We start from the raw sequence: 71,031 nt of genomic DNA, 5'->3' as shown, positions 1-71,031 counted from the left end.
CTCCAGGCTGAGCAGCAAGCAGGACATCTCTGGGCAGGTTTGAAACGCAGCTTCAGTGCAGAACAGAATTTCTCCTCAAGTCTTTGAAGATTCTTTGCTTCAGGAAAAGCTGCCGCTACCCTGACCTTGCTCCTCCAAACAGAAGAGAGCACAGCCCTCTGTAAAAGTGAATAAACCTTTCCTAATAACAGCACAGAAAACAGATGGGCAGCTCTGTAATAAACCAGACCCTGCCAAAGCAGATGCCACCAGGCAGCTGAAAGCTGAAGAGTCCTGGATTACCAGTCTCTCTTGAAGATCTTGCCATAAACTCGTTGTATGGACTCCCCCTGCTTTGGTCTGAGGCTCCCGTTGCTGCAGACATAACACAGGAACACAGCTGAGCAGACTTTATCCATGCTGGCAATCTCATCCAAATCCAAGGCTTTTATTATAACTGAAGGCTACTCTGATTTATGGTGCTGTTTTCAAGCAGCACATAATTAAGTGGTAGAACTCATTGTCATCGGACGGCGCAGAAGCCAAAGCATAAACGGGTTCAAACAACAATTAAAGACACTGAGAGATCCATCAAGGGCAATTACACACAAGGATAAGCTCAGGAAGTCCTTCAGCTGCAAATTGCCATGAGTTGGAAGCATCTCATAGGAAGTATCACAAGGGACTTGCCATGGTCTTGTATCTTGCCCTGAACATTCGCTGCTGGCACCATTAGAAACAGGATATTGGGCTGGAGGCACCTTTGATCCAGGCCATTCCAACGTCTACACGGAGTGACCTCTGACAGATCTACTCTCTCCAAAAGGCACCAGGCCAGGACGGGTCTAGATTGTGGTTTAGGGCCACAAGATACAGACCTGACTTAAAAGCTGTATCTTCTCCATCTGGAAGACTGAGCCAGAACCTCAGGTCAGGAGATCGGGACATCTTCCAAGCTGCAGTCTTCAAGAAGCCCTTCAAAAGGGAGGTTTCATTCAAGGAATTTCCTATGGAAGAAGAACAAATGTCGCAATGTTTGGTACGGCTTTCTGATTGCCTAAGTTGGCAATGCTTTAAAAAAAAAAAGAAATAAATATCTGAGGAGAACATGAACATCATCTCAGCTCACAGAACACGCAGGCAAATTTCCCACAGTGGTGGTGCTGGCAGGGGTCAGCACAGCCAAAGTGCAAGAGCTGAGCTTCAGCCTCGGGAAATCACCTTCCCAGGTGAGGTTGGTGCCCTGCATTCACAGGACTGAACAGTTCCACTTCGAGGGGAGGCTTGATGAACCCAGAAATGCACTTGAGCGACCTGGAACGTCATCTCTTTGAAGAGGACTGCTGGAAAAGGAGGCTGATTTCTCAGCAGTCACCTTTGATTGGATTAACATCAGCGTTGGTGAGGGAATTTCCAGGTCTGGACTTCTCCAGATGCTACAGATCCTCCCTTGTATAATAAAAACAAGGGTTGAAGTAAAGCAAGCTGGGTCCAAACCCATAGATGATTCATGTTTATCTGTCTAACTTTGAGATCTTTGAGAGAATCTGCTCAACCATACAGAGGTGGTGTGAGAAAACAGAGTGTGAAACTGGGTGTGTTTACAGGAATTTTTCTGAGCTGTAAATTACGGCAAAAAATAAAATACAAAGGAAAATCTGGCCCTATAATTCATGCATAGGCCTTTTAGTGGGAGGGTGTTTTGCAAGGATAGAGAGATGTCATAATCAAAACTAGCTCTTTAACTCGCTTTTAAATGGAAATCAAAGGGACCATCATCTGAGAAGTCTCAACATTTAATCTCCGAACATTTTCCACCCACAGACATTTTGGCCAGCCCAGGCCTAGAGAGGACTTCCCTACAATGTCTTGGGCTGGCTCAAGAAAGCCTTAGCAAATAATAAATGCCAGGCTTGTGGGCACAGAGCGGTGGGATTACACAGCACCTCCCTTCCATAAGCCTGGGAGCATGAACAGCACATTGGGCAACACAAAGGGGAGGTGACAGTCCTGGGAAAGCCCCAGGGCAGGCTGAAGGATGGACAATAACCACAGCCAAAATGAAGCATCTTGCCAGTGCTCAGGTGGGGAGGCACAACACACAAGTTTTACTGTAGATGGAAGGGCTGGCAGAGGTGCTGGGACAGGCTCAGGACCAGGCTGGTTTAATATCTTGCTCTGATTTAGCAGCAACCAGAGCAGTAAGTCTGAGCTCAGCCTGTTGATTTAATCAAGCCCCAAACAGCCCCCCCAGGAGAGCCAAGCAGGTTCAAGGCACTGGCTAATACACCAACAGAACTGAGAAGCTCTATATGGTCCAAGGCACCATCCCTGAATCAGGAAATAGTTTCCTAAGTCCTAACACCTCCCTGCTGCACCACTGGAGCTCCACCTTCGCCTTCCCCAGGTCCAGGTGGAGCTGAGACACCTTTCCTCTGCTGAGCACATTGTCCCAGCCTCATCATCTGAGCTCCCACACCACAAAGTTCCCCACTTGTCCCTCCATCCCAGCAAACCTACCTCCTTCTGTTTGAACCTCCTCCAGCTGATAACTCCTCCTCATTTGTAGCCCAGGTGTAACCCGGGTGTCCAGGCAGCACCATAAGGACACAGCTTCCCTAGCACAGCACACCAAATACAGGAAACTTTCATTTCCCTTCTGCCAGGGAAATTTTGAGCGTCCAGCTTTGTCAGCAGCTGCAGAACAGGAGCACAGAGCAGACAACAAACATTTTGGCAAGTGAGTAACGTGGGACACAGTTGGAAAATAAGGTACTCTAGAAAGAGAAATATTTTAGGCTCCTGAGCAAACGGGATTCTTTTCAACTTTCCAGGCAGATTATATTGGCCAGTCCGTGTACCATTTATCGCCTTGCCCAGCAATTTACAACCTGGGGGGTTTGCTCTTTTTGTTGCTCTTTTTAGCCCAACAAAATGCTCGTGGCTTTGCAGGCCTTGTCTGGGTGAAGTCAGCGAGCTGGCCCAGGTGGAACCGCTGTCTGCCCATGTAGAAGAGCTCATGTAGCAGGACAGTCTCATTACCACAGATTTGCTTGGGCAAATGAGCCAGCTAAGAGTTCCTATCACTGCCCACGGCAGGGAACCTCAGTGCTTTTATAGTCCCAGCTTCAAAGCAGCTCCTGGATAAAAAAAAATCCCTGTTTGGAAAAGGAAGAGGGGAGTGGATTTTGTCTGTATAGTTGATTTCCTCTTCTCTTTCTCATTTGACTCAATGTGGGAGCGTGTTCAGGTTGTAGGAGGTGACTTGCTTAACAGTCACAAGACTTTTTCAAAGGCACAGCCTTCCCTCCAAGCAGCCAAGCTGTGAATTTACCCATTCCTCTTCAAAACTCCATTGTACAGCCAGATCCCTTCAGCCAAGAATGCAGACCTGTCAAATCTCAGGCGCTGAGCAGGAGGTGTGCAATCTGCCCTGACCCTCTGCTCCCTTCCAGCTCAGCCTGGCTCTCCCCTGATCCCTGACCCCGGGTGCCAGATGGCCCCACCTCTGTTTGGCCCATGCCTGGTGCTGGGGGTGGTCACAGTCCTGGGGGGCAGCTAGGAATCTGCCTCCTGCTGCTGGAGGAGGATGCCCAGTGCTCAGCTGCTTCTCTGGCCATAGCTGTCCTCCAGCTTTCCCCTGCTGCCCTTCCCCTCCTTGCTGCACGACCAAGCACAGCATCATCTCCCCTGTCAGCACTGGAGAAACCCGAGAATGGTCCATCTCCAGCCCGTGAGTACTTTCATCCTGGCTTGTGCAGAGTATCCCAGAAGAATGCAGCTGTCTCGGTCCAGGATCATTTTTGTAAAGCAGGAGAGAAGATAGGCTCTTCCCCCTGCTTTTTTCCCCTGATTTATTTATTCATTGCATAACATCTTGTCCACAAACATCCCAGCTTGGTTAAATCTTTGACATGTAAAACATTTCCAGAAATTCTTGCTGCCATCCGACAAGACAGATGGGTAAGACTTGGCTTTTTTTTTTTTTTTTTTTTAAAGACTCCTCACTTTTCTTCTGTTTTCTTCTTTCTAGTGTGACTTTGTCTCTGGCTTTCCCAAAGCAATGCACTCATTTATCAGGCTTGGGAGCTCTTACTCGTTGGCAGACTCCGAGTCTTTCCGCTTGGCTCGGGGCTCTCGGCCGCCATATGGAACGAGTTGCACGTTTTCACTCCTTATCGGAGTTTAAGATGGAAATATTTCCCTGCTTCTTCTTGGGGCATTTCTGCAATTGCACACATGCTGGGAGTATTTAACCCTGACACTGCTGATGAGTAGCTGTTGCTATTAAAATGCCATCGAAGATTGAACTGGAAGTCTTTTTCGGTGAGCCACGCCAGGAGTTTGATTCTGTTCCTGGTTACAAATAGTTCCTTTAATAGTTTTGGAGTTACATGAGTATAACAGAGGAGAATCTGGCTCGCTGTCTATTTGTCTGTCTGCTTGTCTCTCTGAAGAGACAACTTTCTCTCCCTCTCTGCACATTGATCCAGTTTTGCTCTAGTGCTGCTGTAGCAGCGATGGTCTGCAAAGGTAAGAACAGCTATTCCCTCTCCATCCTGCCTTCATTAAAACAGATGACAGCTGAAGACAGACAATTTTTCAGGCACAGATCTTCCATGCATGAATCTACCACTGCTATGCATCTACATGGAACAGGGAAAAAATTCCTCAAGCTAAAGTCATGCATCATACTCAGGGTTCGTTCCAGCCCTTCTCTTTAGCACAGGCTACCAGTCAGCAGAGCCGTGGTAAGTGGGGTGTGAGCCCAGCAAAGCCAGGCTCTCTAGATTAGTGGTGACAGAAGAGCAGTCCTCCAGGACCATTGCTGACCTGGGAAGTCCAGGAGATGGTGAGAGGTTTGAAGTGCAGCCCCAGGTTCCTCGGTCGGGTCACACCCACACAACAGTAACAGCACCAGAAGGGAACTTTCTTTCGCTGCCAGGGGGGTGCTCCAGGAGGCTTCAGGAAATCCTGCAGCCAAAACCAGCCCCGGGGCAGAGACCAGGAACAGCTACCCCCGAAGCCCTGATTCACACATCCATAGCTCTGCTGAGCAGCCCCAGCAAGCAAGAGTAAGATCTCTCCTGCTCTTCCCCTGTGCCCTCTCTCCATGGCACCAGCTCCATTTTCTGTTTAACTGCTGCTTCCAGCTCTACATCCAAGGCACAGGTCTTTCCTCATTACACATTCAAGCCTCGAAACTCTTGGATAATACCAGGGATGATGGATTTGTGCACTTCTTTTTCTCAGGTTCAAGTATATACCAATTTACACACCTCAGGTAAGCTGAAAATGAAGGATAAAGTCCCTAAATCCACATTCAGAGAAGAACTACAGCAAAACTCAGAGACTAAATATGATGCAAGACCTGTATCTTAGACCTCAGTGCCTCTTTCAAGGAGGTGAGGAACTTCCAGAGCTTCCCACAACAAAGGCCTGGAGTCTGTATCAATTCAGTCCTCATTGCACTTGACAATTTGCTGCAGCTCAGATACATCACTGGACTCTGTAAAAACAGACCTTTTACACTTGTCAATTCTGCTTTTCTCATCGTATGTGGTTTCTGGGCACTTTAAGACGAGTTCTCTGCTCTCCCAAACCAGCCCACAGTGGTGGAATACACGGGCCTTCAGTGGGAAGGGAGTTGGACACCACTTTTAGGGTGAGGAATTCTGCCAGAAGGTTGTAAAGCAATATTACAAACGGAAAGCAGGGTCTGGTGGCCATATATCTGAGATTGGACATTGGCTGGTTATTCTTGGTCAAGTTTGATGTTTTCTTCCACATTGCCTTTACCTGATTTGCTCATCTGGCCTGAGTGTTCCGCTGTGAGCACCATGTTTTTCCATCAAGCTCAACATTAGTCCCACGTTGATTTCCGTGTCAGATCCAGTGGTTTCAGCATTAGCTCCTGCTGCCAGAACTTCACCTTTAGTGAACATACATCATCATCAGTCTCCAGAGTTGTTAAAAACCCCGTGGTTTCCATGGAAATCACTGCTGATACTGGTCTAGAGGTCTGGTTTTCCTTTTTCTGGGCCTGCAGTTAATGTAGTAGAAAAAGAAAAACACGTGAATCCCTGTTTTTCAGAATTTCTCTTTATGTAGTGGAAAAACAACCGTGTCTAAAAGACTAAGAAGAGGGAGGGAGTCTAATTTCCATGTCCAGGGCCCAAAGTAGATGGTTTTCAGGAGGTGAAGCCACACTGATGCTGCTGGTTTCCTGCACCTCCTGCCTTGCCAAGCACTTGGAAGGAAATTCTTCAAGTCCAAGGACTTGTGAGGTGGGACAGTGGGTGCACAGTTTTCATTCATCCATGTTTACATGGATCCAGAGACCAGGATGCCAGTCAGAACCACATCATCTGCAGCAGAAGGTGGAAGATCTACCCACGGCCAAACACTGAGGTTGCTGACAGAGGGTGGCTCAGGTAGAGGTGGTGTGGATTCACTGAAGGACTAGAAAGCAGGAGCCCACTTGTGCCAGCCAAGGCTTGTGCACCACCTAAGGTGGGTGTAGCTGCTCAGCTTCCCCCGGGTGGGAGCCTCAGCCAGCCCTCTACAAACAGCCAGGTCTGGGCCAGCCAAAGAATCATAGAATCAACTGGGTTGGAAAAGACCTCTGAGATCATCAAGTCCAACCCTTGATCCAACCCCACTGTGGTTCCCAGCCCATGGCACTGATGCCACATCCAGTCTCACCTTAAAAACCTCCAGGGACAGTGACTCCACCCCCTCCCTGGGCAGCCCATTCCAAAGTCTTTTACTCTCTCTGTAAAAACTTTCTTCCTAATATCCAACCTAAACCTCCCCTGGCACAGCTTGAGACTGAGCCTTCCTGTCCTACTGCTGGTTCCTGGGAGAAGAGATCAATCTCCCCCAGCTACAACCTCCTTTCAGGTTGCAGAGAGTGAGGAGGTCTCCCCTGAGCCTCCTCTTCTCCAGGCTGAGCTCCCCCAGCTCCCTCAGCCTCTCCTCATGGGAATTGTGCTCCAGTCCCTTCCCCAGCCTTGTTGCTCTTCTCTGGCCCTGCTCCAGCCCCTCCATGGCCTTCCTGAGCTGAGGGGCCCAGAGCTGGACACAGCACTCCAGGGGTGGCCTCCCCAGTGCTGAGTCCAGGGGAAGAATCCATTTCCCTTCCCTTTGCCTCTAACTAATGAACCTGTGAGAGCCCTGCAGTCACAGATCTCCGTGGACACTCGGGCAAAGCCGTAGGAAAAGAAACACCGAAGCGTTCGCCAGCTTTAACCTCCATTACAGGAAGGCCAAATATTTTAAGAGCCTCATTCAAATTCCCATGTGCTTGTCTCTCCTCCCACACCAGCCTGCTCAGCACAGAGGCAGCTGACCCAAGGGAGGGTTGGGGTTGAGTTCCTAGCAAGCAAATGACATTTCCCCACCGTGGTAAGGCTGGAAAGGCACCACATTAGCACCGTCCAAGGCAATTTTTTCCTTATGTTCAAAGAAAACCCCAGATACATTTTCTAAATCGCTTTCCAGCCCTTTGAGCGAACGGGAGGCTTTGAAAACACATTCTGAAACCCTTCTCTTCATCTCGATGCATCTGTTCTGTTTCTCCTCCATCTGGGCAGCGGTGCAGGTACGCAGAGCAGCCCCTGGCCTTTGGCCGACGTGGGCTTTCCAAGTAATTCTTGGACACGCAACGAAAAACCGATCCAAAGCTCCCTCCGCAAAGAGGGCTTTTATTTCCATTCGAGTCCACTTCAAGGGGCTGGGACAGGCTTAGTTCTGTTATTTTTGTTCCCCTTTCCAAAGCAACAGTCGAGCGATCCAAAGCTGGGATTTGGGGAATTATTGGGCCGTTGCTGAAAAAGCAAATAGCGGGAGCCGCGTCTCTTTGCTTGTGTCTCCAGAGCTGAGCCTCGACCACTAATTGTGCGTGAGATTAAGTCCTTGCTGTCATTGTGTAATTCAAGATCAGGCTCCTGGCCTGACTTCAGACGGGCGCGTTAGGCGGGAGCAGGAGCTGGCGCGGCCGAGCGCTGCCGTTATTCATCCAGCGGGAAGAGCGGAGCTCTGGAAGTGACATTGGCTGGCACCTCCTGGCAGCAAGACACGAGTGCTGGCTGCGAGGTGGCACTTCAGGGAGCCAAGGACAGAGGGCTCAAGTTGACACATCCGACAAATGCAGCGAGGGAAGAGGTGGAGAGAAAGGTGCTGTTGGCAAGAGGGGAAAAGGAGATAACTAAAGTGGGAGTGTGCCAGGCGCTGCAGGAGACAAAGAAGGAATCGTATCTACCTGAAATTACAACAAAAAGATCTTACCAGTCCAGGAGGAGCATCTCTGCCAACTTCCCCCGAGGATCTGAGTTCCCAGAGCAGGTGTTTTGGCTTCGCACAAAGCGCTTTGGAAACTCGTGGAAGGAGCGAGCTGGAGTGTGGGAAACTAAAGAAGCCAAGGTTTCCCAGCAGGGCAGCACCACAGTGGGTTTGGGAAGAGGAAACCAGCCCTCCAGCACCACCCTTCTCTGCCAGGAGCTTTGCTGCCAGCAGGTGACAGTGCCACTGTGCCCCAGGGTTGGGGACAGGGCCACCAGGAGGGCTGGGAGCGTGGCTCCTCTTGCTCCCAGGAATACTGGCAGGAAAGGCACGGAAGAGGAGGGGGCTGGAGGAGGAGAGGAAGGTGAAGCACATCCATGTGCAGCTGAGAAACTTGGAGCTTGCTTTTCCAAAATAAACGCTTGGCCTTCCGAGACTGACATCCTGCCTCCCCGAGCAGCCAGGACATGATTCCTCCTGTGGAACGAGCCACCCTCTCCAGGCACAAAAACACTTCTCTTTTTTTCCTCCTTTTTTGGGGGCCAGATGGGAGGAAGTCTTTAGTGCTGGATTCAAAACAGCCAATGTCTTTTCCAGTCGTGGTAGAGTCTCTCATCTCCCCATGCAGAACACACAGCCCTTGCCATGACCTAGAATTAGACAAGAATTTCCTCTTTAAGGACTATTTCGACCACTTCCTTTTATTTTTTCCCCCCGTCTTTGATCTGGGGAGGGGCATGAGAAGAAGAGCAAGGCTCGGATTTTAGCAGAGCTTTAGCAAGATCAGATCCAGGCTGAACTAATTCTGATCAAACAGCAGTTGCCTCTTTGTTGGCCCATCCAACAGTGAATTTCATGGATAGACCCCCTTCCCATGTCCCAAAGTATATGGTCCACTTTGCAGAGAAGCTGATCGTGCCTGACTCTTGTTGACATCCAGGTTGTGAACCAGCAGTTAATCCAAGCACAGCAAGACTGGAGCCAGGTCCTAGAAAGCTTTCTTGTGGTTTCTACAGACAGCTATTCCCCTTTCCCTCATAAATTGCCTTTCATGTTCATCTCTGAACGCAAGAAAAAACAAAAACATTCCCCTTTTTGACTCTGAAGCAATGTTTTCTTTCTCTCGATTCACTTGGGCCAACGAGAAAGTTTCCACAGGTTTTCCCAGGTCTCTTCTTCGAAAACAGAGCAAAACTCTTCTTGGAAAGCAGTCCTCACCTTGCATGCTGGTGTTTGCTTTGGAGGGCAGAAGCACACGTGTGAGCAGGGTGGAAAGTGGGGAGGAGATATTCCCATGTAGCTTTTGAAATCCTGGGTCCACCTCTGTAAAACAGCTGAGCAGGTGCATGACTAAATCCACTGCCAGAAAATGAAAAAGCAGGGTGAGCAGGGTGTGCTACAGCAAGCACAAGAACAGTTCTGGTGAAGACACAGCAGTGTGAGCTCAGCACATGTCCAGCAGCAGAGATGGCTTGAAATTAGTTGCCAACTTGCACAGGCAAACACCAAGGTCTCACCTTCACTTATCTCAGGGCCAAAGTCTGGTTGATCCCTTGAGGTCCAAACAAATATTTGATGTTAAGTGTTATGGCTTCTTCTGGTCTTTGGGCAAAGATTTTGGCTTCAGAGAGGCCATTTCTCTCTTTCAAGTACCTCAACAAATACAGGGAAAGCAGAGAGTGTGATACCCTCCATTGGTCTTGCAAGCCCAAGCCCACATCTGCTGGAAAAGTTCCCTGCTCCATCATCTGCCGTGGTTGGCCAGCCTCTGTAGGTGCTGGTTTGGAAGGGATTTGTGAAATGAACAGCAGGAAAAAGCAACAGAGCCCAAAAGGGGCCACATCTGATGACCCACAAGCCACTCAAAGCTCCTCCCTTCCAAACAGGAGGAAGAGTTTGTCTTCTTTTTTATCATCATACCTGGATGATCCAGGGAACTTTCTGCTAAAGAATCAAATCACCAGAATGACAGAATGGTTTGGATTGGAAAGGACCTTAAAGCTCATCTCATTCCAACTGTTCTGCCCTGGGCAGGGACACCTTTCACTAGCCCAGGTTGCTCCAAGCCCTGTCCAACCTGGTCTTGGACACTTCCAGGGATCCAGGGCAGCCACAGCTTCTCTGGGCAACCTGTGCCAGGGCCTCCCCATCCTCCCAGGGAAGAACTTCTCCTGTATATAATCCATATATTCTGTATACAATCCATCTATTCCACATATAATCCATCATTTTTCTAACACTGGTAATTCCACCACTACCTTATGCCTAAAATGAAGGGGAGGTTCTACACCAAGGGGTATTGTTTACCTCAATCACAGCAAATCCAGTTAAAGCAGAGGTGTTTCAGTTTAGAGCAGCAGACTGACCCACTGTCCAGCAGAGAGAACAGGGCACTTGTTCCTGACTTGCAAGGCTCCAGGGTGTTGGAGCAGGGGGAAGCCTGAGGCCAGGCGGGTTCCTTTTGGAGCTCTGTATCTCCCTTTCTATTTCTAGTGCACTTTAAAGTACAGGAGGTTGGGAGCTCCTTATCACTTCCCAGCAGGGCTCTAACACGAGGAGCAGGCAGCAGACAGCCCATGCCAGAGCAGGAGTTAGGAAACAGGCCTGGTGGAGGTGGATTTTTTTTTTATTGTGGCTGTGATTATTATTTTGTTGATGACTTGCTCTCTGCTTTAAAGGAATGTAAGCACCACCAAGAGCAAATATCAGAATAGAAGCTGTGTTTCTGTTGATCCAGCCCCTGTTTCCCATTTCTGTTTATCTTTCTGTCTAGGCTTACCAGGGGCTCAGAACAGAAATCTGACTCTGTGCCAACTCCCTGTCCTCACCCAAAGCCAGAGCATTGTCTTGCACTGTTGGGGCATCCCTACAACCACACGCTTTATCTGGACTTTTTGCTGACCTGCAGCATCTCTAGGAGCCAAAGGACATGAATGCTGCTACAAGAAAAGCCTGGATGGGTTGTTTAAATTCAATGCCTACATTTTAAATAGCTAAAATCAGATGGCAAGGACGCCCACAGCCCTGACTGCAAGAACACCCGATCTCTCCAAGAGGTAGAGTTTTCTCCCTGGGCTGGTTTTGGCTTGGATGGAGTTAATTTTCAAGGGAAGCATGTGTGGGGAAGGGGGTCACACTGCCAGCCATCCCATTCTGCCTTGGAAGAGTGCTGCAAATTCTGGTACAGCCTATGCAAGGTAAGGGCTCCCAAGGATGTTTTGTGGTTTATCATCTTTTTCAGCAGGCTGATGATTACAGGGCTTACAGGAGCATGGATCAGCTGGATGCAAGCACAGGATGCAGCTCACATTCCTCCAGAAAAGCTGATGGGCTCTGCTCCATTTAGACCTGTTCTTCCCAGGAGCTGATTCAAGGCAGCCTCACACACAACAAACCAGAGGAGGAGTTTGCTGGACAAACCCCTTTTAGGTCACATTAAGGAGGTGAGGACACAAATCACAGGAGACAGCCCTACAGACAGCTCTCAAAGAGGGCTGGGAGCCCCAAAACATGTCCCTGTTCCCACTTCTTGCATCTCAATGCCCTCCCCACTTCCATTCCTTTCCCTCTTGACTTCCCCCCTCACAGTTCTTTTGCTATAAAAACATCTAACTGGGTCTTAAAAGCACATGAGGCCTTTGTGGCCCTCTTGGCAGCTGCCTCCATCATCTGACAGTCCTGTCAGGGAAGGGCTTGGTCTGGAATTCCCTTGTGGCTGATGGTCCCACTGATTCTGAACCTCCCCAATACAAGGATGAGCCTTTGACCCTTCCTAATTTGAAAACTCTCAGTTTAGGGGTTTAGGTACCCCCTCAACGAGAATGCTTCGAAATTGGATTTATCCTGATTGCCCCAGTTCATAGGACAGGAATATCCTTCCACACAACCCTAAATTAAGGCCATCATTGTTTTTGGCATTTCAAGGTGATGCCATAACTGTATCTGGTCTAAGTCCCCAACTGATTCCTTGCTTCAGGGAAGGAGTGTCTCATATTCTTTTTCTAGCTGTGGTTTTTACCCCATTGTAGCTTTAGAGCTGAAGGCATCAAAAGATTTCTGGGATTTATGAGAAGGCTTTATGCCTTCCTCCTTTCTCTTTTGTTTTAATAGCCTGGCTTCTCACTAAGACCTAAAAAGCATCCTGATGTCTCATTGTATGGTTTCAGAAGTGCCCATTTTTGTGCCAAGAGTTATTATTGACCAGGAATGGAAGAGATCTTGTTGTTTAGGCTCTGGAGAGCAGAACAGAAAGCAGCAGATTGGTACCTTGTCTTGGGTAAGAGCAGAAGCAGAGTCTATAAAGGTGCCTGTCTCTCTACCTCACTCCCTTTCGGACACATCTTTCAAAGCTTCACCTCCAAACACAAAATTCCAAAAGATACAACCTTATCAAAGGAGAGGGAACACAGCCCAGTCACTGTTATTCCCTAGAGAATTCAAAATGACACAAACCCAAATAAACCCAGAGATTACATTGCAGAAAACTCTACTGATGCATTTGGAAGACAGTAAATACAGGGCTGCACATTCCAGACTCTCAGGCATTGCAAGCTCCAGGGATGTTCCAAATCCTTCATTTTGCCAACATTAATAAGACATATCTTGAGGCCATTGATCACTCCAAAAGCCAAAGTTATCATCTTCTCTTATCTGCTCCCCTGTCTTTCTCCAGCTGGGAAACACTGTGTATTCATTTAGCCATCCTTCAGGCATAGTCCAGTTATTCATCACATCTTAAAATGAGGGCTTTGGTGCCTTGGACAGATTTTAAGCACTTAAAAGAGAAGGGATGGCTTTATCAGAGCTGTGGTTTCCCATTTGTGGCCATCATTCCCTGGGAGCTCTGGAAGGGCTTGACCCTCACCCCTGCACTGGGAAAGTTTCAGAGACTCTGGACAGACAGCGGATCGAAGTGATGGCAGTGGGAGAGGAAAAGGAGGGGATGGAAGGGGGGGATGAGAGCACAGCCCTGATGCTTTTTGTTTCATTTCCAATGGAATTTCTTCCATTGCATTTACTCCAAGGGGAGCCAGCCTGGCTGGGCACCTGGGAAGATCCTCAAAGCCACAGTGGACTAGAGGAGGGAGACACTGAACTCTCAGTCACTGGCACACAGGCCCCAGGCTGTGCCCAGCTTTGCCTCAGGATTCCCAGCCCAGTGCCCACTGCCACGGGGCACTCACCAGCCTCTGCATCTCCAAACCCCATCATCTGAGTCCAGCTCCACCAGCCAGCACACAGGGGAGCAATCCCTCTCCTTGCACGAGAAAACTCAGGTTCAAAGGGGAAGTGAGTCCCTGAAATAATCCTCTCCCAGCTGAAGCAGCCATTCCTCCTGAATTGCTCCCAGCTGCCAGGAAGGAGGAGCAGGAGTGAGTTAGGTGAGTAAATAGCTGGATGGACAGACAGATGGACATATATATATATACACACACACAGATGTATATATTGATTTGGATGCACAGAGAGAATTCCAGTCTCCCAGAGCAGGTTTCTGCCCCACAGCTTATTTGACCTCGTATTTCGTTTCTCCCTCGCTGAGTTAATAATCTCACTTGTGGAACCTTATCAAGTGATGTTTGACAATCTGGTAACTATATTGCATCCAGAAGTTTTTTTTTGCCCTGCACCATAGCAGCAATATCTCCAAAGAACTCCTACTAAAGCCAGGACCACTCCTCATAAATCACCCGCACACATTGGCCGTCTCTTAATCAATCTTCCCCAGGTGTTCCCTCACTCAACCTTACCACGAGCATCTTGAGGCTTTTCCTGGAAACTCTATTTTTTTTTTTTTTCTAAAGGAACTGCCTGGCCACACTCAGGGGCTTTGGATTTTGCGTTTTCTCCCCGGTAACATCCTGCTCTGAACTTTTCTTTCGACAGAAGCCTCAGTGGCCCAGAGATACCTTCTTCAAATGTCTCATGAGGCAGTGACTCCCCCAAAGATACCATGTTGGCATCTCTTACCTCAGGGCTTGGTTGCCCATCAGTCAAGCAGATTAAAGATACTTTATAGACACCTTAAAATACCTTTTATACCCACACACACATATATATATGTATATAATCAGCTCACTCCACTTCTTTTCTCTATCACCACAACATGAAGCTACATATCACCAGGAGCCCTTCCCTGGCACCCAGATAAAGCTTTTTCTCTTGAAAAAGCTTTTTCTTTTTTTTCAGGAAACAAAAAAGTGATTTTTCAACAGAATGATAATTTGTTAACTTCAATTACCTGGTTTATTTGAAGACAGTTGATAAATCATCAAAAAAGTAGAACATTTCTCTGCACTGAATCATCTTGCAATGAAAAAGATTCCTTTTGCCACAGGTCCAGTTTTGAACATTATTTTTTTTTTTTGCTTTCATCTAAATTTCACATGAAAAACACACTGTTTGTAAAACCCGACTACATTTCTTTTTTTTTTTTTTTAAAGTCATTAAGAGAAGCATTGAATGCATTTCTAAAGCCTATTTTTGGTGAGAGCTCAGGCTTAGCAGCCCTCTGACAAAGCCACAGGCTTTCTAGTGCAGAGCTGGCTGACATCCAGCCAGCTGAGGGGATGGGCAGTGAAGGTCATGGCTGCTTGGAAAAGACCCCATGGACATCCCTGAAATCCCTCTGAGGTTCTGTGCCTAAATGCACAAAGTGGTACCAAACAAAAAAAAAACCAAAAACACAGCTACTAAACACACACATACAAAAATCCCAAACACCCCCAAAAAACACTTCTGATGTAGCTTGGACAGATTTTCCCAAAAAGAAGCCAAGATACAGCCCTGGCTTTTCCCCATCTCTGCCAGACTCCTGGAGAACCCTCCAAATGCTGGGATGTGCTGGGATTCCAGGCAGGGAATCACTGTGGCAGCCCCTGAGCTCTCCCAGCCCAGGGCCACGGAGCCCTCTGGGTACACAGCCCACTTCACAGTGGTATTTGAAGTGCTTGAACACAACCCCAGGAGCCAAGTGCCTTCTCCAGGGCAGCACGTGGGCCCCAGGCAGAGCCAGGAGCTTCCCAAATCCCGGGGCTGAGCTGGGGACCAGCCACATCCCTCCACGGCTGGGTTTTGGGGCTGGGTAAAACACAGTCATGTCATAAATCAGGGGGAAAAAACCCCAACTTTTCCATGTTGTGTCTCTCTATTGCTGCCCTAAAGCAATAATTTTGGGTCAAAAATTAGAAAATTGGCACGTGTCAGCTTAACTAGTATTTTCTAGCTGATAAAAATCCCGCTGTGCATAAAATCACATCCCACTCTCCTTCTCCCAGGACCATTTACATGAGAGCCCTGCTCTGAACCAGCACTGGAGCTGCCTGAAAACCTTGGGCTGCCCCAACAATCTGGGCCTGTTTGGGATGTTTAAATACAAAGGATTTCCTAGAGGAAAAAAAAATATATATATATATAAATCATGTTTCTAAGCAGCTTTAATATACAGCCAAGGGAGAGCAGCTCCTCTGAAACTGAGCCTGTTGTGTCTGAAGTATTAAGCACTTGAGATAGCACAGAAAAGTCATGGTCCCTGCCCTTTTTATATCTATTGCCTAGTTCTGGAAACCATCCTGTGAGTAGCCACTTGGACTTTAATAGGATGAATCATTGTTAAAACCATCATGTGCTTATAAATGTTTACACGAGGGAGCCTTAAATGGAGATACCATGGAGAGGAAAGAAAAAAAAAATTACAGCTAAAAGCTGCAGCCAGAGCTGAAAGACACTTGTCTGGAGGGTTTCAGATCTGCTGTTTCCTTCTTTGATATCAAACTGTCACCTCAGGTACAAAATTACTGACCCAAACACTTGAGAGATCCCCAGAAGCCATTTGCTCTGCTAATAAATGACACGAGTTTCAGCAGTGACTGATGCAGAGGTAGCAGCCAGGGGAGAGGTAAATAATTCGAGGGAATAGATGTCTCCTGGCACTGGGAGTCACGGGATGTTGGGAATGGCTCATGGAAGGGTCTAAACCTGCAAGGAGAAGCCCGTGCTCATTCCAGAGGGATCACTGAGGAGCAGCAAAGAACAGCAGAGGAAGAGCAGCCTGGCAGTGTCATCCAAAGCACATGTAGAACACACATTTCACTCCAGTGAATGATCTTTCCCTCTGCCAGTCACCTTTAGAAGAAACTCCCATCCTCTCTGGTCATTAATCTGCTGCGTCTTTCTCGCTCTATCTTTTACTCAAGGTGTCACACCGTGGGTATGAGATCAATTCCAGCCTCAGACCAAAGTTTAGGGAACATTTTGAGACCTGTTTCTCACAACCACACGTGTTATTTTTAAATAACATGCACACTCAGGATGCTGCCAGATAGGCTGGGTATGTTTGAGGGCACAATAAAAAAAAAAAAGCTCCTGAGGGTTAGTGGTGAGATTCCCACCAACTCCAGCAGCTTTCAGATCAAACCCTCCACGAGATAAACCTTAGGCCCCTACCAGACTGCTCTGGCATGGGATCTGGGAGCTTTGTCATTGGCTTTGAGACTTTGAAACAGTTCCAAGTGATTGCAGCTCCTGGTTTAGGGGAAAAGGAAACAGAAAGGAACTCCAGGCTTAAGGGATTAGAAGGAAGAGCTAAAAATAAAGTACCAGCGATGCCAGACCCCAAAATTTACTGCTTTCCTTGCAAAGAGGATGGGCTTTCCTGTTGTTTTACTGAGGGGAATCAGCATTCTGCGTGACTTGGAAGAGCAGGGCACTGATGGAAAGCTTAGTGGTGTTGCTCTCCAAGAGCACAGTTGTTCCTGTTGTTCTTCCTTCTTCCTGGAACTCCACCTCTGGCTAAACATGAAGAGCAGATGGTTCAACGTGTTCCTGGTGAGCATTTCTCAGCTACTTCAGCTGATTTCAGTGAAGAATTGCAGCCCAGCAGTGCCAAAAAATAATACAACTTAAAGACCTTGGGCATTTCTACTCGTGCAGCCCGTGAGGGGGGTCTGAGAACAGAGAAATATCCCTGCTTTGACTTCCTTCTGCCATCCTGCCCAGCTCCTCCTGCCTTTTTCTTCAGGTCTGTGTTGTCCTTCCTGTATCACCCAGTCAGAAATGGCCCCCAGGAAACAAGAGTGGAAAAGAGGGAGTAGGAGCAGTAAAGTGGGAGACACCAAGCTGGCTGGAAGGGATGTGGGATGGGAAGCTAAGGAGAGGAGAGCTGAGTGGGTGATGTTGCTCTTGAGATGGGGAAAGGCAGTTCCAGAGGTACCATGGGCTGGATGGGACGTTTTCAGCTACAAATTGAGAACTAGATGTGATTTCAGCTGGGGAAACAGGCAACTTGTGCAAGTCCAGCTCCTGGGTGAGCATCAGCCCAGTCATGGGATGGCAACAGAGCCCCCCCAGAGCTTCCCTTGCTGCTGCCATTCAAACCCAGAGCTGTGTGAGCCCTGGCTCATGGCTGAGATCACTGAAACCCTGCCTGAGCCTTCAGCCTGAAAATTCCAGTTTTCAATCCAGTTGATCCTGCCTTGTGATCTGAAGGACCCTGAAAGGTCACTCAGGCCCCAGCTCAGTCCCTTCCCAGGTCACCCAGAGCAGACGAAGGAGAACAGGAGCAGGTGCCACCAGGACACTGCTCAAGCAACTGAGGGCTTTTCCTGGGAATGAAAGGAAAAGTTTGACTGTGGTTCTCTGCTGTTCTGAGCGGATAGTTCACTCTTGAGAGGAAGCCCAACACTCAGACTTAAAGAACTATACGCACAAAGATATGTTACATATTTATTCGAGGCAGAAATTGGCCAGGAAATGGCTATAAAACACACATTTTGAATAAAAGGAGGGAGATTTATGGCTCTTTTGTGAATCTGAGTCATATCTTTCTGCATCCCCCAGGCAGGAATACCCTAATCACTAACATACCCCAAACATGTACACACAGTGGGCCGAGAATTGCTTCCTTCTGGCCACAGCTCCAGCTAAAGACGTGATAGGGATTGAGCTACTTTATCTGACAGTTGGTAAATGAATTGCCAATTCATTCTGAGCTCGGAGGGGGATTTTTTCCCCTTTTAAAAAAAAAAAGGGGTCCTTTTATATATGTCTTTGATCAGTCAGGGCTTTGACAAATTATTTTCCAAGGAATTTCTTGAGCCCTAATGCCACGAAAAAAAGGGGGGGAAAAAAAGAAAAAAAAAAAGTATTCACTCTCAAAGAGAAGCTTTTATGTCTCAAAAATTGCAGCAATGTAAGGGATTTTCTTCCATTTCCCCCCTCATCTCCTTTGCTTCAAGAAATGGAGGCAGGTAGGCCTGAAGATCTGTTCCATGCCAGTGAAAGCCAGGATGGGGAGGAAGCAGTGCCAGGTCTCCCAGCCCCGTGAACTCTGGCACAGACTGAACATAAAGGTCATGGTCATCACTGACACTAATAAAGAGGCCCTTCAGCACCAGCATGAGCAGTGGGGGCAGAGGACAGCTCTGTGTCACCAAGGAGCTGCTCCCTTGCCACGAGCAGCAGCACTGAGTGCTTGGGAAAGGTTGGGATTCCAGGGAGCATCTCCCTGCAGGCACTGCCAGGGTCACTGCCAAGTGTGAGGGGAGAGCAGGGTTTGCTTGTCTTTGACTGGGGTCTGGGAGATTCCTCCTTTGGCCACTTTGTTCTCTTTATCCTGTCATTTAATCCCTCTCCTCCAGGCAAGTCTCGTGTCCTTGGTTGAATCCCAGATGGTGCAGGCAGCAAATTGCACAAGGGCAATGGCTGCACTTTCTGTTATCATTAGTGGACAAATAATTTATTCCCCAGTTATCCCACTTCTCTGTCCTGAAGGAGAACAGGCTCCCAACAGCACAGGACTCAATTAATACATTTCCACTACACTGAATTTCATCAGGATGGATTATGCCAGAAAAAAAAAACAAACAAACCCACAGGACCTTTTTTTCCAGCCTAGCCCTGCATGGGTACATATGGAACTAAAGGAATATTCCTACTGGAATCCCCAAGAGCAGCCTCACTAAGGACGAGACTGATGGATAAAACCTTTTTGTTAAGGGCTAGTTGGTCCAGGGACTTTGTTGTAGCTTCATCTCCTAAAGAAATGAGCCTTATCAAATCACTGCAGCTGTCTCTTGGGAGCTCTTCACCCTCATGAGCAAAATTCAACCAACTTCAACCAAAAAAAAAACACCCATTCAGAATTAAAAATTTCAGCTTGAATATTGGTGAGGGTCCTCAGTAAGATGACATTGAGCTTGGAGAGTTTCCCAAGCTGGTTCATTCTTTAAATAGTACCTGTTACACTTTTCCTGGCTCTCTAACTCTCCAGATTTGGCTTCAGATTAAGCCCTAATTTAGGTTATATATAGCTACTGTAACATCTCAGCCAGCTGCACCTCTCAGGCAGAGGGGGCTGCCTCTCCTGCTCTTGGAATTCTGTCCCCTTGGAAAGAGCAGCAGCTGGACCCAGCTAATGATCCAACAGGGTTCTTGCCCCCCCCCTCCATCAATATCTGCTCAAATTGTTAAAATACTCCTGAAAGCTGCCACAGTCAGATGAGAAAGGACACCTCACACACAGCTTTCCTGTACTTCATTGCCAGCTGTGTCAATAGAGCTAAAACCCAAGCAAACCCACCTGAAAAATAATCCCATATAATGCTCAGCAATGGCCTGGGATGGTGACAATCCTGCTCAGACCAGGAGCTCACCTCCTTATGGGTAAGAACCTTCAAATACTGGCATAGACTCAGCCCCAATGTCTGGAAGACAGACATGAGGGAAATACTTTAGACTTTCTTTTTTTTAAATGCTATTAACACAGCTAGGAATGAGGTGACCTTTTGTTTCCTAGCCCTGACTGTCTATGTTTTGTTTTTCTTTTGAATATTGATTAATGCTCAGCAACATTTTGGGGTGGCCTGAGACAAGAACTCCCTCTTTTTCCAGCAAATAAAAAAAAGCTGATTACATCAAATTGCTCTTACCAAAGGATCAATAACCATAACTAGGACTACCCTCACCTCCCATCCCAGTAGGATGCTTTATGCCAAAAATTAAAGCAGCTTTGATGCTTCCTATCCTAGGAGATGCTGCACGTAGAAACACCTTATTGTTTCAGGTGATTAGTTTAAAAGTGGAGGGAAAAGTACAATTACTTCTTTGTAAGCTCAGCAGATGATGTCATTCCAGCCTCAGCAGTGTTTTGGTGCTGGTTAAACTCACCCAAAAAAGCACAGTTGCCCACACTGGTCCAACAGTGGTATTTAATTTCCCTTGCAAAGTGTTTTTGGAGGCTTTGAGGGTCACCCAGCAGAGCAAGGCTGCCTCCACCTGTAGCTTGTGACCCTGGCTGTGAGGTGGTGCTGCCTCCCTCCCTGGCTGCCCAACCCCTGTGTAGGACACTGGGAAGGGAACCAAAACAGAGTTTTATTATTTGCTCCCCACGTAGGCAAGGGCTGCAGCTGCTGCCAAGCTGGGTTTGTCATCACGACCTTGACTGGCACCAACCCAGTGACAATAATGGTGCCTGTCACTCAGTCAGGCTGTTCCTGGGCACAGCTCACCACTGCCCAGCTCCAGGCTGCTCACAGCACCATGGACCATCCCTGAGCCACTGACACTCTGCCTTAAATTAAAAGCTCTCCAAGTCTGGAATCACCTCTCCTTCCCTGCCCAGTCATGCCAAGAGCCAGGCTCAGGCAGGGCAGCCAACACTGCTGGAACAGCAGCAAATACATCACACTGACTTAGCTTTCCAACCAGGCTTCCACTGGGCTTGCTTCCCCCAAAAAACACCCTGTGTGTTAATGGGCCACGGTGCTTCTAATTAAAAGCCCTGATGAAGAAGGTGCACACAGACATCCCGAGACAGAAGATATTGGGGCACTCCCCAGGCTAAGTTTCTGATGAACATCAGGGCCTGCAACTGCCTTTGAGAGTCTCCCACAGTCCAAACTGACTCAGTGTGGGCTGGATAAACAGACAACAGGATGGGTAGAAAATGGACTGGACTATGAGATGCAAAGGGTGATCAGCAGCAGCAAAAATCCAACCTGTGGCTGGCTACTCGAGGATCAGTATTGGCACCAAAGCTTTTTAATATCTTAATATATTAAAGGCTGGGGTGATAGGACAGAGCACACTCTCACCAAGGTCACAGATGATACCAAACTGAGGGAGCCACCAACACACTGGAAGGAAGAGCTGCTGCTCCAACAAGCTGGAGAAGGGGGAAGGCAGGAACCTCGTGAAGTTCAAAGGCAAAGCCCTCCCTCTGGCACAGACAATCCCACACAGCAGGACAGGCTGGGGCCAGGAATCAGCTTTGCAGAACAGGACCTGGAGGTCCTGGTGACCAACCTAAACAGGATCCAACCATGCAGCAAAGATCTGCTGCACCCAGAGCAGGAACCCAGCCAGCAGGTCCAGGGATGTGTTCGTAAAGGATGGAGTAGAAATCCATACACCAACATCAGGAAAAGAGGAACTGGCACTCCATCGTGATGGCCTCATTACCTTTTCATTAGAATGTTTCCCTGGAAACCCCAGGGACAGCAAGCAAATTTCTGATTCACAGCAATCCAGATCTAAGTAAAAGTTGAAGTGAAATATTGATGACCTGGGGATCCCTGGAGCCAATAACAGGGGTATCACAGCAGCACAGAGCACCACAGTGACACAGACACACATTGGCAAAGGCACTCTCCACGTGCCAGCTCACACAGAACAGGGCAAGAGCAGCAGAATATTATTAGCACCACAATGATTAAAAATAATAATGTCCTTTTTTCACCTCGCACCACAAAAACATCTCCACACCAGCATTTATGGACAAAAGTACTCACAGAGCCCTTGCTATTAAAGGGTTCACCACAAGCTGCTGCAGGTGTCTGTCCCCTTCCCATTCCAGTTTAGGGTTGTACTTTCTGATCATAATTCAAGCAGCATCTTTTGCCTTGAGGCAGATTACAAGTCACTTCTTCAGTCTTAAATAAATTTTGAACCCCTCCTGACTTGGGGGATGTTCTACACCCCGAGTGACCACGTAACAGTGCACATGTTACACAGAAACCCTTCCACAGCAACCAGTTTCCACCTCCTCAGCACACTCCTGTTATCTTTCCTTGCTTACCTGCTTAAATGTGCTCCCAACAGCATCACTCCAAACTGCCAAGGCAAAAGCTCAGTGGGAAAGCCCAGCCCTGGTCTTGCCTCTGCCCTTAATCCCTGTGGTGGGAGGGCTCATCCAGGTGGGAATGATGCTGCTGGGAAGCCTTGGAGAGTGTCCCCAACTGCTGCTGCCTAACACAGGGCACCTGCAGAGCCCTCAGGACCCTCCTCCTGCTGCTGGGCAGTGATGGGCTCTGCCCAGGTGTTCCCAGGAGAAGGGGGATGTTCACAACCAGGGGGCTCAAACAAGCAGCATCACCCCCCCCACCCCCAGCCCTTCTGACTGACAACAGAAGCCTTGCACTTAAATGTCTTTATTTATCACCTTTATTAATCTTGGGGGGGAACTGTTGCAAACACTCACTGGCTTTAAGCTGTTTTTCTGTAGCTGAGCCCTCACAGGTGCAGGGTGAAACCTTCAAAACCCACAGCAAAGCAGAGTCAGAACCATCCACTGAGTCTGGTTTCAGCAAAATTAAGGAAGTAGAAGAGATTGGACCCACTGGGCGTGGTGGGTTCCAAGGGAAACACGTCAGCATTTCGCCCTCAAACGACTTCAGGTTGAAAAATTTCCTGTGAAATTCTGGAAGAGTAAAATCTAAATGTGAACATGGTGTTTGTCCTTTTTTGGGGGGGGGTTGGGAATTTATTCAAGGCGCTTTCTGAAAATTTACCATTCCCTTCAAACTTTGTTATTTTTTTACTCCAAAAAAAAAACAAATGCAGCAAAGGCATTCACTTTCCCAGAGAAAACATAATAAATAAATAGGTAAATGAAATCAAATACTTTCTGGCTGATGATGAGTTCTAGTCCCACCTCCAGACAAGTAATTTCTTTTCTCTGCCTCACTTTTCTCTCCGGTCAAGTTTCCAGCTTCACTGTGTATTCTCAAATCCAACAAAGAATCAAAAACAGGGCAGTGGGGAAAAGACTCTGAATCCTTTGAGAGTCTCATGTAATCACAGGTCTCCAGGAATTGGAAATCTTGAGAGAAAAAAATAAACCACACTTTTGCAAATCACATGAGACCTGTCATAAAATTGTCAGAGTTGGCAGCACCATAAAATCTATGATATTGTGGGCTGGATTTATGTACGAGAATCCTGAGGCTTTGGGATATTTTTTTCCCCCTCAGCCCTCAAGGCAGATTTTGGGAGGTTGTCTCTGCCCTGGGAGCAGCAGAGGGGTGACTTTGTCCCTCTCATGCATCCCTGTCCCTAAGAAAAACCTCCCAGTTCAAACCTGGGGGTTGCTGATGCCGTGGCAGGGGGAAGCCACCTCCCAAACTCACTCAGCATCGTAGCTGCCGACCTTTGAAATGTGGAGCTGGGCCGATAGGGGCACACAAAGAGCTCTCTGTGCCTCTCAGGGCATCCAGAGCCTCCCCAGGTACCAACCACGGGAACTGCAGGGAGTGTTTTAGCCCAGGAAGGCAGCTGAGAAAACAGCATTGTGACCACAGCCTGGGAGTTCGGGTTCACTCTTTAAAAGATGTTTTTAGCAGAGGTTGGGTTTCTCTCTCTCTCTGTTTGTCTGCTTGGAGGAATTGTACAGCCTGCACTTATTTATTATGGCTCAGCTATAAAGCCCCCTTTTCCTCCTGCCTGGGGATGTTTCGTGGCCACTTTCCACACAAACTCGCCCCGAGGCTCCTCACCGAAAGGTCTGAGGCAAGGAATCCCCTGCCCATGAGGAGGAGGATGGGCCTCCCTTGCCTTCTCCACCCACCTCACCAGCCCTCCTCCTGCACTGGAGATCCCTTTAGAGCCCAGCTCCCTTCTTACCTGAGGACACATTTCATCTCCCAGCAAGTCCAGCTGGACTTTTCCTTCACCCCTGTCCCCAGGCCTGTGGCAGGAGCACCTCAGGTCCAGCCCAACACCCTCAGTGGGGCTTATGGGAAAGCACCAGGCAATGCTGAGTGTTATTTTATGGTTCCTGGGACTTGTAGGCAAGACTGGAAAGGCTTGGTTGCTGTGCTGGGTCCCTTGTCCCACTCTGGGATGGTCTGCTCCAGGTTCCAAGGTCTCTTATTGCAGAGTCATAGAATGGCCTGAGTTGGAAGAGACCTTAAAGATCATCTAATTTCAACTCCTCTGCCATGGACAGGGACACTTTCCACTATGCCAGGTTGCTCAGAGCCTCATCTAACCTGGCCTTGGACACTTCCCATAACTTCTCTGGGCAATCTGTGCCAGGGCCTCACCACCCTCACAGTAATGAATTGACAGTTTAGCTCTGAATAGGGTGAATTTTGCAACCTCTTTTGTCCAGTTCTTCCAATGACAGTAACTCCTGTGTAATTTTTCCCTAATTGTGGTGGTTGGTTCGTTGGTTTGTTATTGTCAACATCATTATTATACTTGGCTAAGAAATAAGTCCATAAGAAAAGAAATTAAAGAAATCACATCAGGCAACTTTGGAACATAAAATCACAACCAAAGGGAGAGGAAACCCTTCGAATTGACAGCTCCTGGTGGGGTTTTTTTGGAGCAGTTGGGAAGAAGCACAAGCCATTTCTCAAGGCTCAACATGGACCAGGCACATTCACATCCAGGCTGAGAGTCACCTTTTCCTTTCATGTCCTCTCTGACTCCTCACAGTCCCTCCCATTCAAGTGGAAGAGCAGCCTGGGCTCACGTGGCACAACTGGGCTCCAGCAAGGCTAAAACCCAGGAATGCCCTATGGAAGCAATAACAAAACCTTTAAGAGGAAGAAAAGGCCACATCACATCCTCCCATGCACCTTTGCCTTCATCCCAGATTTTGTTGATGTGACAGGTCCATCCTTCTGCCCCTGGTGGCCTCCTTGCTCCTCGTGCTGATGTGGCTCCCCAGGGTTGTATCCTCAGGGATCTACTTGGCTTTTCAGCAGCCAAACCCCACTGTGTCATCCCAGACTCCTGAGAAGAGTCATGGCACGGCCCTGCAGAGCCAAAAAACAAACATGAGGAGCTCAGAGAAATCAATCAAGTTGAAAGCTTGAGGCTTTCCTTCCGAAGCTTGAGAAGTAATTTATAATTTACCATGTGAGTTTAGTGTCCTTAATCCTCCCTGAGGTGCATGGCACACATTTCGGGTGAGACCTCTTTACTTACAGAGTAACCACTGGCCACTTAATTACACGGCAATTACCATATGGTGATTAGATGATTACATGATTAGCAGTGCAATAAGGAAGCCTGGGAAGTACAATGTTACTGACAGCTAAATACAGCGTTAAGATTTTTATTCCTGAACTCAAAATGCAATTTACTCGCCCATCAATCTCGGCCGACTGCACGTTCTGGAGGCACCACATGTGGTTTACTGAGCAGTGCAACGTTTGGGTGATCCCCTGGGGGTGGCTGCACAGAGACAAACAGCTTTGTGTGGCACTTGAGGTCCCAGCCATGCCCAGAGCAGGGTTTTGTGGTGCCTACCATCTCCTTCTGCCTGATAGCGTGATCAACACCCAGAGCGAGCTTCTGGGGTAGCACAGCACCACGGTCTGGTTGTGTCTACAGGTTTTTGGAACCCAATTGCTGCAAGAAGAAGACAGTAAGAGCAGAGACATCCGAAAGAAGAAAGCTGGCTTGTAACCAGTGCTGGGATAGCCCCAGAAGATCCCACCTCCCAGGTCCCACCTGCCATGGGGCAGCAAGGTGGGACCATCCCTTGTGAGTGGGCTCTGCCAATCCTGCTCACCTTCTGGGCCTTCCCAAGGTGTCCCTGGGGCTCTGCTGCTCAGGAGGCCACCAAAAGCAATGCCCATGAGCTGCTGCCAGTGGGGCAGGCTGGGGACACCTCCTCACCTCCCTCCCAGGACCTGGCCATGCTCTTCCTGAGGTGGCCACGGCTCACCAGCCACACAGAGGAGACCTTTCTGACGGGCTTCTCATCCCTTTATTTCTCTGGAGCTGATTTTCCCGCCTTGTTTCCAATCCCCACAGCATCCTCCCCTCCTCTGCTGAGGCTGGGACACAACCCCACACCTCCCCTGGGCCAAACGTGCCCCACCCAGCTCACCTGCACGGGAACAGGGGCAGCTCCACCTCCCCCAGGTGCCACCCACCTGCATTCCCAAGGTCACTTTTAAATCCCCCTTGGACTCCAGGAGAGCACATTCCTTGGAGACAGGATGGCTGGGAAGGACCTGGGGGACCCAGGCAGTTCTGTAGCAGGCAAGCCCACAGCCCCAAACACAGGAACCTCAAGCTCAGCCCATCACCCCCTTCCCTGCTGGGGTGTTGTACCTCCTGTGCTGCACCAGAAATTAATATGAATAAAAGTAATTATTGATTATAAAAAAACCCATATAATTATGGGCATCATGTAGGGAAAAAAACCTATCACCCCCTTCCCTGCTGGGATGTTGTACCTCCTGTGCTGCACCAGAAATCAATATGAATAAAAGTAATTATTGATTATAAAAACCCCCATATAATTATGGGCATCATGTAGGGAAAAAAACCTATCACCCCCTTCCCTGTTGGGATGTTGTACCTCCTGTGCTGCACCAGAAATTAATATAAATACACGTAATTATTGATTATAAAAAAAATATATATAATTATGGGCATCATTTGGGAAAAAAAAAAAAAGAAAAATTACCCCCAAACTCCCTCAAAAATTATTAAAAATAGGTGGGCGGGTCCCTTGCTGTGGAGAGTGTGTGGTATTTATTAGACATAAATTGGCACACAAAAATAGGAAATTGTATCCAGGTAGGCATTATTTTTTCTTCTGAGCTACATGGCTGTGGATACCTGTCTATATTCCCTCCCACACACATACCAGCATTCCCACACATTCACACCCACATTCCCAGTGGCTGACACACAGGTATAGCTCTTTTTTTTGTTAATTAGAATTACTTTTAATTAAAAACATATGTAAATTAGATAGAGTGTGCACAGCTTGGAGAGAGGGGAAAAAATAAAAATAAAGAAGAAAAGAAAGCAAACTTCCATTTCAATAAAAATTTTAACCTCTTTGAGCGAGCTGCTTTGCTGGCTTTGTGGCACAGTGTGAGTTATTGGAACTCCCATGTATAAATAAATAAGACCAGGGAATTTTACACCTGAAAAATTCTGTAGTAGAACATTTTTACTTACACACACCTGCTTTTTCTTCTCTTCTCGCCTCCCTCGCTCCCAGCCTCTCCTGATCATTTTCTGCCCCCTTTAAACACATTTCATTCATATCTCACTTCACATACCCAGCCTGGCATCCCTTTTTTTTTTTTTTTTGGAGAGGAAGAAAAGGAACACGGGACGAAATCAAAGTGTCAGGGATTGCAAACGAGCGTCATCATCGCTTTTATGAGCAAACCTTTTCCTTTCCCTGCCTGCATCCTCTCCCCCCCTGCCCTCCCCAGCTGGCTCTGAGCTTTGCTTTCCACATTCCAATAGAAATGTAGCAGGAGTCAAACTGGGGATGTTTTCAAGCTTGGAAATAACCCCTGTGCTTCCATCAGAACCAGCCAATGGACCAGGAAAGACCAGGAGATGGGAAGGAGAGAAGAGTGAGAGGATTACAAGTGGGAAAGGAGATGAGTTTATGGGGATGGTTCCTGCAGAGAGATGTTTGGAGACGTTTATGAGGAAAGATTTCACTCTTGGTACAAGGCCTGGGCGAGGTAGGCACTGGGTTTTATTTGTGGCTTCTCAGCACCTCTTTCTGTTGGAAAGTAAGAAAGATAACACTAATTAAAAATAAAAAAACACCACTCCAAAATCCACCCTTGGTAAAAACAGGCCGGTGTCTTTTTTCTTTTTCTTTTTTTTTTTTTCTTTTTTTTTTTCTCTGAGAAAACCGAAAGAAAAATATATATATATTATTATTTATTATATAACATCGTCAACATCAACACCACAAAAAAAAAAAAAAAAAAAAAAAAAGGTAACATCCTAGTTTGTTTTCTTTCAAGCATTCTGACCGTGGTGAGAAAGGCAGCAGGAGTTTGGTGTCCCTTGGGAGAACAAAAAGAGCAGGAGGACGGGAGCGGGGCGGGAAGGGGGGGGGGGGACGAGGGCACGGGGCTGGCGGTGGCAGCAACACAAACTGGGTGGGCCCGTGGCAGGGGAAGAATTTTGTGCCAATCTGTTGGTTTTTCTTTTGAAACAAAAGAAAAAAAAAAAGGGGGGGGGGAGGAGGAGGAAGGGGGCAAGTCACACCGAGGCTGATGCCTGTTTTCATCCGTGCTTTCAGTCAGTGTCCGTCCCTCTCGAGTGCTTAGCGGTGAACATTCAGTTAAAGGAGTCTTGCAAAATATCCTCGCTTTTTTTTTATTATTTTTTTTTTAATCAACGGGGGTTTTGGTTTGGGTTTTTGGTTTTGTTTTTTTTTTTTTTTTCCTTTTCCCGTTTTTGTTTTTTTTTTGTTTGTTTGTTTCCTTCAGTTTTCCCGTGGCTGACGCTCTCTTGCCCTTCTCCCTTGTTAGCTGTTCTCGCTCCACTCTGGCACCATGCCCACGCCGTGCACGGAGTGGTACTGGTGGGGCGAGAGGGTTCGGGGCACGCCGTGGGAATACAGGAATTCCGCAGGCTGTAGGCTGCTGGGAGGGGACTGGATGCCAGTTTGAGGTCCACACTGCCTGACAATGGGCTGGTGAGAAACAGAGGTCTGGTGCTGGAACATGCTGTGGGTGTCTCCGAGCTGGGGGGACGTGTGGTTGGCCACGCTGCCCAGCCGGGGCATGAGCGGCCCCGAGGTGAAGTGGGCAGAGAAATGCTGGTAGGGTAACCTGTCCATGGGCTGCATGGCAGACACTGTGCAACTGCTGTAGGATGGCACGCTGGGCCACGTGTTACAGCTGATGTCCTCCAGGCTGGGCACGGGGTCCGTGGGGGGAGCGGAGCTGGCGTACATGCAGGCCTGGCGCTGGGCGGACTCAGTCCTGTACGACGTGTTCAGTCCCTGCTGCTGGGGGTAACTGGGCCTGTAGAAGGGATCCTCGTCTGCTGGAGATGTTTCCATGTAGGGCTTCTTGTAGGGGTGCTCGGTGGTGGAACATTCCTCATCTGTTGGGAACAGAGAAGTCCCGGTAGCGAACAATGCCGTGCCCTCGGCTGAACCTCCCTCTCCACAACCCTCCTTTTCCCCAGCACACAGCCTGCTCCAGACACTCCTCTCGGTGTAAATCCCCCTCACTTCCCTGGGACTGATCTGAACCAATCCTGCTGAAACCGAGCCTTCCACTTGGCCCTGCCTGCTTGCACTGGGGGAGAGGTTAGCCAGGAGCCCTGGGAGGAAAATCAGGGAAGATGCTGGAGGGATCCTGAGGCTCAGCTTGCTTGGTGATGCCCCCTACACACCCCACAAGCTCCTCATCTCCTCCCTGCTGCCAGCACTGTGACCTGAGGAGTAACATCTCCCTGCAGACCTAACAGAGGTCCCCATCCCACCCGAGAGGCTCAGAGCTGATGCTGTTAACCAAAAGCCTTTACAGTGACACATTTTCATGATTAAAAAAAAAAAAGACCTGAAAATGGAGATGACAATAAAAATCCCCCCCTCCAGGAGAGCAGCAGCGATGGCACAGTTGAGACAATCAGATTCGGAGTTTTTCAACCCCGGTTTTCAGCTGTGCCAAGGCAGCTGGGCACATAAATCCACACAGGGCCGTGTGCTGGAGCCAAGGGGAACAAAAAAGAAAAGTAAATTTCACAGCTAGAAACAACATGGCACATCTTGCAGAGCCCTTTGTTTCCTGCAGCATCCTGGGCCAAGAGGAGGAAGGAGATAAACAATTTAGGTGAAATCTCCAGGGCGAAGCAAAATGAATAAATGAATGTGCACTTATTTATTCATCCGCAGGGTCATCAAATGAAATCCAGCCCTGCTGGAATGGATGGCAAAGTTCCCAGGGACGAGCACTTCACCAAGAGATTTTAAGGACAGCGTGGCAAGGGAAGGGGAGCTTGTTCTGACACGGATTAACTTCGCTGCTGCTTCAAAAACAAGATTTCTGGTGCAGGCAGAAAAACATCCCGCTTTGTCAAAGCCCTCCAGGCCTCACCCATTTAACAGGGGTAAAATCTGAAAGAATGCCACACAGAATTCTCCTTTTCAATTTTCTTTTTTGACCCCAAAATACAAAGGGAAAAAAAAAACCACAACAATTTCACAAAAAGGAGGACTAAGAGAATCTGCCCCACCAGACGCACAGGGGGTGCTGCCAGGCTGCTCCAAGGTGTCTCACCTTTGGGAGGTGCAGGTTTAGTGTCTTGTAAACACGCACATGCACACACCCTTATTGCTGTAAACAGCCATGTGTGTTCTCCTGGAAGCTGCATCCACTCTACATGTAAAATAACCCATTATTCCCACTCAGGTGTCTTCCAAGTCCTGCTGGAACAACTGCTGCTGTTCATCTCTGTCCAGCAATCCCAGAAAACAGCAGGTACTCAGGTACACACTGCGGGGACACTCCCCTACGTGTCCTCTGGCTTTGTGACTGCCCAGAAATTCAGTGCAAAACCACAATCCTATTTCATTCCTTCCTGAAAAAAAAGCAAAGCCTGACTCTTTCACTCCAACAATGCAGAGCCCTGATAACCAAGTCACCTTCCTCCTCTGCTTTCTTTTTAAATCAGGGTGGAAAGTAGGATGGAATAAGTGAGCAGTGCAATCCCATCTTTAAAGCAGCTGAAACAATAAGCAGGGAGATGCAGAAATGTGTCACCCTCCCTAATGCTGGCCAGGTCCATTTGCTGTGGGAGCAGTGGGGAGGGTGCAGTGCCCTGGAAGACAAAAGCTGGAAGCACAGGTCTGACCCCTCCCCTGCTCCCTCACGGGAGGTACATCTGGAAGAGCAGCCCCAGCTCCAGCTTTTACGGACAGCGTAAAAGTTTTGGATCCCCAACCCACCACTGAGTAATAAGAGCACTAGGGTGGAAAAACAATGTCTTGTAAAATGCAGCATTGTTCTGCTAATAAAGTTTTCAGCATTAAACCGCATCCCTCTGCTGGCGTTAGAAATCATTGGCTTGGGGTTTGACTGTTTATTTTATTTGTATTTTTTTTAAATACACAACACAAACCAGTCAAACTCTGTTTTTCCGTGGTGTAAAACTGCCTGACTTACAACCTGAGGTTGCTGATTTTTCCATTTAGCCCAGACATTTCTCTGCCTGCCAGGGCACAGCCAGGCAGAGCCGCTTCCAGGATTCCCCACAGGTGAAGAGAGGAAAACAAAACCAGGCAGAATTTCAGTGGACACCCTCTAGGTGCCCTCTATCAGCTGGTCTCTCTAGAGCCAGGCTGGCTGCTGTTGTATGTGGAAAAGGCACCATTAGTCCACATTTTAAGATGTGTAAGGACCCTGTACCCATTTCCAAATGGGACACAGTCACTAGTAAAGGATTACATCCTACCCTAACAGCTTTTGCCTGCCCTTTGGCCCCTCTTCCTGGTGATTTTCCCCATCTATGTAACCTCAAAGTGCTAGAGAGAGAGGAGAACAGTCTGTCTGCAGCATCAGGTGGGATCATGCAGGCCAGAGAGGTGCCAGCTGATGGAGTTACACTGTCCAGGCTCTCTAGTGGGACCTGGCATTGTCCCCCCACCCCTCACAGAGGAGACCAAAGCCAGCACAGAGCAGCAAAAGGGCATCTCATGGTGTGTGGAACAGACCTCGGGTGGGAAGGGGCCATCTTCAGGTGAGAGAACAGCAAAAGGAGAACAAGGCAAACAGATCTCTCACACAATGCTGAAGGCTGCAGTTTAAATTCATCCCCCCCAGTTCTGGAGCCTGGACAGCCCATCTCAAGGCCATAATCCTCTCCCTGAAGGTCCTCTCACCTCCTCAGCATCAGTGTAAGCAGGACATGGGAGATGCTTAACTGCCTGCTCTGGGTTTGATTCTCAGTGTTGGCTCCCTGGTGGCAATTCATTGTCCTTTTCCAGTTGCCACTGAGCCCTTGGAGGTGTTGGGCAACCTGGGAGGTGCTGACCATCCTGGGAGACGCTGACCACCCTCCACTTTTGCTGGTGTTCTTGGAAGCCAAGGGTGGCAATCAGCTCCTGTGACCAGCCCCTCGACACTGCACAAACCTCAAGAAGCAGAAGGTTCTGCCAAGCAGGGGAAGCTGCCAGAGCCAAGGAGAAGCTGCTCCGAAGTGGATCCAAGGAAAACGGAGCCTGCAGAATGGGCTGGAAACTGGCTCCCTCACAAGGAATTTGATGATCTATCTAATGAAGGAGCTCGAGCAAGAGCATGAGCAGTTCCAAGATTTCCGGTATTTACTACTTCCAGCTGGGTTGTAAATACCACACAAATGGCTCTTTAAATGGAATTTTCCCAATTCCAAGATTAGGGCCGTCCAGAATGAAAGGCAAACATGTGGAGTCTCTGGACTTCAGGGTGTACTGGGCCCACCTCTTCCCTTGGTGTAAATCAGGAGAGCTCCTTTCTGATTCATGACAGTCAACTTTCCCAGGACAGAAGACAATGGAGAATGGGACGTGACTGGTTTAATTTTCAAAGCTTATCCACGCTTCCAGGGCATTACAGGAGGTTCATCCCAACTTTGTGAGGGAGACACAATGGGTGATTATCACCCACACGGTCTGGATTCTAGCACGAGCCTGAATAGCCAATACAAGGGTGCAAGGCTGACAAGAGGTGTCCAAGAAATAAAAAAAGAGGCAAGTTCAATCAAAATGAACATCCCTAAAGGGCAAACAAGATGTACATCCTAGGACATGGAACCTAACACATGCCAGTTCCCCCAGCTATCACACCATTTGTGGTATGGATGTGTTGCATTGCAGGGAACATGACACAAAGGGTTGTAGGGCAAGGACAATCCAACATCAAAAGCTGGAACCTCTTCCAGAGGTAGCAAGTTGCCAGCACTGCCTGCTGAGACACAGGAGGTACCTCTGATGGAGAGTGAGATCCCAGAGTCACAGGATGGGTCAGGTTGGAAGGCATCTGGTCCCACCTCCCTGCTCCAGCAGGGTCATCCCAGAGCACATGGCACAGGATTGCATCCAGACAGTTCTGGAATATCTCCAGTGAGGGAGAATGGCACAGGGTTGCATCCAGACAGTCCTGGAACATCTCCAGTGGGGGACACTCCACGTCCTCTCTGGGCAACCTGTTCCAGTGCTTGGTCACTGCACAGTGAAGAAGTTCTTCCTCATGTTCAGGTGGAACTTCCTGGGCATCAGTTCCTGCCTTTTCCCCCTGTCCCATTGCTGACCCCCCCTCTCAAGCAGAGCATGATCCATCCCCTGACCCCTCCCTGCAGACACTGGCAGACATGGATGAGGTCCCTCTCAACCATCTCCTCTGGAGCCTGAACAGGCCCAGCTCCCTCAGCCTTTCCTCATGAGAGGGATACAAAGCTGCTGGAGCTACAGTGCCACACAGCAAAAGCTGGGTGCCCACCAGCCCCCTGAATATCCCCTCACCACACAGGCAGGCTCCTTTTGCCCCAGCAGGCACCTTGCTCTGGGCTCCACTGCATCTATCCAAACTACAGACACCTCCAGCTGCAGCAGCTCAAGCCTTGGCCGACTCACTGCATCTCCAAACATCAGCTGGATGAGCAGCACATCCTCCAAGAAGACACCCCACACCTGGATTTTGTCCTACAGATTCTTTGAGTGAAAGAAGAGCTGGGTGGGACGTGGGAAAAATCAATTCAGTCAACAAAAAGGTCTGTCCACACTAATGGTGCCTGTTCTTGAGGAGGAGGAGGAGGAAAGGCATTGCTGGACCTCCACCAGCCTCAGCAGAGCAGGAAGGAGAGGAAAGATATATTCTTCCCCATGGTGTCCTGTCCAGGTTAGGTGGCTGAAGGATACGGTCCTTGCTGGTTGGAGCCGGTGGATTCTGCCACATCCCTCTTCTCCCTCAGAATGCCAACATGACAACTTTTATAACCTCCCCAGGGAGAGGCTGTTCCAGTTGCCTCCTGTCCAGCATCACAAGCATCCCAGAAATCTGCCAAGTGGTTGAGATTGTGTAAGGCTGGGAGGGAGCAGAGGTTTAGAGGGATGACTATTTAATCCACAGGAAATCTGAGGGAGAGGATAACACAAGGGAAAACAAGCCCCAACACCCTAACTGGGATGTGGGGCTAAACGAAAGACACAAAGCAAGCTGCCTGCTGGGAAGTCTTTTTGGGCTCCTCCAAGCACAACAATGAGAGAGGGAGAGGTGGAGAACAACTGGGAGAAAGACAAGGCTCTAACTGGTCTTTGTTGCAGCCTGAAAATCCACATCAAGAACTGAGGCCACTTGGTAAGGTACAGGACTGGAGTTAATCCAGTGCCATAAGCAATCTCAGCGTGGAGCTGGGATACAACACAGGATGATTCTCCCCATTCCCTGTGCCTGGAGCAGCGGCCCTGTTGCACACACCGGGGTCATTCCCAATGCTGTGACCCTGCACTCCCACCTGCACACCGGTAATCGCCAGATTTGGAGCTCTGGGATGTGTCCTTCCTTCCTTCCTCACCCAGGAGAGCATCACCTCCCTGAACCAGAGGAGCCTTCAGAGATAACATCCCCTCACAGCCCTGCTGCTCTGCCCTAATGTAGCTCCATATCAGATCTCCACGGTGAATCCATCTTGGCTTGACAGCTAAAAACAACACTGTCAACCACAGAGCACAGCCCTTGTCTGAGGTCACCAAGGAAGTAGAAGTTGAATAGGGTTCTTTTGAGTTGCTTGAACACAGACCTTTTCCTAACTGAGCCTAAACTGAGGCCTGACCCCAACTGAAAAGGATATGGAGAAACCTCGTGAGATGTCCAAGATGGAAGGAACTCCAAGGAGAGACCCTCTTGGAAAACAGTGGTGGAATTTGCTACAGAAGATGTAGACACCAGCTGGTCTCAAACCCAGCTGATTTGCCTTCTGCCCCTGAGAGCATTTATCCATAACCACTGCCCTGCAAAAAGGAAATAATCCGCTTGAGATAAATCCTAAACTGACTGAGGAGGAGTCAGTGTTTGGGGAACGGATAATCCAGCAAAATCAATAAGATTTCCAGTCCAGAAAATGGACAGAGGAAAATAGGAGCAAATATTCTTTTGCTTTCAGATTTTCTTAGATGTTGAGGCTTGGTAGGAGTTATGCAGAATTGTAGGAAAACTATGTGGGAAAGCTCAGAAACGAGAGGCTGGAAAAGGAGGAAAAGAGGAAGATTATATGTAGGGTTATTTTCCCAGCTCCAACAAAGATCCTTGCTCGGTGCTAGAAGGAAGTGCCACGCTCAGTCAGAGTCCGAGATGAAACCTTGGATCACGTTCCGATTTATCCAAACAGAATTGCTCATCTCGAGTGACTTTTTTTTTTTTCTTTTTTTAATTAATTTCACTTCGCAAAGAGCTGCTTGGCAGCTTGCTCCGACTCTCTGTTTCCCATTAACTTTGTGTTTCTTTTCTTTAAGCCCTGGTGGCTGTTTTCGATTTACTGGATGCACGGGGCAGGGAGGGGAGGGAAAAAAGGCGCAGGGAGGAAAGGAGAGACTCGGGCTGCCGAGACGAACAGCTCCGCGGAAGAAGCCGGTGGTATCGGACAGGACGCTGCTTCTCTTTGATTAAAGCGTTTGGCGGCTTTGATAAAAGGCCCTTAACTGCTTGTGCCACTCAAGCCATCGCGGAGATAATGAGGGGGCTGATGGGCCATCGGCCGCGCAGACAAGGGCTCCCTTCGCCAGTCTCCTGCGCTTTCGCAAGGGCCAAAAGGGGCCGGGGAGCTTATTACGGGGCAGATAGTCGTCTCTTCTGTGACAATAAGAGGAAGTGAGATAATTGGGGGATTGAGGGAAACCACCCATGGAGACACCACTTAGCGGGAATCCCAAAACTGGAAGGAAACCTCTGCTGATTCCTTATCGCGTTACAATGCGGAGGCGAATGATGAATTGCCCTGCGGTGCGGGGACGCGCAGCGCTCGGAGATCGTCCAAAGGGTTTGCTGCCGTTCGGGGCAGCTTGTTTTGGTTAGGGTTTGCAGAGGGGAAGAGGGGCGGTGAAAGCTCAGCTCCCAGGGCAAAGGAGCGCTGGGGATGGATCACAGGCTGAGGGATGCCAGGGATGAGTGGGACTTTGCATCGTGAGCAGTGGGGTTTTGCAGCAGCCCAGTTGTGTCCCAGCACCTCACATCCATCACTAAAGGGGTAAGACAGGTCACACACCCCATCTCTGACCTAGAGGACGTTCTGCTTCTCCTTATTCCCTACCTTACATCTAGCTCAAGTCTAGCATCACCATTTCCAATCCCAGCTCCAACACACTCTGTGTGACCACAACTGTCACCTGGTCAGCTAGAGGAGGCAGAAAATGACACCTCTGCTTTCCACTGTTTAGCTCAGACTCAGGAAACCCCCAGAATGTCTCAACTTCTATAGCTTTACATAGAAACCTGTACACAGCACACGTGCCCCTACAACGTTCAGGAGATTCACCAAGGACAGGAGGGAGATTTCCACTGCCCTCCTGCCTCCTCTGCCAGCACTTCCCAGCATCCCCTACCTTAGCCTGTGTGTCTGCACATCCCCGTGCCCCGGGGTTACGTTACTAAAAATAATGACATGTGTCTGACTGATAGGACCGTGCAGGGAAGCAGGAGGGGATCTGCTGTGGGGAGAGGCTACCAGGCTGGAGAAATTCTTGGTGCACTCAAATGCCATGGTACTTGCTGACTTCTGTGAGCTTTCCCAGTGCAACGTAGACTAAATCCTGAGAAAAGGGAATAGGGGTCAGCAGTAACCACGTCCTGTCACTCCTTGTTGCATTCAGCCCTGGAAATTCCCTGTTTTCTTCGGAGTACCTGGAGTAGAGCTGATCTGAGGCTTTTGCTACCTCAGCCCTGCAAGTGTTTGTGCATCTGAGCATTCCCATGGCTTTGGGAGAGGGAGGGAGAGACCACAAACCACTCGCTCCTGCCCAAAACAATTATCCCGTCGCTATCAGGGGGCTCTTCACGCCAGGACGAGCTGAGCAGTCAGTGTAAAGCCCTCACAGTTTGATCCCTCCAGCTCTGTCAAAGCAGGTCAGTCGCCCCAGAGGGGAAGGAACATGGATATCATGATTTTCAATCCCAGGCACCGTTCATTAGAACGGGCGTTTGAGTGGAATTGCTCTCTGCAGACTGAAAACTCTCTCCCAGCTGTGAGACCCCGAGCTGAAAACTGTGCAAAATGCAGAGTGTCAAGGCATCTCCACTTGGAGATTAACCCTGTCTGAGGGGCTGTGGAGGCAGATAAGTCATCTTTATCTCTGGCACCAGCTATCTTTCCAAATGTGGATTCACCGTGGGTGAAAGGCACTGCCAGCCCTCCAGGCAGCCCAGCAGTGGATTTTAGGCTAATGAGGGTGAGGGGAGTCTCCCAGCCCACCTCCAGCACACAACCCTCATCCCTCACTCATCCCCAAGTGTCAGGCTGGGACAAGGATCAGGAAAGGAGGCTGACAGTCACGTCAGGAGGGGGAAAGCACAGAGCAGGGAGCAGCCAAGGCCTGACCTTTTCTCTTGGTGCAGTGGTAGATCTGGCTGTGCTCCTGGGAGATCGGGTAGGGGTTGGCAGGCGGTAGCAGGTCCTGGGAGGTGCTGGACACCCCGTTCTCACACTGGTACTGGGAGCCCAGGTTGGAGGAGGCAGAAAGGACCCTGGTCTCGCCACTGAACGGGCTGTGATTCGAGGACACTTTTTGTCTCACTGTGCTCCTGGGGACAACCGGGTACTCTTTACTAAAAGCAAAGAAATGGAAAATAAAAACAAGTCAGGAAAAGCAATCAATTAATAAATAGATCAGTGGATTAATAAGTGAAGGCAGCACATTAGTGTCATGGTGATTGTTCAGGCTTTCAGGGAAACAGAAACATCCCTCTCAGGAGACTGCAGGCCCGTCACACTTTATCCACACAGCACTCGTTATTCCCTTCCCTTTTAGTACCTTTCCCTTCAGATTTGTGCCTCTTCCACCACAACTGCTATTTTACATCCATGCTTGAAATAGATATATGCAGTTATAGCAAAAACACACAAGATTTATATTTACATATTATAGATTTATAAACTCCATACTGTTTATATTGTATATGTGGATGTGCACGTGCATGTAAACAGAAACCTCATTTCTACCAAGTCGACCTGGAGGTGGATTAAATATTTAGGTCTATTTTTTTTCCCCCCCTTATGGTAGTTGTCCCCATTCCTTTCCCCCAGGGTCTCTCAGCTTTGTTGTCCTGGATGGGGGATTCCTGGACCACAGAACAAGCTCCACTCCAGAGTGCTCAGAAAAGAGGAATAAATAAATCACCAAGATTTGATGCACAGCAGAGCCACAGCCTCAGCAGAGCCAGGCTGGCAGGGTGAGCCCTAATGGCAAGTCTGGATTGTTCCCTTGCTCTGAGCTCTGGTTTGAAGTAGGGATGCTTTGTCAACACTGGCTGGAAATCCTCTCTTCTACGAGACCCTACAGTGTGTTTTGGAGCCATTTCTCCAAGCACATAAACAATGTGGCTGGACAAGATTATTCTTGCTCTGCAGGGGGAAGAACTGAAGCTGAGTAGAGGGTTTCAGAGCCTTCAGGAGAGGTACAAGCCTCCTCCTGGGCTGTCTCTAAAACTGCTGGGTGTTCCCTGAACACAAAGACTTGCAAAAAAGCATGAAGATCAGGTAGCACAGCAGCACCTCCCAAAGTGTCACCTGGCTCAGAGCAGCCACAAACCAGAGCCCACATTCCAGCACAAGGTTTCTCCTTTGAGGCTGTAACCATTGGGCCAAGCTGGCTGTGAGGGACCCTACCCACCTGCCCAAAATCATTATGCTGGAGCAAGGACATATCCTCAAATCCCATCACCTGGCTCACCTGGCCAGTTACACCAGGAGGAAGAGCCCCGAATTTCTGATTACACCCCTTAGAGAGGACCTATCACTGTAGAGTTCAGAACTTATTTACAAAATTTAACAATAGCAATTATATAAACCTACTCACAGCGGGGAGCTTTCATCCAAACCACTGCTGTGGTGGCTGCCAGAAACATCAGCAACCGAGCTGTAATGGAGGGGAAACTCACCCAGGAGCTCAAAACCAAAGAAATGTGTCTCTCATTGTGCCATGGAAGCTCTCCAAACCCCGGGCACTGGTGGCTTGCCAAGGAAAGCCTATTGCAAAGGTGGGGTATCATCCCCTGGAAGCCCAGCAGCTCCTCCCAGCAGGAGCGTGGCTTCCCACCCACTTGGCCTGGCTGGTCAGGCAGTGTTTTCCCAGAACTGAAGTCCAGGCTGCGAATGAGGAACAAAAGAGAGATGGACTGGGAGGAAAAAGGGACTTATCCCTCGGATACACAAGACAACTGGATGCCAGGGTATGGGTGGGCTTCAGAGGACCTGTGGACACCCAGCACTTAAATGTCCACCCCAGGAGCTCTTGCTGGAGGGCAGCTTTGGTGGCTTCTCAGGAAGGTCAACAGCCATGGCCAGCAAACCTCACAGGTGACCCTCAAACCTTCTGGGTTCCAGGGGATCTCCCAGGTTATGGCTTTGAGCTGCCTGTTCCTGTCACACTCCACCTTCTCACAGTGATCCTCAAGGAAACAGCACCAACATGACACCCCAAAGCTGCACCCCCACCACATTTCCCATCTGAGGAGACAACCCACAGGGAGGTGACACGTGGAGCGTGGCCTTAACTCTACCCCCTAAAGAGGTGCTGCATGGATTGGCTGGTTCCTTCTTCCTCAGCTCCAACACTCCAACATCCCATTCTCAAAGAAATGACAGAGCCCCATTTTTTCCACCTGTGAGCTACAGTGGAGGACAAGAAAGGACATGCCATGGCATGATGCCACATCAGGTTCCCTGTGGGTTTTTTGGAGGATGTAGAGATGACTGCTTTCACAGTCTCTCCCTGCTTCGTGGGGGGAAGAATTGGATGTCTCTTTGCCACATGGGATTAGATCTGCAGGGTAAACCATAAATTCTCACAGCAGCTCAGAGGGACCCCATCGGCATCAGACCCTCACTGTGCAAAGCACCACACAAAGAGAAGGAAACCGTCCCCACCCCAGATGCTTCTCACCTAAATCAACACTTTTTCAATAGAGAGCTGAGAGGGGAGAAAAAATAACAACCCAACTGCTTCTTCCTTGATGAAAATATATTTCCACAAAATCACTGAGGTCAGAAGAGACCTTCAAGATCATCAAGTCCAATCTGTGAGCCATCCCCACCTTGTCAACCGGCCCAGGGCACTGAGTGCCACATCCAGTCATTCCTTAAACACCTCCAGGGATGGAGACTCCACCACTTCCAGCCCCTTCCAATGCCTGACCACCCTTTCAGTGAAGAAATTCTTCCTCATGCCCAAGCTGAACCCCAGCTGCTTCCTTTCCATAAAAAAGCTGCCTGGAAGAGGGATATCTTTATCCCAAGTGCCGGAGCACAGGTGGAGTCAGGATCCCACTCTCTCCCTGTGCACTGGGAACCAAATTCCTTTCATTCCTTTTCCAGGGAACACAACAGCCTCCGTGGCCATCAGTGGTGTTCTGTGGGACATGGCAGGAGCTGGGAGTCACTCTGGAGAGGCAACAGGTCGGAGACACCACGTTTCCAAACAGCAGCTCCCAGGAGGTATCGCAATAACTTCCCTCCAGACTGAAATATTTCCATTTCAGTCAAAACATGCTGGGTGCTATTTCTGCCAAAAAATCAACTATTTGAGGAGGGAAACGAAGGAAAGTATTTTCTAACTAAATAGCTAAAATAGTCTTTCCTTCACTTTGCCCTTTTTTCTACCCACAAGGGCAGTTATCTGTGTATTTCTGCATATTGTTCCTTATAACAACTGAGCTCTAATAAAGAGGTATCTTTGGTACCTGGTAAAACAACAGTCATCTCAAAACATTTATGCTGTTTCCTGAGCCCACTCAACATGCAGTGTACACACTTACCACTTTTAAATACCAAAGGACAAAATAAAATGGATCAGAATCTTTTTTTTTTTCCCCTAAAAATTGTTATTCCTGAAATAGGTGGTTGTAATCCTGGGCTACAGTTTAATGGAATGAAAGGTTTTGTTCATTGCTGGCACAAAATGACTGTTTTGCCCAGAAATTTTGCTGTCCAAAAAAAAATTGTAGCAATATAGGAAGGGAAAATATAGGCAATATAGAAAATTATCTACACAGCAAGGAAGAGGCTGCTGCTCCTGCACCAGAATGTGAGTTAATTTTACAGGGGGGTGTTAATAGGCTACATTTTTTTTTTGCATTAAATTTGTGCAAAAATTAGAAGGAAGACAAAAGAAACTTGGTTGGAAAAAAAAAGTTTACAAGGAAGGAAGCTGTCCCTGGTCTATTTAAAGCCCGTTGGAGCTAATTAAGAATATTTAGTTACTGTAGTTGGTATTACAATAGCAGAGGGGACAGGGAGGAAGGGGGAGCCACACAAGAGTCTCTGCATCACCAAGTTCCCAGGTGAGAGGCCACCAGGAGAGAATATTACTTCAATTTTCGTTAAACTTAGGGAAAAGAAATCAAGGGTGAGGTCCAAGACCATAGTGAAGGCACTCAGTCCTGAGGTCTGGGCTCAGTTCTTAACTCCCACCTGGCCAAAGGCTTCCCAGACCCACAGGATTGGACACCAGCTCTGCATAACTTCCCTAATAGCACATGAATTCCACCTAAAGCTCATCATCCAACCCCGACCCTACAGGTTGGGCCTGACAAGTGAACCCCTCCTGCATTTCCCAAGCACTTCCATCCAAATCAGACCTCTGCCAGGTGGAATTTGGAGGCTCACTCTCGTTTTCTCACGTGGCATTCTTCCCCTTCCCCTGGTCAAATAATTCCCTCGCCACGACAGAGCTCCATGAGATCACCTGTGCCACAAAGTCACACCTAGCCAAAAATTCCAGGGAGCAAATTCAAGATGACTCTGCAATCTCAGAACCAGAAACCTTGTTTGCCTCTGCAAACTAATCAAAACTGAAGAAAAATTACACATATAGACCTTCACAGAGTGTCCACTCTCTTGCTTATTACCACACTGTGAGGGAGCAATGATTTTCAAAGGGTTTTCATGGGCAGACTAGAAGTTTCCTAATGTACCAGCCAATGCATATTAAGTGCAACTGCCAGGCAAAAAAAACTTATTAAAAGTCTTTTACAGATGCACAGTTTATAACCAGGAAGCTTCTGTATTGAAGCATCCAACCCCTACTGGCCCTAGGCAAGTTATTTTAGAAGAGGTTTCTGATATTTCTGTGACATTACATACCAAGGCTTTCCAAAGCTGCTGTAGGTGATGGTAACAAGGCTTCAAAAGACTTATTAAATATCAGATCATACTGATATCTGTTCAAGGTTAAGATGAATCATGACATGGAAAAGGATTTCCCCAGGCTTAGTTGCTTCCATGTTCTAACAGCATCCTTTGAAGCCCTTGAGCTGGCCAGATCTTACTCACAACATCAAATCTGAGTCTAAAATCTGATCTAAGGTCTATCTGTGGCTGAACATAGTGATCCCTCTTCGCTCTTCCCAAATTTCCAGGAGATTTTAACTCTTCCTTAGTCAGTCACTACAAAAGGACAAATGTTTGCTGTCCTGTCAGTCCCAGCACCTCCACCCCCCCAGCCCAGTGGTGCAGAATCAACCCCCAGTTCCAGATGTGCAAACACAACTCAGTGGCTTTGGGGTTTATATTTCCCAGGCCACCGATTGTTGTCCTTCCTGCTGAGACTCGAGAGTAGGAAAGGAATGGAAGTCAGCCATAGCAGACACAGAAAAAGGAATTAAAATTAAAAAAAAAAGAAAAAAGTGACTGGAATAAATATACCATCTCCCAGGAAAAAAAAAACTAAACCAGAAAACTATTGTCAATGCACATTCACTTCAGCTTATTTCCAGCATCTTGCAATCAAATTGAACCACTCTCTCAAGAGGCTGTCTGGGGAGTCTGAAGTGGATAAACTACAGCAGGAAAGGACGTGGTAGGAGAGGAATTACTGAGTACTTCCTCCAGCCTTGCCCTCTGATTAAATACGACCTCTCTCTGTGTGGGGACTGCAGAGCAGCCCCACAGAAAATAACACCCAGGCTGGATGCTCAGTAAAACAAGTCCAAATGTCCTCTGAGAAATATGTGGGGTTGTTCACTGCAGCTTTTCCATCAACATATCAAATGTCCTGACCTTCCTGCAGGGATGTGAAGGGGTCCAACAGCCCTGGATTGGGTGCAGGTGTGGGAATCTCATGTGGTTTAACAAGACCAAGTGCTGGTGCTGCACCAAACCCTGGTATGAATCCAGGCTGGGATGAGCAGGTGGAGAGCCCTGGAGAGAAGGACTTGGGGGTGCTGGTGGGGGAGAGGCTGGACCTGCCCCAGCATCCAGAACCCCCCCGTGCCCTGGGCTGATCCCACACAGGGGATTCTGCCCCTCTGCCCCCTTAGGTGAGACCCCCCTGCAGAGCTGCCTCCAGCCCCGGGGAACAACAGCACAGGAAGGACGTGGAGCTGCTGGAGAGAGTCCAGAGGAGGCATCAAGATGATCAGAGGGCTGGAGCAGCTCTGCTGGGAGGAAAGGTTGGGAGAGCTGGGGGTGTTCAGCCTGGAAAAGAGAAGCTTTGGGGTGACCCACAAGAAAGATGGAGAGAGGCTATTTCCAAGGGCCTGGAGTGACAGAACAGGGGGAATGGCTTCACACCAACAGAGAGTAGCTGTAGATTAGATATGAGAAAAAAGTTCTTCACTGTGAGGGTGGTGAGGCACTGGAACAAGTTGTCCAGAGAAGTTGTGGCTGCCCCATCCCTGGAAGTGTCCAAGGACAGGTTGGACAGGGCTTGGAGCAACCTGGGCTAGTGGAAGGTGTCCCTGCCCATGGCAGGGGGTTGGAATAAGATGATATTTAAAGTCCTTTCCAACCCAAATCTTCTATGATGATTCCATGGTATGTTTTCAACCAGTGCTTCCACCACTCCTCTGAGCAGTGCAGCCCAAAGAGATCACTGCAAGAAACCCAAGAACCAGAGAGGGATGTAGAGCATCATCATCAGGCAAATAAAAAGGTAGATTCCTGCAGAAAAATGCCACTGTTCATGCTGGAGTAAGAACACAAGAGGAGATGGAGAATGGATGTTGGCCAACAGAGACACTACCTGTGTGCTGGGCTGAGCTGCTGCAGGTCGGGTCCTGCTGAGCAGATCCTCCAAAGAGGGTTCAACAGAAGAAACTGCAGCTACTCTGTGTTTCTTGAGCTGACTTTCTCACTTTAAAAGCGTTGTGGATACCCTCCAGCAAGATCTGCAGAGCTTTATTTTGGATTTCACCTGAATTCCATCTAATTCTATAGGATACGTTTCAAGCCTATTTTGACCAGGAAAATTTCCTGGGGGAGGTTTGCTGGAGGAAAGCATCATCTCTCCAACCAATGCTATAACTCTAAGTCTCACACTGAAAATGTTTCAGACAGGACGTGGCTCTTGGGAGGTTTCAAGGGCAGAACATGGGAAATGGATGTGGATGTAAAGATGTCATGAGAAGAACAAGGTTGGTTGCAGTGGGCTGAGACCCACTTGCATTAGTCAGCCTGGTGCCTCCCAGCCCAACATGACAACATTCCAAGGTAGACAATCCCTGGAGGCTCATCCATTTATCCTACTGCCACCCCAAAATGCACTGTCATCTCTGTCACAGCAGCTCTGAATCATGGAACTGATTTTATGTCCTTTGTGTCTGGCTCAGTTTCTGTCCTCGATTGCACACGGGAATCTCCAGAACAATTCCTTTGGAGCCACCAGGATTACTGGGGATTAATGCCAAAGGCAGCAAACTGTGGCTCGTGATCTTTGACAGAGAAAACATACCCATAACACACCCATCACTCTGCTCTGTCCTGTGGATCATTCTGGATCTTTGTCTCACTGTGAAAGGACCCAACAAGGGATCCAAGAGCCACCCTTCATGGAATCATCATTCCTGTCAGAAGCTTTCCCAATAAGAAGCTTCAAGGACTAAATTGCATTAATTTGAGTGAATAGTAACCAGTGCCTCAGACTTCCAGAACCTCTTCAGCACCCATAACAACCACCAAAGACAATGGGAGTTGCAGATGACCAGCAAAAATTGGTTACAGGGTTTGACAGAATTGCTCTCTTACAGTGCTCCAGCCCCAGACCCACAAGCTCTGCTCCCCTGCTGTCCTTTGGCAGTCACAGGCTGGAAAAAAATAATAATAACAAAAGCTGTGACTTGCAGGCAACCCCCCAAATCCCCCAATATCTGTGGTTTGTTAGTACAGCTCCACTGATTCTCAATGTATGGAGGATTTTCAGGGCAAAGTCCTGCACTGGCATCTGCAACGCAGATCTCGTCTCTCTGCATAAACTTCACCCTCTGTGGGTTTCTGCCACGGGCTTTGCTCTTGCACTCCACACCAAATCCCCCTTGGCACAGGGAGAAGCTCTAAGTGGAGGCAAAAGAGATTTTTACAGCAAGAGATCCAAAAGGAATGCTTTACCTGGAATTCCCAGCGTCACAACTGCATCATTTTTACTTGATTTATGGTTTTTCAACTCCAGCGTGACCACAGGGTACAGATGTAGTACAACTCACATCCCTCTGTGCATTTTCCTCCGGTGTGATTCCCTTTCTTTTTAATACTTTTGGGTATTTTTCACTAATCAAAGAAATAACAAGCTCAATCTCACGCTCAGAAAGTGGAAGACTGGGCAAAGCCTGTTCTCCCAGAGCACCCATCCCACCAAAGAAGCTGATAAAGGAGCCCTGCATTCCTCAGGAAAGAAAGGCAGTGGGGGAAAAATGAACACGTATCAGAAGTCTGTGTTCACTGGAATTTGGATCTCTCTGGATTCATGGCCATTCTTTTTGAATGAACCCATCTGCTGCTGAAAGGCTCAGCATCACTGCTGAATGAAGTTTGCTACCTGGACAGACTGACTGACTTTTTTTTTCCTGGGAAATAGGAGGAGAAAAACCAACATGGGAGGCCTTGGAAAGGAGAAAGCCGTGGAGAGGGAGGGACTCAAGGACATCCCCATCCACCCTGCAAAGCTCCTGTCCCCAAATGTCCCTGGGCCAAACACGTTGCTTTTGCTTGGCCAGAGCACGTGGAGGCAAACAGAGATGGAGGGAGAGCCCCAAGGACTCACTCTGAGCTCACCCTTGGCACTGGAAGTTTTCTTTCTTCCCTGCTTTGTCTTCCTTCCTCTCAGTCCCTGCCACTTGCCAAGGGCAGGTGTTCAGTGGAGGAATCATCCTGCCAAGTCTCCACCAGCACCTCACCTGCTTCACTTCATCCCACTGGGAGATCTGCTCTGAGGTGGCTGAAATCATCCTGAACCCAAGGAACTGGTCTCCCTCCCATCCTCTGACAGCCAAAGGGGCAAGGAGACCACCAGGGCTGGTTGGATGGTGGTTCTTTCTGTTAGGAGGGACTTCATCTCGGGTAATTTTAGCTATTTAAAGGCAGGGAAGCGCTCTAAGCAAATCATTTGGGCTCTGCAGGTGAGATGGGCAGACAGAGAACTCCTCACCCACCCTGCCACCCATGGGGTGAGCTCTCAAAGGGAAATCTGCAGGGAATTAAGAAGCATTTGAGATTTAAACAGAGAAAACATAGAGGTGCTGAAGTTTTCCTCAGCATGAAAAACTCCTTCCCTCCATGGCTGCACCCCTTAATGAGATGATCAGTGACCTGAGGAATGTCAGGTCACCAGTTTCTGATGCAAAAAGCAGTGCACTCTTATAAATGTGTGGTTTTTTCCAGGTACTTTTTTCATAATGAAGGAATAGCACTAAAAATACATCCCATTGTATTCTGCAGGGACATAAATAGACATCAGTCCCCTAAAAACAAGATAGACTTACTTATATCTGCCAGCTGGGGAGTGGGTCCATCACTGGGAAACAACTTCATGCACATACATTGATATATTAAAATATATTTTATATACCCTTAATTACATTTTAATATGAATTTATATGTTAAACCTATATAAACCCACAAAAGGCAGGCCATAGTTCTCTAGCATACTCGATCCTGAATGGTTCTTTATCTTATAGACACAATCTATTTTTTATATGTACAATTTGTTTTTATGTCTAACTTATTTTATATATGTTTTCATATATTTTATATATAATTTTGCATATATTCATATATACACACAAAAAACCACAAAGGTGGGCGCATATTTTCAGCCTTGAATGGGTCTTTCTTTCACCATAATAATCTTATCCTGCCCTCCCTTAAAAAAAAAAAAAAATGACATCTTTGTAAAGGCACACAGCCATTCCTATGCTATCGGGGACAGAGGATAAGTTATGAAGGAAGTGAACATCAGAAATTATCCTGTAAAGCCAAGGCTGTGGATTTTAACCCTTTCAACCCTGCCAGGCCTGGAATATTGATATATTCCGAGTGTTTCTGTTCGCTGGATCACCGACTACGACCGCAGGCCTGAGTAAAAATGCCAAGCAATTTTTAGCCCGAGCTCAGGGTGGCTTGATGCCACGCTCTTCACATGGCACAGAGCCCTTCCTAAGAGTCCTCCCCCTGTTCTACCTCCTCCAAAAAAACCCCCGCCGTGAATGTGAACCTTCAAATCTTTCCATCCACCGTAATGAAAGGGTGGTTTAGCAGCAAAAAAAAAAAACTGGGGAGGGGGGGAACGTCGTGACTCGAGTTCCAGCAGGGGCTGGGAGGCTGGCACGGGGTGGGGGGGAAGCTATTTCAAGTGGTAGCGAGCCCATAAATAAATAAATATTGACACATCGTGCCAGGATCTGTGCTGTCCTTGGAAAGGGCAGGCAGGGAACACAGGGCACATTCAGGAGACCTCAGAGATGATTTAGGTTGAGAAGATTAAGAGTTATAGATGCCTTTTTTTATGTGTTATATATTGGCTTTTCTGGGGCCGAGCCTAAAGATGTTTGTACACGGGAGTACATTTGAGGAGGGCTCTGGGCGTGTTTGTGGGATCGCAGGAATTATTTGCTGCCCGACAGCACGATTTTCCTGGCTGGGCAGAGCCATGCTCAGGTCATCAACTGCAGCAACCAGAGGAGACTCTGACATCTGCATTCCAGCCTGTGGTGACCACCTACAGCTGGTCCTGGCAGGGCAGTGGGAAGAACCCTCCCATCAAAGGTCACAGGGCAGGTCCCTCCAGCCCTGCACCAAGAGCCAGAGAATAAGGGACTGGAGTTGCTCCTCCCCTCCTGGATGAAAAATGCTATGTTGAGCACCTACATCTGTCCTAGGTGTAATCATGGCTATGGCACCGTTCCTGCAAAACATTTGCACCAGGAAGCAGCTTGACACATGGACAAAGTTCAAAGTGAAGTGAAAGGCACGGAGTTAATTACCGGCAGGGCCTGACATTTAGAAAAAGACTTTAAACAGGATTTTTAAACGAGATTTAGGCTTGATTTTCAGGCTAAAGTGCTTACATCCAAAAACTGAGATTCGCAAAGGTCTCCTCAGCCACCTGGCCCTGGAGATCCCGATGTTTTCCAACACTTTCTTCCTTCAGCCTTAAACCACCACATCTGCACTCCTGCTCTGCACATCCAGAACTGACCGGGCAAACACTCCCCTGCTGCCAAAGAGCCTCAAAAGGCAGTGACAACACAACACAGGACTCTGCACCAAGATCTCCAGAAGCATGTGGAGCATCCTTACCAAACACACTCCCGAAACAAGGCTGTGAGCTTTGTCTTTAAAGCACTGTCACCTGGGGAAAAAAACCCAACTCCTCCACGGCAGCCTGATGGCCACAGCTTCTCTGAGCTGCTCCGAGTCTCTGGTTGCTTTAAACAGGTCTAAGCCCAGCTGCAGCCACAGAGACGTTTGTTGAGCACAAAGCCAGAGGTTGTTCTGGATGGGGACATCTCACAAAGAAACACGAGGTCCCTGCAGCCAGGAGGACAACACCCACAACCTGTAACCCAGCAGTAAAGGCATTCACCTCGGAGAGGGAGGGGGGTCCTGAATTTTGGCCCCATGTCCTGGTGGTATTTCAACAACCCGATGTAAAATGCACACACAGACCCCAGGGAAGGGACTGCCACTCTATCCTGGCCTATCCCAAGCCACAAAGCGACACACAAAGCCAAGCCCAGGTGGTTCTCACAGTCCTGAGAGGGTCCCCACGATGGAGACAGGAGTTACCTCTGCATCCTGGACATCCTGTGGAGCTCCATGTCGTCGCTGCCGCGGAAGCCTTTGGCAAAGGGGTTGTTCTCGATCTTGAGCTGGGTGATCTGAAAGGGAGGAAATGCAACGGGTTCATCGCGAGTCCAAGGCATGGCCTGGGAGAGAGGGGATATTGCTTATTAAACTCAATCCCAGTAGGGATGGGAGGGGAAAAAACAGCTTTCAGGAACTCAAGTCATCCTTCAGCTCAGGCACTGACCACTGCAGATGGGCCCTCCTCTAGATCACCCCACTGGAGAAATATCTCCTGTCAACAACCTCTCACTCCTCCCAGGCGTGTCCCGTAACTAACACGTGGGACTGCACACACACACACAGACACACACACACACACAAATTTCTCTCTGGAGGAAATCTGCTTTCTTAGAGTTCTTGCATCCTTTTTGCTGTTGGGACACAAAGAGCTGCACCAACTAGAGGACCAGGGATGGGAGTCATATTGTCTGAACAAATCCCACTGAGACCAGCAAGCATTTTTTCATCAATGTGCAGCCACAACCAAAACCTCATCTCTCAGACCCTGCATCCTCTCAAACCACCAAAGCTCCCTCTTTCTGTATTTCAGACCAGCTAAATGTGCTCCAGGTGCTCTGCATCCGACCTCCTGCCCCAGTCAGCCCCAAACCTATAAGCACTACATGTACTACCTACCTAAAGTACTTGGAGGGCAACTTCACCTGTGACAATCAAGCTCTGGAGGATTATTTGTCTCCCCATTAATTCCAGAAGGAATTCAGAGGGATGAGTTTGCTCACTTGGCTGGCTGTCTTCAGCTTCTAAAATTTGCTGGGGTCAATCCCCCTCAGACTCAACTTTACAACATCAAACATTTAAAGCAGCTGCTGTACAGAACGTACCCTTACCCAAGGGAACTGTGTCACTCAAAGAGGTGCCATCCCCTCCTTCGCACACTTCTGATGGCTTAGGTGAGCAGGATTTTTCAAGCCAGGGGTTGTCATTTAAGCAAATATTAATTGTGGGCCAGCAACACCCTAAAATTCCCTGCAGATCTTGTACAAACCCACTCTGCATCCCAAATTTGACACTAATGCTTTGGTGGCTTTGCCGAGTGGACTGGGTCTGGATCAGGGGTGATGTTGCTGCAACACCCTAACACAGAGACAGAAGAGGCAACAGTTCCCCTTCTTCTCTTTCTCCATCACTGCCTGGCAGCCTGAGCCCTCAGCCAGGAGCCAGGAGAGCCACTTGCCCAGGAGGAGACACAACCCTGTGTTTGCCACTGGAGGAACATCCCTCCCTCGCCGTGTTTTATGGAAACCCCGTCCTTCCTTCCTGTTGAAAGTTGGGCCAACGGGAAGGAAAGAGCTCGAGATTGATGGCGGGGGAACAGAGAGAGGTTCCTGTTCACCAACTCAAGCACAAACAACCGGACCCACCTCTTTGCCAAAATCCAAAGAGGAAAATCTGGCTCAGCTGCTGTCAATAGCAAACCCCGCCAGGTGCCTGCGCCACCAGATTATTTTGCTATTTTCTTGTCTTTGGGCATATTTTTTTCCAAAGGCCGGTTGTTTATTTGCCATTTTTGCCTAATTCAGCCCCAAATCTCTCACAAAGACCTTATCTCCCCCGTGCTTGTCCCCAAGGCATCCCCATTAATTTGGGACCGTATTTAGCACATAAACAGGGCCTTTGGGCTTTTTTTCCATCACGTATTTAAGATTTCAAAGAGAAGGGTAAACAAACAATCTCTTTGGCCCTTTGAGGCATTCTCCAGCAATAAAACAAAGGCACATTTTGTAATTAAAAACCCTGACTAATTACACAACCAGCTGTATATTTTGCAAAGAAAAGGCCTATCGGTTTCCACCGGCGCGGTGGCGACTCTCCTGTAAGGAATAATAGGCATTATTCAACATTTTGAATGTTCCTGAAGCACAGTAAATGTACAAGTTGTCCTCCCTCGCTGACCCCAATGGGCAATATTTGCTTGCATAAGTGAAGGCCTTCAGTGAGCGAGGATTTACAGCGTTGGCACCGGCACACGGACGTACAAAGGGCCGGATTCATCCCAACCCGACCGAAGGCATTTTAACCAAGGCGCCTGCACCAGGAACCTCGTCTCCCAGCTGGAATCAGTGGAGGGAGATGGGGACTGCCAGAGGGCACTGGGGCTCTGAGGTGGGTAGCACTGCCTTCACAGGTCCCCAGCGCTCTCTGTTCACCGGAGGAGGAGCCACCAGTGCCCTGGCCCCTGATTTAAGGGCCTCAGATGAATGCCCTGTTTGATTAATCAAGCTTTTAATCACCCCCGAAACATCAGACAAAATATGAAATGATCTCTGGAACTTGCAGATATGTTGTTTTATGACTAGAGAAGTCTCCTAACCTGCATCAGGAACACACAAGCAAAAGTATTAACACACAGGTCGGTGGCAGAAAGCCCCAAGTGAAATTATGGCTTTCAACCTCCTTCAAATTGGGGATGTGCTGGATTGAAGGCATCCAGAAACCAGGGGTTACAGAAGGTTTTGAATTAATTCTGCAGATCTTTGGAGCACTTAGATGGATTGGAGCTCTCAGAACAGAGATGATAACTCATGGCACCAGCCCTAGCACGAAGACAGGGGAGTCCCAGCCAGATTTAACAGAACCATAGACAACAAAATAGAAAACAGAGAAAAAGTTAGTTAATCCCTGCTTTAGAAAACAACCTGTGGAAGATATTTTGCTTGGACAGTTTTTGCCTGACTTACAAACTATTTCAGAGGTGGAAAAGCAAACCCACGGGTGGAAATAACCTTCTTCTGGATCAACTTTGCCGTAGCAAAACTCAGTTTAATTGACTGTAACTCACGGAGAGGGGGAAGAAAAGCTGTGAGAAACTCAAATGACAATTACATCATGAAAAATTAATAAAAAATTAAAAAAAACTTCCACAACTTCTTGCAAGGTCATTAAGACAGAGTGCCCAGGGCTAAGTTATACAGCACAGATTCAATAAAACTGTAGGGCTTTGTTTACGTATTTGTCGCTGAGAGAAACCCATGGCAAAGTCTGCTCTGACCACTGATTTCTGAAGCTGCCACAGACCCTTTGAGACAAGAGCTTTCCAGGGTGAAGCCTCCCAGAGTTACACTTCTTAGGGATTGTCTGACCCTTTGGGTTCACCTTCACTTGAACGGGAGGCGACAGTTCCCAGTGAAATCTCAGCGCTGCTCCCTCGCACTCCCCTCTCTGGGCTGACTGACCACAACACACCCCTGCTGAGACACCTCCAAAGGCATCCTCAGCATGATCAAATTTAGCTTTGAATCTTCTTAGATCAAGGAAAAACACTTTTTTAAATTGTATTTATATGGGTATTTGTGCCTAAGGGCTCGTGAATATCGTTACGGGCAGGATCAAAACTACCACTGAGCATTGGGGTTTTCTTGTCAAGAACTTGCCATAGAAAGATCTTTCTCAGTTGCTGTTGATTTTAGAAGTTAGGGCAAAGTTAAAACTTTGTTAGGGGTGATGTGGCTCTATTTTATTTAATTATTTTACTATCAATGTTTTTTTTTAGCACTTCAGCTAAGGGAAAACACACCACCCTGACCTCTTTGGGCTCTTCCAAAACTGTCCTAAACTGCTGGGCATTCTGGAAAAGGGACTTTGTGTTCTGCAAGGGATGGGGATCCTTAGTTTCTGAGCTGCCTTTCTGGAACAGGGACTTCATGTTCTATAAGGGATGGGGATCCTTAGTTTCTGGCCTCTTTTTGTCAACAACTGCCCCACTTGGAGAACTTAAAAGTCTGAATGGTGGAAAAAAAAAAAAATCACCATTCAGGTCACCCCCTTTAGTGATGAAGAGGTCGAGGTGGTTACCTTTGAGAAGAACACACATGGACCTCCCCAGACTGTGGGGAAACGTGTTGTCCCTGCCCTGCAGGTGACCATGGTCCTGCTCAACGTGACACAGAGGGGCCAGGACCACCCCTGCCAGCCCTGCATCTCTCTGTGCTGAGAGCCAGGGGAGGCTGGAAAGCACAGAGCCTTTTTCTTTGGCACTTTCACGTAGCCCAGGTGGAAACCAAGTCAGTGTGGAGCAGGAAGCCAAGCCAGGGAAGTGGGAAGGAAAGAAAGAGATGAAGACAAGGTGCCTGCTGAGACTCTGGATATCTGGCTGGGCCAAACAGGAGCTGGATGGGCAGCTGGGACTTGGAGCCCGAGGTAAAGGCCAGGGGAAGGGGGGTTGCTGGCAGGGGGGAGAAGATGCTGAACCCAAAGCCAGTGAAGGAAATGGGAGGGACTGAGAGGCAGTGGCTGGTCAGAGGTAGTGGTGTGAGACACAGGGGCTCTTTGAGGAGGCTGTTGGCTGAACTGGGAGACAAGAACAAAGGATGAAAAGAGACAGACCTTGCACAGTGTTTTGGGGGAAGGAGGTGGGTCAGCAAGCAGGAGTGATGCTGGAGAGAAAGTGTCTTTTCTGAGACTTAGGAGGGCTGGATTGAGAAACAAAAGGGTCCTGGGGCTGACAGGGAGGCAGGAACAAGGCTGAGGACAGAGGGGCAGAGGGAGACAACACTGGTCCAGGTACAGGTTGGGAAGAGGGGAAGGACACAAGACCTCTCAAAGGAAGCACTCTGCTACCAAGGCCTGGAATGGGATTAAGCACTTGGGAGCAGAGATGTGAGGAGCCCTGGTGAGGGTCAGTGAGAGATAAGCAGCTCACTGCCATCCTGGAGTGACCAAGGGCTGCACAGAAGCCACTGGCTCTGGCAGTGAAGAGGAGACACGTGGTCTCACCTCACTTAACCCCAGGGAGCCCTGTCTCTCTCCTGGGACACCCCCCTTCTAAGAGCCCTGAGTAAGGACAGGGGCTGCCCCTACTACCCATGGAGGTGGGAAGACATGGGGCCAATGACCTCAGGCTGGGCAGAGAGAGCCTGGGGGACTGGGATGGAATGCCATGGGATGCCAGCCAGGCCACCACACTGGTGGCCTCTGCTGAAGTGATGGAGGTGGCCACCTGCAACCAAAGACAAGGAGAACTGAGCTCTCAGGGGAAAACACCCCAAGCCCAAGGACCTGCCCACCTCCTGCAGCAGCTACACCCACCCAGCCCTACAAGATGCCTCGACAGAGGGACAAGAGGCCACGTGCTCAGAGGATGAGCAGCACAGGCAGCTCTCCAGAGTTCAGCAGGATGGAGCACCAGTTGGTTTGGCCAACTTACCAGCACCATTTTAGCACAGGGTCTTTCTAGGGGCAGGATGAACCTCTGTGTCCAGAGAGCCCACCAGCTGCCTGGGAGTGCATCCCGTTAGTCTTCAGCCGTTCCCTTCCCTGGTCCTCTGCTTTGCTCTGCTGCATTTCTGGGTGCCTGCAGCATCCCAGCAGGGGCTAACAATTCCTTAAAACAATTCTGGCTACCAAGAATGTTAAATAGCTTAGGAGGAGGGAAAAAAAAAATCAGCATAAAACCGGATATCCAGAGGGGGGGACACCAATATAAAGCCCAAGTCCAGCTAACGGGGAAAGTAGGTTGTAAAAATTAATGAGAATAATTGTTGTGAATTCTTGCTTTCGAAAGAACCCTCATGAGGGCAGAACCTTAATTATTTCTGTCTATTAGGGTTCATTTCCTGGTCCTAAGCAGAGAGCTAGTACCTAATAAATACGAGCTAGTAACACAATGATTTAAGCTACAGCAAAATGGTACTTAACTGCAGGGGAAGTTAATATTTGGGAATCAACCTGATTGCAAGCACCCATTGTGTGAATGGCAAGGAAATGAAATGTGCATGTGACCTATTTTAACACCTCGGTATTTCTGGGGTGTTTTTCAGGGTTGCAGAGATGGGGGAGGTGGTCAACAGAGCTGCTGACAACAGCACTGAAAACTTTACCAAAACCCTCTTCGTAGCTTAAGCCTCTTTTTGGGGAGTAGGGCTGGGGAGAGGGAGATCCCAGGGTGCTTAAATATCTTTTCAGGCTGTCTAAAATATCAGGGGAAATAAGCACAAGCCCTAGGCTGGGATTGCAGCTGTGCTATTGAAATGAATTGACCGATCTGGAATCAGGCAAGTATTCCTGTAAGCTGTGTAAGCACAGACTCAAATGCATTTGTGGGCGAGTCACACAATTAATACTGCAATATAATTCAACCTTAGCACAGCTCTTGAAACCTAAAACACGTTGTGTGTATATGTGTGTGTGTGTGTGAAATGCACGGGTGTATAAAAATTGTATATAAAACGTGTGGAATCTACAAACTGAATGTTTGGGTGGATGGGCAAGTTTGCACAAAGGATGCTCTGCAGGTGATGGGTGGGAGTGAGAGAGAAATGGCTGTAAATAGGGAAAAAACCAGGCAGGAAAACGGACAGGCAGAGCCTCCCTGGGGACCTCCCCGCAGCAGCCACGGACTGGTGGCACCGCGGTAATTTATGGCAGCAAGAAACGCAGTCACGAAAATGCGACACGAAAATATGGTTTGCCAAGCAACATCTCAGCTCTGAGAGCTGAACTCGGGTTTCTGCCAGGGGTTTTTTGCCACCCAACTCAGCTGGAGGATGTTACTCCTTGAGCAGAGCAGCATCTGCAGCAGCCCCAGTATCACTCTCCATCTGCACTGGGGCAGGTTCCAAATTTCATTCCCTTCCCTGGAGGGAGATGCCATTTGGGGTAGATCATCCCCTGGTTTATTTTTTATCTTTCTCAGTTGGGGCTTTATCTTGGGGGCTACGGCCACGGTTTGCTCTTTGTTCCCCCAACGATTCAGCACAGCAAGAGGAGGGATGTGTGTGTCGGGGAGGGAAGAGGGATGTAGGAGTATGTCAAATGTGTAGGGGGTGTGTAAAATCTGTCGTGGTGTCTGCGTGTGGGTGATGTGTCTGCTGGGATGGGAGTGTGTGTGTCTGTAGGGATTCCTGCCTTTGTCAGTGCCTATGTTTTGACAGAGACAGATACACAGATGTCATTTCTTATCAAACAGATGTTGCTGATTTACAATCAAATATTCCTGCTCCTCCTAATATGGCAGTTTTCCCAAACTACTGTACTTACATGTTTCTGCTTTGCTTTTGTTTTATTTGCATGACAATTTCTTTTCCTATAAAACAGCCCTATTTTTCTTCAAAGCAAAGCAGTTAAATTCAGGTCTGTTTTCTCATTGGGAAAAGCCTTTAAAGCAGGCAGTGTGTCCTGTTTTATTAACTCCCAGTTCTATTAATATTATATTCTTTCTCCAAATCCATCAAGCAGAAGTTAAACTTGATTTTATAGCATCCACAGCGGAGTTATAATTTAAGGCATAATTTGGCAAGGACTCAACTTGGATTCAGTTTGCTTGTCCTGGCTGTGCCAACAGCTCCTATTTTAAAGGGCAGGGAAGTATTTTCTTTTCTCCCTAGTTACGGTGAAACACTCTTTCTTCTCCAGCCCAGCTCCACTCCCTGCATCTCTCCAGCCAACTGATGGATGGAGGAAACCCAATTGTTTCATGCAGGTTTAGGAGTTTCCTACTTTACATTTCCAGGAAAGCATCCGGGATTTATCTGGGGTGCTAAATGACTTGTCTTCATTTGCAAAACAATTATTCCTCTCTATCTAGCATGAAGGAGCCATCCTACCTTCCTCTGAGCACAGCTAAAAGCTTGGAGTAAGCGCTTTCTGAGTGATTGAGCGAGGAATTGGGGTTTTTTTGCTGAAGGAAAATTGACTTTTCATGTCAAATTGACTTTTCATGTCTGTGGGCAGTGGTGAGAGGCAGCTGGGGAAAGATACCCCTTATATATCTATGGATAACTACCACAGTAGTGGAGAACTGCTCCAGCTTTCTCCTTCCTCGCTGGCTGAGGAAGCCCAAAGCCAAGCAGGGAAGGAGAAGGGGGGAATGGGTTCATCCCCCCCCCCAGCGGCAGCACCCCGAGAAAACCCTCATTCCGTCCAACCCTTTTCTATTCCACCGGAAGACAAAGCTCTGCCATTATTTTCGTGCTTTGTTTGCCCGGGCAGGCGGGGAGCTGAGCTCAGGCAGAGCCTCCCTTTCCTTCCCGGGCCTCCCGGCAGCCAAGCCCGCAGCCCCCCGCGCCCTCCCCGCGGGGTTATCAGCCCCCGGCCGCCGAGGGGAGCGCCGGGCTCCCTCCTCCAGATTAGGAGCCTTTGACCCACGGGGAGGGGGGGGAAGATAAAGGACAACTTCCTCGGTTGGTCGTCTCCATCTGAGCAAACCATCCTGTTGAGCTCAGCGAGCCCCTCGGCTCACCCCGAGCCCCGACTTTGGGTGCTTTGTGTGGCCAGGAATAACAGAGGGGATGGGATGGGTGTGGGAAGAGAGGGAAGAGGGGAAAGAGAATGGAGAAGGGGGAAAAAGAAAGGGGGAAAAAGAAAGGAGAAGGGGAAAAAAGAAAGGGAGCGAAGAAAGGACAAGGGAGGGAGAAAGAAAGGACAAGGGAGGGAGAAAGAAAGGACAAGGGAGGGAGAAAGAAAGGACAAGGGAGGGAGAAAGAAAGGACAAGGGAGGGAGAAAGAAAGGACAAGGGAGGGAGAAAGAAAGGACAAGGGAGGGAGAAAGAAAGGACAAGGGGGCAAAAGAAAGGACAGGGGGGCAAAAGAACGGACAGGGGAGCAAAAGAACGGACAGGGGAGCAAAAGAAAGGACAAGGGGGGGAAAAGAAAGGACAAGGGGGGGAAAGAAGGGACAAGGGGGGGAAAAGAAGGGACAAGGGGGGCAAAAGAAGGGACAAGGGGGGCAAAAGAAGGGACAAGGGGGGCAAAAGAAGGGACAAGGGGGGGAAAAGAAGGGACAAGGGGGGGAAAAGAAGGGACAAGGGGGGGAAAAGAAGGGACAAGGGGGGGAAAAGAAGGGACAAGGGGGGGAAAAGAAGGGACAAGGGGGGGAAAAGAAGGGACAAGGGGGGGAAAAGAAGGGACAAGGGGGGGAAAAGAAAGGGCAAGGGGGGCGAAAGAAGGGACGAGGGGGGTGAAAGAAGGGACAAGGGGGGGAAAGAAAAGAAGGGGGGAAGAAAGGACAAGGAGGGGAAAGAATGGAGTAGAGGACAAAGAAAAGAAAGGGAAAGGGAAAAGAGGTAAGGGAAAGGAGGTAAGAAAAATGAGAAGAGGGGAAAGAAGGAAGAGAAAGGAGGAAAGAAAAAGGAGAGGGAGAAAGGGACAAGGAAAAGGGGAAAGAAGAAGGGATGCAAGGAGAAGGGGGCGGGAAGGGGAGCCGAGGCCCTCAGGAAGAGCAGCGGGAAGAGGGAAGGAGCAGGACGTGGTTTGCCGGGCGGGGTCCGGCCCAGCCCCTCACCTTGTGGTTTTGGTAGGAGGTGACGGCGATGAAGGCGGTCTCCGGGAAGACGTGGGTGCAGAAGGCGGTGTTCTTGGAGCCGAAGCCGTTGTTCTCGTCCGCTTTCACGATGTGAAGCCGGGGCTGGTATTTGTGCATGGAGTTCAGGATGATCTGGGCAAAGGGAGAAGGAGAGAACATCCCGTGGGAATGGAGCCGGGACAGAGCGGCGCAACCCCAGCTGACCGGGGGAGGGGAAGAAGTGGAGAAGAAGGATCTCCTTCCCAAAAATCCTCACCCTCTTCATTGAGAAGGGCTGATTGAGTTGCTGGGGTAGGGGGATACAAACCCCCTCGCTCAAGGAGCCCGTCAGGGCCGGGTGATGCTGTGAAAAGTGGCTCCTCACCCAGCACCCCCAACCCCAGCCTTGGGCTGCGCTGCTCTTTCCCCCCACGCCCCCGAGGGCTCCGGAGCTGCTCCCCCAACACGTCTCGACATCCTGAACCTGTTGCTGGAGGGCCGGGGAAGACTTTTCCCCTTTCCAGACCCTTCACAGCCCCCCAAACCTCCCAGCTCACCACCACGGGACATCACAACCCCCACACACCCCAGCGGGGCAAAGAGCCCAGAAAGAGCGAGGGAAGAGGAGGACTGGAGAGATTTAGGGACACATCCCCCCCCTGCCCCGTCAGCGACCCGCAGAGGATGCGAGGAAGAGGAGGGTGGCGGAGGTGGGGAGGGATGACGCGCTGTGTTCAAGATAAAAAGCGGTCCCTGCTCGGTACCGGGTTAATCTCGGGGGAAAATGGGGGGACCGAGGAGGGGGGGAGCGGCGACGGGGGGCCGCTCGGTCCCGATAATGACTGCCGGACCCTGGCGACAGCGAGACGCAGCGCGTCCCGCCGCCGCCTCCCCCGTCCCGGGGGTTTAAGCAAATTGCTTTGACATCCAGGAAAGTCGTAGACATCAACGGTGAACGATCTAATGGTTTTTAATTTCATTACAGCGACTCTAATTGAGAGGCTCCTGGCGCAGCTCCTCCTCTGAAGTCCCTTATTGTCCCCTCAGCGTCTTCGGTTTGTTTAGAGGGACTTTTTCCCCACAGCCGCCTGTTCCCAGCGGGGATGCCTGGCCTCGTCCCGCCGGGCCGGATCCCCCCCTTCTCTAGGACTGCTCCCCAAAAGCACCCCGGGGGGTGGGATGGGTCCCCCTGGCTGAGCTGCTCCCCTCCCTCTTCCCGGAGCGGGTGGAGTGGGAAAGATCCTAATCCCTGGAAAGCACCTCTTGCAAACCGCTTCGCCGCTAGTCCAAGGTAAAATTAAAACAAAATTAAAACAAAATCAAAATTCTGAAAGGGAAAGGGAAAACAACTCCCCAGCTGGAGGTGCAAAGGAAAAGGATGCTCAGCACTGGGGTGGGCTGGGGGCTCGGCTGGCTGCTCTCCCCAGCCCCCCTGCTCACTTCTTAGCGACCACGTGGGCAAGGATTTAATAGCACTAAATTTATCGTTAAAAAGCAAAGGGGGGAAAAAAAAAAAAAACCACCTTGGAAAAAAAATGAAACTGAAGTGTTGAAACGAGACTGGAGAAAAATACGCTCTTGGAAAGGGATGGTGGGATCTGGATTCGCATACCCGCGCAATTATATATATATTTCTTTTTATAGATATATATACATATTATTCATACACGCACATATATATTTGCTCAGAGGAACTCGCGTCTTTGGAGACCTTCGAAGAAGGGCTGTTCCTGGCTGCAGAATTCACACAAACTTTCACGGCCTCACGAGTCTCGCAAAGTTCTTTTTATGTCCAAGAAGTTCTAGCGGGACTTCAATTTTTTTTATTGTCTTTAGTTATTGTTGCTTTTTTCTCTCTCTTTCTTTTTTTTTTTTTTTTAAATCGAGGTATCCTCATGGTTTTAGGTCCTATTCCCTCCAATAATTACGCCTGTTTGATTATACCTGTTAGGCAAATTCCCACAGGCAGCGAGCAGATTTTAAACGACCCGAGACTCCCCGTGCGATTAAAACCAGGTAGGCAAATACTCGATTAAGCCGGGGGAGTTTGACCCACTCGCGAGCTCCAGCCCACGGGGTCTGTGCTCAATTCCCACACAGCGTGGTGAAATAACCCGGTTTTAAGGTTTATGCTTCTATTTTCGGGGGCCCTCATCGGGATTCATCCCAGCCAGGGAAGGAAATAACACCCCACCAGCACCACGGATTTGGGGGTGGGTGACACTGCCAGGGGTGGAGGGACACTCGTGGGTGCTGGACACACCGTGGGACCCCGGTAGCCCTTCTCTCGCTCCTGGTACTTACATGTCCGAAGGGATCGAGGTGGTTGTTGGTGAGTTTGAGCTTCTGGAAGGAAACCAGCTGCCTCATCCAGTGGGCACCGGTAGCCGGGGAGTCGGGATGCACGTACAGCCTCCCGGGCATGGCCGGCTCTGCCTTCCCCGTCACCGACCTGCGTGGGGACACAGGACTGAGCTCCGGGCACGTGGGGGCTGCCCTTGGACTCTTGTTCCCCATCCAGCCCCTCCTGGGGTCCCTTCTGTGGGCTCCTGCTCTCCCCATCCATCCCCTCCGATGAGATCCCTCCCGTGGGCTCCTGCTCTCCCCATCCGTCCCCTCCCGTGGGCTCCTGCTCTCCCCATCCGTCCCCTCTCGTGGGATCCCTCCCGTGGGCTCCTGCTCTCCCCATCCGTCCCCTCCCGTGGGCTCCTGTTCTCCCCATCCAGCCCCTCCGGTGGGATCCCTCCCTCTCAGGTGCGCGGTGCCCGGACGGTCACGCCGCGCTTGGGGAGAAAAGGCATTTCAAACAGCGCTCGGGAATTACTGAGCTCCTTGGCACCTTTCCCGTCGGAGATGGCTCTCGCTGCTTCCCCGTTTAACCCCATCCTTCCCCCTTTCCCCAATTCCCGGCACTCAAGCCAGGAACAAAGTACCAACTCTTAAAGATTTTCCCTTCCTTAATATCACTGAACTATCAGCTCCACAATCGCCAACAATCTCATCTTCAAACAGAATTAGTTATCGTTCGTTAATTGCGACAGACTTTTCTCCTTTTCTTTTTTTTTTTTTTGGATGCACTGCTCTCCCAAGGACTGTGGGAGCATCCCGTCACGCTCAGGTGAGGCTCCTGCAGCCCAACATCTCTCTTTTGCACGGGAAAAAGAAGGACGAGCCGCTGACCGAGGGATATCTCCCCACCAGGCAGCCCGGAGAGCCCGACACAGAGGTCTCCTCCCTCCCCCTTTCCCCCACGCGTGCATACCATTTATTATCTGCGAATTTGTATCTGTGGTCATCCGCTGGTACAATATCCATCAACAGGATGTACTTCGTTTTTGGATTAAGTCCAGTGACCTTCACTTTGTAACTGGGGAACATACGCCTGTTAAATAAAAAATAAAAACACAAGTATAAGAGCAGTGAAAAGCAAGGTTGCCAGGGTGGTTTTAGAGCGTGTTTGCGAGGAGGAGACCTAGAGGAGGGGGTCATTTAGCAAAAGGGCAACGCCACCCTCTCAGATGGACCTTCCCGAAAGGCTCGGGCAGCGGAGGGTGCACCCTCCCCTCGGGGTGCAGCACATCTTTGGGTGCCGCTGGTTCCCCCTCCAGCTCCCGACCGAGGCGAACCCGGGGATTTTTCGAGGCAGAATCGCAATTTCGACGCTGGCGGATTTATTTATCCACCTACTCGTGTGCCTGTGCGGGTTTTGACTAATTATTTGTTTCGCCAAGGCTTCAACTCCCCCCCTTCGTTGAACAAATCTGACCGTGAGAACTTTTGGAAGCAAGTTACTTCCCTCTGTCCATAAGCCGCTGGAACAGGAGGGGAGATTTGCCAAAAAAAAAAATGTTTTCAAAAAGTTAAAATATAGATACTTCTAGAAAAAATTTATATATTTATATATATTTCTTGAAATACATGTATTTATAGAAACACATTATAATATATTATAGAGAGAGAAATGTATACGTTTAAATCCGTATATATTAATCACCTCTATGCCTATCAATGGTTCTATGGGCAGATAAGGAGGAAAAAAACCCTCCACGCACTCAGGTGTAAAGAGCAAACCTACGTGCAGCCGTGAGCGCCTCCCGAGACACCAGCAAACACACCTGACAAATCCTTGGAAACCCTCGGATACACACAAGACAGGGGCTTTTCGAAATATTTTCCATTACTGCAAGGCAGGGACTTAAAACACTGCTGTTATTTTAGTTCGAAGCTTTCCAAATATTTAAAAATAAAGCCGATGAAAATGTATCCCTGGACTTAAAACACGCATAAACAGAAAAAAAAAAAAAAGAAACCAAAAAGAAAAAACCCACACCTCTAAAAATACTGAGCTCTTCTCCGAGGCTCGGGATCTTATCGCTGCCGTGAGGCACCTGGGCTGAGCTTTAATTCGGTTGTAAAAAGGTGAGAGGGGGTGGAAAGCGACCAACGGAGAAAACGGGGGTTGAACTTTAAAGTTTTAAGGGAGAAAAAACCCAATTCCACCTGAGGATCGATCTGTAACTCAGCCGACAACACCTGAGCGGCAGGACCGTGGATTTCGCCAACGATAAACGTGGGGAATTCTAGAACTAAGGAAACCTATCCCGTATCTCCCGTCGAGCCCCTGCACTGTAAATGTCTGGTTTATTGCTCTCCAGACGAGATTTCTGTCCCCGGCGATATTTGTTTGAAATTTCTGCAAGGTGGTTTCTGTCTCCCTTCTAGAGTTGTCTTTTTTTTTTTCCCTGTGAACCGGGTTTTTTTCGGGAGGTCCTGGCACCGGCCTTATCCCCCCTCTCCTCTTCATACCACGTCCCCTTGGCCACAAACCCCTTCTTTAAAACCGATTTTTCCAGCAGCAGCAGCGAGATTCAAGGGGAATGCGAGACGTGAGACAGACCTATTCGCTAAAACTTCATCCAACCAGCTCCATTTTTTTTTTTCCCTCCCTCTTCAGGCAAATTTTGGAAGACCACAACAAATACCAGATGACAGAGCAAAATGAAAGTTTGACTCTGCGTTGTTTATTCTGCCCTTACAGTCTAAAACTACTACTATTGCTACGCGTGGAGGGGTGGATTCCCTCCCCTCCCCCCCCCTCTTTCTCCAAGTATTTTAATTTAAAATTACAACGAAAAAGCCTCCCTCGGGCTGCCCCCAGTTTGCCGCTGGGACTGGAGAGGCTCTTTCACTGGGTCTCGCTGGCCACTCTTCAATTTAACAGATTAATATTAAGGATAATGTTAAACCCCCTCCAACACACGCTCATACACATATAAATATCTGCGGATCAGCTTTACTAAGCCGGTCATGGAATCGATTATAGCCCCAATAAAGTTGGATTTGCAAGGCTGTATATTTTTCTACACACCCACGCAGATAAACACACATATAGAAATGCTACGTCCGCAAATAAATAGCATGTGGATCTATCTCTGCATCTAAACAGCTTTGCTATCGCTATATAAACAGTAGCTAAAGACCGCATCCACTTTTAAATGGGGTGCGTGGGTGTGCTGGGAATATTCACCTCAGTGTGAGCAAAATAAATAAGAAACTCTGTCAAACAGCAGAAAACATTTTTTTAAAATGCAGAAGGGCCTATCTGCTAATAATAATAATTAAATTAATAATAATTATAGCCCACCGAGCTGCTCTAAACAAGGTTTGTTTTTGGCCAAGTGGTTGCAACTCGCGTTCTCCTGGAAAGTTTCCAAAGGCCTGAAATTGGGATTAACGATCCAACTGTTCTGGTTAAGAAAGAAGCCAGAAGAAACAGTTTCTCCTGAATATATCCGGGCAGGGAGGGCTCTCCATGGCCGGGCAGGGCTCTGAGGGTGCTCTGGATCCGAGGGGGGGTCTCGGACACGAGAGACGTGACTGTCGCAATGTCAGGGAGGTGGACACGCACCCCCATCCACGCGGCTGCGATTCCCCCCCCCCGCAAACACGCCGGGGAACGCGGACACCCCTCTCCTCTTACCTCCCGGCCTTTGTTATGATCATCTCCGTCCCCACTTCGTGGAACTTCAGCCACAGCTCCCGTTCGTGCAAAAACACCTTGATGCCCTCCATGCCCTGCGGAGGGGGAGGCACAGAGCGTCAGCCCCGAGCGCTGCGGGGGCAGCCCCGGCGGGAAGCTCGGAGGGAAAAGGCCCCGGAGCTGGGGGCATTCCCGGGAAAATCCTGCCGCGAAGCCGGGGAGAGGGGGATTTCAGGCCGGAGCACGGGGATGCTGCTCAGGGAGGGCCTGGAACAGGGTCCTGCGGGCCTCGGTGCTCCTGGGGCGGGGAGGCGATGGGAGGGAGCCCCCGGAGCCGGCTCCGACCTCATCCTCCCCGAGCAATCCCCCAGTGCCTCGGCCCAGCTGCTCCCGGAGCCAGCCGGAGGAGATTTGTACCCTCCCACGAGCGATTTACACCCGCCGGCTGCGCTCTGCAAGCCAGGGTGGTGGTGGGGGGGTGTTACTCTGCTCCCCTCGCCGCCTTATTTTCTCTCTTCTCCCCGGCCCCAACCACCCAAAAACTGCGAGCCCCCCGGCTGGGGCAGATGCCACCGCGGGGATAACACATCCCTGCACCAAGCCAAGCACACCATTCCCCCCCCCCACTCAAAAAGGAGCCAAATCGCCCCGTCAAACGCTTCGAGGGTTGGTTTCCAAAACCAAACGGTGGGACCGGTCCCTGTGCCCACCCCGGCCCAGCCGAGCCTCCTGCCCGCACCCCCAGCGGGCTGGGGGGTTCCACCGGGGGGTTACCTGCCGGGGGAGAAGCGGGGCTCTCCGGGAGGGCTCCACGGCCGCCGAAGGAAAGGGAATCTCGGTGGAAAAGCCCCTCTCCCCGCCTTTCTCCCCCCCGCATTCCCAGGGCTGCCCCGAGCCGGCTGGGGCCGAGCGCCGGGGGACGGCTCCGAGCCCCGGGAGCTCCCGGGGAAGGAGAAGCCGAGGGATGGCCTGACCCGCTGCCGCCTCGTCCTGCCCTCCTCGGGAGTCCTCCGGGAGCTGCAGCCGGTGGGTCTCGGGTGGGATCCCACGCGTGTCCCGGCAACATGCAGCACCAGGGGGGCGAGGGCTGATGGAGGGCATGAGGGGCACCCCAAGGTGTGTCTGGCCCCCGGGTGGTCACGGGGGTGCCCACGCGTGACAGCGACTGCCTGCCCTCAGTGCCCGTTGGGTGGGTATGGGCTGTATCTGTGTGTGCCTGCCTGGCTGGACAAGGGGTGCATATATACACAAATAAATACATATAAATTTGTATCTCACACTACACATTTATATCTCACACGAATATGCACGGGCACAGCAAAGATACACTCTGTGTCTGTTCACACGTGCATTTGGACACCCACGCGTGGGCGCTTGTGGGGGTGTGTCTGCTGCTGCCTCAGCGGGTTCCCCTCTCTGTTATTTTGGGTCCTTTTCCCTGTGTGCCCCTCCACGCACCCCAACATTCCCACCCGCAGGTTTAGCGCTTGAGCACGACCTTAAATAACACTCAGGCAGGATGAGGCCCGCCATCAGGTGAGGCTTTTCGCCCCCGTGGGGCCTAAAACGGCTCAACCACCCAGTTGAGGGGGAAAAAAAAACCGCGGAGAAAAGGGAAAAATAACACCAAAAAATGAAATAACGAGGGGGTTGAGGAAGAGGAGCGCCAGTCCTTACCTGCTGGGTGAAGGCTGCCTGGGGGGAGGTGGGGGACTTGCTGGTGGCCCCCAGCTGAGTGTCCTGCTTGGCTTCAGCCTGGAGCTCCTTGGCCTCCGAGTCCGCCGGCGTGGTGGGGAGCCCGAAGCCTTCCTCGCTATCCGCCATGTTACGAGCTTCCTTCGCCGAATCCCCCACTGCAGGCACACATCGGGGAGAGAGCAGAGATAAGAGACGCATAAGTCAACGCTGACGTTTAATAAAATATATATATATATATATTTCCATAGCTCCGCGCCGGGGCAGGGCTGCCCGGCAATCCCGCAACTCACTTCCAGCTGCCCGGGGAGGGAAGGAGGCCCTTTAACTTTGGGAGAGGGAGAAATAAAGACTTTTATTTATTATCGCAGCCCGCAAGGGATGATAGGATTTGGGGGGGTGGGGGTGGGGGGGGAGGTGGAGAGGGAGGGGAAGGGGGAGGCGGTATTATTGAATGCATCTTTTGGAAAAGGTAAACAGCGGATTTTAGGGCCGGCTGGCGGGACGCGGGGAACGAGGCACCCGAGGGGCTGGGGACCGGCCAGCTCATCACACAAATGACTCTGGAGGTCGAGGGGTCCGAGGTGGGGGCGACAGAGCCTCCCCCGTGTCTTCACCGCCTCCAATCCCCCTGGGCTCTCTGCGGCCCAGGGGGTTTAAAGTCCCCACTTTCCTCCCAGGGAAGTAGGAGCTTCCACCCCACTCCAGTTCCGACCGGGAAAACGCCACCGGCACGCGAGGCCGCTTCTATCACCCCGTTTTCAAAGAAAACACAACTTCTTTCCTCTCTTATAAACAAGGAACTAAATAAATAAATAAATAAATAAAAAGACATTTCTCCCCTTACCCCGGGCAGTCGCAAGAAAAGCAAAGGATGGACGAGATAATTAAAATATATATAAAAAAATAAATCAACCGGACGAGACTCTGTGCAAGGTAATAATGAGCACTCGGCTGATGAACGGGGGGGGTGGAATTGGGGCTGCAGTGAACTAAACCATGACATTTAGGGTAAAACTACACCAGCGGAGTAAAAGAGCTTTAAAAATACACGGTTTCTATCTAACGCGAGTAACCACAGCGAATTTTAAAAGCAGTATTTTGCCTTAGCTTTAAAGGCTCTATCAGGAATGGTAAAAGTTTCACCGCAGCACCAGGGAAAAAAAATAAATAAAAGCAAATGAATTATCTGTTAGTTTGGGGGGTTTTTTTGTCCTTAAGAAGTACAGAGTTTTAGTAGCTTTAAAAAAAATCTTTCTTGCGTGTTTCGAAGAAGGGGATTCACTTTTGAAAGGCCAAGCATATGGAGGCAATATTGGGTTTAAATACACGAGAATGTTTTTAAAGGAGTTCTTCGCCCTGCAACAATATTGGAAAGCTGTTAAAAATAAAAGAGAGCGAGGGGGGGAGGAAAAAAAGGCAATTCTCCTTTAAATGCAAAAGAAAATTGGGAGTGGAAGGGAGGGGGGGGGAGAAATGCTCTTCCCTGCTAGTGGTGGGTAATATATACATGTACGTATATATAATTTAAAAGGACAAAAAGCGAAGGGACTGCAGGTCCGCACCTCTGGAGCTACAGATCAGACACAGACGCGGGCCGCGCTCCCTCCCTCCCTTCCCAAAGGCTCTTTTCCCACCGCCCCCCAGCCAGCGACCGAGCGAGGGGCGAAGCGAAACGGCGGCGAGAGCGCGGAAAGTGCGCGGGGCGCTGCGGGAGCCGCTGCCCCGGGCCCGGGCCCAGCCCGCAGCTCCAGGGACCATTTAAGGCTTTTCTCTTCCCCTCCTCCTCTTTTCTTTTTTTTTTTTTTTTTTTTTTTTTCCCCGGACTGTTGTGGTGTGTTGTTTGTTTTTTGTTTTGGGTTTTTTGGGGGGTTTTTTTTTTTTTGCTTCCTTGGGAAGTGCCGGTTATCCATTTTTTTAATCGATTTCCCTCCAGCTTGGAGCTATTATTCCCCCCGAGCTGGCAAAGTTAGCGGGGAGGGCGAGGGAAAATAATACAACTAAAAAAAAAAAAATAAAGCATGTTTATTAAAACAAAGAGGGACCCGGCCATGGCAGCGCAGCCCTGCCCCAGCGAGCCTCCCCGGTGCTCTCCGCGCCCAGACATAATTAAGCAGATATAAAGATAATAATCATTTTAAATACGCGAGCGTGACGACAAAAAATAACCCAACAACTACGAGCAATTGGCGATCCGTGGCTTCTAATTTTTTTTTTCCCCTTAAAAGAGCTCGTGAGAAGAAATGGAGCTTGACAGAACCAGGCCGCGGTGGCTGGATGAAAAATGCATCTTGCTTTGCTAAAGTAACGCCAAGCGGGTTCGCGGGAGGGAAAAAAAAAATAAAAGGGGGCGAATAAAAAATAAAATAAAATAAAATAACCACCCGCTCTGCTTTTGTTCCAGCTCTGCCCCATCTCACACACATCCCCCCAGCCCCACACACCGCGGCGGAGCCCTGGGGAGAGCGGCCCCCCCTCCTTCCCCTGCACCCCCCCTCGTCTCCCGAGGCCTCGCAGCTCCTCGGCGAAGCCGATTTGTGGCCAACAATGCCCCCAACGAGCCACTTTCGCTCTGCCTCGGTCACGCACCCGCACACCCAGACTACAGACCCCGACGGACATACATGGCAATGGAAGAGCTGTTACCTTGCTTGTTGAATTCCATGCAATCAATGCATCTCCATATAAATAATGTGTGTGTCTATTTTCCCCGTTTGCAATGGAAATTACAATGGGATCAGGCTTCTCGTGTGCATATTTCCTTTTATTTATTTATTTGCGGATCAGCATGTGAAAACCCAGCCTGGAAGAAAAAAATCTATCCAATGCAAGCCTGCTTCTCTCTCTCTCTCTCTCCTCTCTCTCTCTCTCCTGCTCTTTCCAAACACTTCCAGGTTGTCAGACGCACTAGAAAGGATCCTGAGACCAAGATAAAACCCCCACCCCCACCCCTTTCTCAGCCTGATCTGAAGACACGGTTCTCCCCAGCCCTACTCTTTCTACTCCCCACCTAAAAATAATTAAAAAATTAAAAATAGTAATTAAAAAAAAAAAAAAAGGAAAAAAATTAGGGAGAGGGCGAAAGAGCGGGGAAAAAAAGAAAGCAGCACCCTCTCGGGAAAAGAAAAAAAGAAGAGACAAGAAAAAAAAAAGTTTCGGGTGGCTCCTCCGGGCAGGTTCGCGGCGCTGCCGCGGTGGCTGCGCGGAGCCGGGCGCGGAGGAGAGGAGAGGAGCGCGGAGGTGACGTGGGCTCGTCCAGCTCCGTTCGCCAAGTGCCGGGACCCACTGCCCAACCAGCTGGGATCCTGCTCCGGAGAGACTCCCTCTCACACAGCCCTCCCTCCCGCCCCCTCCCCCCCCCCAAACCTCCTTTTCCAGCCTATTTTTCTGGCCGGCAAACAAGAACAAGGCACAAAGACAATCATCAAACTCCCCAGCAACCCTCCCCCTCTCCTTTACCTCCTTCTCCGCTCCCTCCCTCCCTCCCTCCTCCATCCATCTCTCCCAACCAAAGAGAAAATTCAGCGCCTGGGAATATCCTGCTCCCCCCCACACCCCTTAAAATAAATCCCTGGCTCCGCTAACCTCGCACCACCCCCAGTTCCCCCCTCCCGCCCTCAAAGGCAGCCCAGAGGTGGGGATTTAAGCCCAGCTCTAGGTTTGCTAGTGCTCACAGAGGCCTTTTATTGGGGGGCTGGGGGGGGATCCCCCCTAAATATATTCTCCTAAGGGGTAAAACCCCCCCAAAAAAAAGGGATGAAACGCGGGCGAGCGGGACCGAAACCCAGAGAAGGCGGCCCCGGGGGGTGTGCGTGGGGCTGTGGTCCTTGTCCCCGAGTCTGGTCGCATCCAGGCTCCTTCCCCTGCCCTTTCCCATCCTCTTCCTCACCCCTCGCCGCTGTGCCACGGCCGAGGGCCGCAGCCCCCCGGAGCTCAAATAATCAACCCGTCAGCGAGGAGCGGGGATGTGGGTTTATCTGCATCTTCCTTCGCTCCCTTTTTTTTTTTTTTTTTTTTTAATGTATTATTGGGAGGGTAAAGTTGAATAGGTCAGCGCAGGGTAAACAGCCTCCCTGTCGCATTCTGCAGGCTGAAGAGAACCAGATTGGTGAGGCGGATTTTTGATAAGACTCGGAATAAATGGCATGGTTTAGATCTGCTCTGCCCACCCTCCTCCTCCTCCTGCCCCCACCCTCTTCTCGCCGCTCTGTCCCGTCCCCCCCCAACCGGAAAAAAAAAAAATCCTTCACTCTTTTCTGCCTATCGGTAATTTTTTTTTTTTTTGGGCATTTCGAGGAAGTTTTCAGCAAATCCACCCTCGCTCCCAGCGCTCGCGGGGCGCGATAACACCGGAGCCCTCTGAAAGTTGGAGGTGAGGAAGGGAAAAGTCCGGGGGCGAGCGGCTACCGGGGAGGGGGGCGCGTATGTGGGTGTAGTTTGGCATCTCCCAAACCCTTTCCATGTGCGCGCCAGTTCCAACAGCTACTTGAGGAGAAACAGCCAACAGTAAACGGTTGCAAATAAGAATAATAAAATA

At 49.3% G+C, this 71,031-nt stretch overlaps 1 protein-coding gene across 1 annotated transcript; it reads right to left on the bottom strand.

Moving 5' to 3' along the window:
* Positions 1–28,683: 28,683 nt before the first annotated feature.
* Positions 28,684–66,637, bottom strand: TBX5 (T-box transcription factor 5). Its single transcript, XM_064675541.1, has 8 exons — positions 66,465–66,637; positions 64,800–64,894; positions 62,082–62,201; positions 61,124–61,271; positions 58,820–58,972; positions 49,522–49,613; positions 37,846–38,072; positions 28,684–29,379 (listed from the first exon to the last, which is right to left on the bottom strand). Exons 1-8 carry the CDS (start codon positions 66,621–66,623, stop codon positions 28,796–28,798), a joined length of 1,578 nt encoding a protein of 525 aa, XP_064531611.1. The 5' UTR covers positions 66,624–66,637; the 3' UTR covers positions 28,684–28,795.
* Between the last annotated feature and the right edge of the window lie 4,394 nt (positions 66,638–71,031).

Source organism: Pseudopipra pipra, chromosome 18 (genome assembly GCF_036250125.1).
Source record: "Pseudopipra pipra isolate bDixPip1 chromosome 18, bDixPip1.hap1, whole genome shotgun sequence".
NCBI classification, from domain to species: Eukaryota; Metazoa; Chordata; class Aves; order Passeriformes; family Pipridae; genus Pseudopipra; species Pseudopipra pipra.
This window is presented reverse-complemented; position numbering and strand designations above follow the sequence as displayed.

What these genes read in the sequence shown, in the direction of transcription:
- TBX5 (XM_064675541.1), bottom strand. Translation starts at nt 66,623, where the DNA reads ATGGCGGATAGCGAGGAAGGCTTCGGGCTCCCCACCACGCCGGCGGAC. An exon ending in CCCAGCAGGTAAGGACTGGC is followed by an intron (nt 64,895 to 66,464) that starts GCTCCTCTTCCT and finishes CCCCCTCCGCAG; the next exon opens with GGCATGGAGGGCATCAAGGT. An exon ending in AAATTCGCAGATAATAAATG is followed by an intron (nt 61,272 to 62,081) that starts GTATGCACGCGT and finishes GTCCCCACGCAG; the next exon opens with GTCGGTGACGGGGAAGGCAG.